This window comes from Colossoma macropomum, unplaced genomic scaffold (genome assembly GCF_904425465.1).
Source record: "Colossoma macropomum unplaced genomic scaffold, Colossoma_macropomum, whole genome shotgun sequence".
NCBI lineage: Eukaryota > Metazoa > Chordata > Actinopteri > Characiformes > Serrasalmidae > Colossoma > Colossoma macropomum.
The window spans coordinates 30212817-30284905 of NW_023494786.1; the positions used below are offsets into that span (position 1 = coordinate 30212817).

Consider the following 72089-nt stretch of genomic DNA (forward strand, 5'->3'; position numbering starts at 1 on the left):
ATTCGTTCCTGTAGCATGAGCTGCTTTTTATAACAGCACAGCAATGCATCTGACTTTGGCATATGGACCGCAGAACATATTTTTGGCCAGGCACTAGTGACCTGGGCCCAGTTTCCAAAAAAAAACATCTAAGTATAAAGATCACCTTAAATGGTGGAAAGACTGTTAAATTTAATGCTCTTTCTACCATTTAAATATGATCTTTGTGCAACGATGCTTTTGGGACTCTCAGCTCAGACTGGTTAATTTGAGACTGACAAACAATTCAATCCTGCACAGATCAAATAAGGTTTATTTTTATTGTATTGATTGTGGTTGATGTATGTTAAGCATTTTTATTTTAATATTAGGGATGGATTGATACTGATGCTGGTACCTAAAAAATGCACGAATAATAACATCCGATACGAGCTTGTACTGTGTAACGTAAGCCTTGTGCATTGCACTATTGGATAAATGACTAAAGCAGGCAGTGATCCAGGGGCTGCTCACACAGAAAAGTGTTTTCTGACACCATGGCTGTCGGACACAAAGTCGTTGGTCACTTTAAACATGCGTTGGCACATTCTCGCAAGGCGTACGCTGTGCAATATTCGCAAGTTTTAAGCAAATTCAATCACAGCCACTTCCTCAATACAGGTGGACATACATAGGCCAGCAAAATGGAGGCAAAACAGTCGACATTTGCTCCTAAAGTCTGTCTATGGCACGGATAGGACTGAGCGTTTTTCGTAGAGTGTCAGTACATAAATCATAGGCTTTGTCTGTACACATGAAGAATGAAGTGAAGAATGTTCAGACTGTTAAACACCACTGTGCGTAATTAGGTGCACTTTAGCCATTAGAAGGTGAAACCAACCGAACAAAAGAAAAAGATACTAATGTCCCAAAACCCCAAACTCTGGTTTGCACTTTAGAAAGCAAACTCGGTGTTAAAACAGCCTTAGACTAATACTGAACCATTGGTTGCATGTAAATGTAGTTAGTGCTTGAGCAGTTTTTTGGATCTGATCATTTTTGACAGTTGGTTTTTGATAGTTTTTATTGTGTAATTATGTCAATGAAGTAAAAATGCTTTTACGTCAGGATGCTCTTAGGCTCTTCTACCCAACTTTTCCTAGAATAAAGAATGATAAACATCTTTGTCTCAATACGAAAGCAATTTCTTTCTTTCTCTTCCTTTCTCTCCAAGATACAGGTACTGTCTAGATGTGGGCTGCTGATTGTCTGGCACCTCTTTTAGTCCACTGGAAACCATATCTACACATGAAAGACATAAACACATACTGACATAGTCTGGTCTGTGCAAAATCAGAGCATGTATAATCTGTTCTTGGTTCTTTAATCAATCTCCAGCCACAATTAAACATGTCAGCCCTGCCCAAGCTGCTGTCTGAAGCAATGACACTAAAATCGATCTCAACTTCAGCTTCGTACCCTCTGTCCTATCAGCTAGCTCCACAATTTCTGCAGCAATCTCCACCACACTTCAGATAATGTTATTATGGACAAGCGTTCTGCAGTAATTTTTGGCAATGATACTGTATCCCTAACAATCATAGCATTTCATTTAAGAGGATCAATCAGAAGAGCATTTCTTGATACATCGCAAGCACCTTTTAAAGCATCAAACAGGACAACAAACCACAATAAACGGTGATAAAATAATCTACGCTCTTAAAAAAGATGGTTCTTTAAGAGTTCTTTAGTAAAGAAAATGGTTCTATTTAGAGCCATGAACACTCAAAGAACCCATTGCATGATTAAAGGGTTCTTTGCATCATGAAAGGGCTCTTCAGAATGTGCTGTAGATGGTTCTCTATAGAACGTTTTTGAAAAAGGTTCTATATAGCATCCAAAAGGGTTCTTCTATTGTTATGATGTCAAGCTTGTGACAATAGAAGAACTGTTTTGGGTGCGTTACAGAACCCTCTAAAGCACATTCTCCATCAATCATGATGCAAGGAACCCTTAATCATGCAAAGGGTTCTTTGAGTGTTCATAGTTCTATATAGAACCATTTTCTTTACTAAAGAACCCCTGAAGAACCATCTTTTCAAGAGCGTATGTATCGTTCACACAATGGTTCAGTTTGTAGACAATAACAGTAATTAATTCATGGACCAATCAGAAAAAAACAAAAACAGACTTTCTTTTACTGATGAAATCAAAGTTTTCCATTCCGCCTTAAATGTTAGGTGCAAGAATGTAACTGCTGCACCATTTAAGGTGGAACAGGAAATTCAAATACAAAGCCAATTTCAACCTCATTCATTACTGTAACAAATGGCCAATAAATCATACACAGTCTAATGATTTAAAAATTCAGTTGGAGAGCAAAATTGCACTACGCTGTTGCTTTGCAACATTAGTTCCTGATCCTGCATATTTATAGGACACAGATGCAAACTGTGATCTTCTGATTATTATAAAAATAGGAATATGCACTACATTTGGTAAAAAGAACAACACAAGGGAAACGGTGTCTACACTAAGGTGCAGGACTTCAGAACAGGGCAAAGCAAAACAAGCCAATTCTTGGAAAAAAAAAATCCATCAAATTCATTTTGCACTGAAAGTCATTTGTCACCAAGGAGAGCAGCAACGTTTTCCACAGGACTGGGGACTCTCTTGCTTCTTCACTGTCATGTGACCTCGGCGTAGGTGATGGGACTCTGAAAACCACAAGATAAACAAAACATGAAGACCCGTCCTTCTGCTACTGTCCATTTGTTTGGAAGACTGAACATCAACTTTCTAGCCCATCGACCTCGTCCTCACTTGATGGTGCCAGACGTTTTCAGACAACAAGTGAACATCATTTCCATTGATAAGGATTATAATCCAGCATCGTTAATTATTTTAATCTGATACAGATTTATTTTTTTGATCCAAAATAAAATACACTATATGGACAAAAGTATTGGGACACCTACACATTACACCGACAGGAGCTTTTATGAATCCCATTCTAAACCCATAGGCATCAATATGGAGTTGGTCCCCCCTTTGCAGCTATAACAGCTTCCACTCTTCTGGGAAGCTTTCTACAAGATTTTGGAGAGTGTCTGTGGGAATTTTTGCCCATTTTTGTCCAGAAGAACATTTGTGATCAGACAATGATGTTGGACGAGAGGGTCTGGCTCACAATCTCCATTCTAGTTCATCCCAAAGGTGTTTGATGGGGTTGCGGTCAGGGTTCTGTGAGGGCCAGTCAAGTTCTTTCACACCAAACTCACCCAGTCAGGCCTTTATGGAGCTGCTTTGTGCACTGGGGCTCAGTCATGCTGGAACAGAAAAGGTTCTTCCCCAAACTGTTCCCACAAAGTTGGAAGCATAGAATTGTCCAAAATGTCTTGTGACGCTGAAGTATTAAGATTTCCCTTCACTGGAACTGAGGGTCCTAGGCCAACCCCTGAAGACCAACCCCATAGCATCATCCCTCCTCCACCAAACTTTACAACTGGTGTGACTGAAACACATGAACTCAATAATTAGGAGGGGGATCCCAATATTGTTTTGATTAAGGCAACCTTAGCTAACTAGGCAAACTTAGCAACTGTTTTGTAGCTAATGCTAAATCTTTAGCCACCATCTGTACAGGGATGTATTATCTGGTTTGGTTTCAATAATTTGTTTTTATTTAAAAGCTCAATTGAGTATCCACATTATTTCTACACTCCAATGCGCTTTGAAGTCAATAATCTTAATTACTGGAATGCTTCTTTGCTTTTATGCCGATGTTTGAAATTGATCTGACAAGAAACCTGGACCTGCAGAGGAGAAATATCTTAGGGGATTCTATTTATGGCTGATGCAAAGTACTTATGCCAATAATGTCATTGCATTTTAACTTTAATTTAATTTTGTTCACGCTCTCAAGTACAGGCATAAAAACACAAAGCGATGCTATGTAAAAATGTAAAAATCTGTTAATTCACTTAAGTTTTTTTATTAAACCAGTGAATTCTGATGTCAGTTCTAGTTAAAATAAAGACATTTTAAACTCTTTAAAGTTTAAACACTTTAAACATTTCTTTAAACATTTTAAAGTCTTTCTGCAAAGTTTTGAATTTGAAATGTGTCTTTTATTACAAGAGTGTTAGCCTGTTAGCTTGTTAGCTTTCTGCTAACTTGATCAGCCTACTCCAATGAGAGCAGACTACATCCAATTACAGAGAATATAAAGTGTGAATCAATTAAAGAGAGTCTATTACACTCTCATAAAAAAAGGTAGTAAACTGTCACTGGGGCAGTACTCCTCTTGTCACTGGCGTGGGACTTTCAAGGGTACATCTCAGTACCTTTAGTCAGGGAACATAACTGAACCATAATCCATTGAAGTTATATTTTCTGAGTTGTACTGACTCCACACACCCCGTCTCGTCTCCAGGCTTTTATTTTACTGTTCTGTTTTAAATCATTTGGTTATGAAAAGATACAAATCTGTACTTTTCACCTGGAAAAACCTATTTAAGATACACAATCAGACCTTAAAACCACTGTTGTACCTTTGAGGGAACATTTACATTGTTTGTACCTTGATGAAGAAAAATGTATCTGCACAGAACCTTTATTTCTAACAGTGTAGCAGCAACCAGTGATGCTTAACTGGCAATTCTTTATATGGCTAGATTATATGTGCATGGATTTCAACAATAACAGCTAGGCTTTATCAAGCTGTGATTATGAAGTACTGCACTTTCCTGAGAGGTTTAAGATCATAATAATCCGATTCTTGCCGTAGTTTCAGTTTCACTCTGCTGTGGTTTCAGCTGCAAACTGCACAGTAATGCTTCAGAGACATTTAACAGGACATAATAACTTAACAAGTAAGCATATTTTCTGTGACTTAGTGAAAACAGTAATGACCACTTCCATTCCCCAACCAGATATTTCGGCCATAATCTCACAATACAGCAGTCATGTTAAAAAAAAGGTGGAGAAGCCCGTCACTATTGATTATATGAGTAATGTAGCAATCATTTTGACAATTACCCTGCTAGAAAAAACAGCACAGACCAGCATGCCTGGTCACCAGCAAAGCCAGTATATGTTGTGCTTTGGATGCTGGTATGTTGGTCAACTAGCATGACTATGCTCAGTGATCAGCTAAGCCAGCATCAGACCAGCATTGACCAGCATAAACCAGCATAGACCAGCTTAGACCAGCATGAACTTGGTCTGCACTGTAAAAAATGGCTCGTCAGATCGACCTAAAAAAATATGTCATGTGATAACAAGTAAATTAACTAGTTTTATTCAACCTAAATATATACTTTAAATGAGCGCTTCTTTCAATCAAAGTAGATTTCTGAGTTGAATCAAACTAGTTCAATTGCTTGTTACCACATGAAGTATTTTTTAGGTAGATCTGCCGAGCGATTTTTTACAGTGCGTGTTGTTTTTTCAGCAGGGTAACTGACTAATGTTCAGGCGTTTATCATTTTTTAATTGCTTTATTTAAGGCCAAACAAAAAAAATAGATTTGACTAGAAAACAGACTTGAAACATTTAAAGCTTGTAACAGATTTCCAGATGTATATTCTTCACTTTGTAAATTGATGAATATTATTGGAGAAGCCTGTTAGCCGTCTGTCAAGCTGTATAGCATAGACCCTAGTCAAACTTTTTATTTTAACTACAGTTTGGAACATCAGCCATTTAGTTTCACTTTGAAAACATTCAATTCGTAACTACAACTATAAATGCATTAGTGAGTTCTTGCTGGTGTGGGTTTCCTCCCTTTCAGTGACTGTCACAAATGCGACTTGATTACTAATAACTCCCTCATGTGGAGGATGTTCAGACTGCTAAGCTGGGCTATAGAGTTACCTGCAGGTATCCTGTTTATCTTCAATAAGCCATTCATGGAGAATGTAAAACTATCTCTTTTTGAACATGCTACTGATTTATTAAGTAACTGAGTATTTAATGAAAATGGATACATTAGTTTTTACCATATTCCACGAACATGACAACCATGCCCGTGCATGCCATGCATGTACATTTGGACCACTGATCTAGGTTGATGTACAGTCTGTAACTGTTCTTCTCAGACTTTGAGAATCACTTTAACCATTTTCAAGATTAACGATGTAGCCTTGAAACAACCACAGACAGAGTGGGTGCTAGCCATGCATCGCAGACGCATACAGTATGTCTTCAACAGTCTGATAATCTTGATGAACTACCTGCTGCAGGCCTGTGGCCTGCCCTCATATGAATCTGGGGAAGTCACATTGAGCTATTTATCATATGTAGAGGACAGAAGAGCCATTGCTCCTCTAGGGCGCAGGTCAGAGGTTATGGACACTGCTATCTAAATTACAAATACACAGTCTGCCTGAGCCTGGGCTGCTGAATATTGCATGGCCTAAAAAACATTGTTGAACACTGATCAAGATGCTACTATGGATTTATTTGCCTCTCATTAAAAACAGTGCTGTCACAATATTATAGTCCACTGGTAAATGTCCTGCTGCTTGACCTTTAACTTGAATGATTCGCATACTCAAAATACAGGAAATAATAGTATTTTTTTAATGAAACAAATGAGTTGCCTATAGTGCACATTGTCAGCATTTAAATCAGTATACGAGGCTAAAGGCTGCCGGCAACTGAACAACCTAACCATGTAACGATGATGACTAATAAGCATAATTACACATAATTTGCATTTTTAGGTCAAACTGAATGTAACACATTCTGTGTTATGCAGTTTTGGCTTTATATTCGGGCTTGTGCACAGGTTTCATACAGAACATGCAGGCAGAATCTGTCCAGATTATGTCTGTAATTGGTGCAAAAAGCCCAGTCCATTGTGCCCTCAGTGTCTTACAGATTTTTGGCTGGTTAAAGACTTTTCTCTCCCCTTATGTAATAAGAAAATACACACCTAAACATGCAGTTTTTGAGCCGTGTGCATGGAAAAATCAGCTGCACTTCTCTCCCTTATGCATATGCATTGCACAGAAAATAAGTGGAGCTATGGTAAATGCAATATGTTGCTCAGCTACTAAAATTTGAGCAACTATGGTGGACAGGTTTGCCTGTAATTTTCCCTAATCAGACGTAAATTAGTGTTAGTGTCTCAAATGCAGTTACTGGGAGTTTTCTTCAACAACAGCAGCAAACACAGCAGCTAGTCAAAAGAACAGGCCTCAAAGATGTGCTGAAGAAATATTTACCAACATTATCTCAGCTCTCTGGACAGATGTACACATATGAAAAAATGCAGTGCAAATGATGCCGTGATGCATATGCAAATTTCCCAAATTCTATTTTGTTTTAACTGGAGTAACGTAACACCCCATAGAATGTTATGGTGGAAAAGAGCTTCGTTTATTAGCACTGCTATCTCTTCATCACTAAACTTTCATTTTCTGTTTTGTCTTCACGGCTCTGGCAAACGTTATCCTTTGTGGTGTTCTGCAGGGTTCTGTATTAGGCCCACCTTTATTTCCATGTGCATGCTATTCGGTACACAGTTATATATCTGTTGAGCCAGATTATACTAGTGCTTTAAATAAACCAAGAACTGAAATTCTCATTACTGGTAAAAAGTGAAGAATACAACAGTTTTAAGTGCTCTGAGCAATCTGGCTCCAAAAAGTAGAAGTTAGAAATTTTGGAGTGGAAATTTTATAGCCTGACTAGTTAAAAAATAAAAGCTGAAAACGCATTTATTTAGTTTAGCATTTTATTAGCATTTTATTATTATATATATTTATCATCCTGAGTATTTTGTTTCTTTATGAATTATTCATTTATTCATTTTTTATTTAATGCTCTCTTTCTTTCTCTATTTCTTTTATCTTTTATTTTTATTTAACAAATGTTTATTTTAATTTCATTTTATCATGTGCTGTTCACTGTTTACATGTACACCATCAGTTCTCCGTACAGCTTCATTTAATTATACTGTGAAGCACTTTGAGCATTTTTATTGCATTTTTATATATGAAAGCTGCTATGTAAATAAAGATGATGATGATGATGATGATTCTTCTTATTATTATTATTATCATTATTATTATTATTATTATTATTATTATTACATAACATTATGTAATAGATCATAGATAACCAATGGGTGTACCCGTTGGTCTAATATGTAATAGTAATGATGAGATCAGTCCAATATAATGGATCAGTTTCTTGGACATATAGTAAGACTAGTCTTGGACCACTTCATTTTGAATGAAAATGTAGTCCAGGACTAGGGTTAATACCTGTCCAGGAAACTGACCCTAAACGTTTTAAACATATTCAGCTCTTGACTTTGACTTACCTTATATTTTATTATTGTATTATATTATATATTTATCTGGATGGAATACATCAGGTCAGATTTGTATAATGGCTTGAATGATGAAAGATAGTAGAAATATATTTGTAGAAATGTAGTAACGGAGAGATGCAGGTAAGATTCTTTCTTTCCATGCTACATTATAGTAATAATGACCTGAAACATCTTATCCAGTGAAAGACAGAAATGAACTCTGACACAGACACGCACGAGCCAAAGCACATGTTAGATTTACATTTTTATGCTAATTTCTATGTTTTTGCCCATGGAGCTGTGGAATTCGTGCCACATAGCAGACAAACACAATCCTTCCACAGGCAGAGAGCACAGAGGGTGCACAAAATGACCCCAGATGGCTGAAGCAAGCTTTCAAGTTTGGTTCTGAAATGATGTCTAATGCTTCCTGATTTCTGAGCACTCTATGCATTTCTAGCATCAATAACAGGGCTGTAATGCTCACTAATTGTTATCACATTTGCCTTGAAGGCTGCCTTCTGCGTCCTGAGCGTTCTGACCAATCACAGATGTCCTTTGGGTGTTTGCATGCATCACGGCAACCGATATAAACAATTTTGGTCAAAAACAAGGCCGGCTGATTTTGAAACACATAACATTAAGGGTTTGCTGATGTGTTTTAACATATTGGAAGGTATACTGAAATTGTAAAATGTAGTAACGATGGACTACATACAAATAGTTCTATACTGTAGAAATACTCTTGGTAAATATTACTTGAGTAAAAGTGCAAAAGTATTCTATGTAGATTTCTACTTGAATAAAAGTGCAAAAGCACTTGCGCATGTACTTAAGTATCAAAGTAAAAGTACTTTAAGTTGTGGTAGACAAAACAAGTTCGATCAAGGAGACTTGTGTGGCTGCAGAAATGAAAACCAAGTTTGCTGTTAGCTTCTGAAGTCACACAGGTTTCCTAAATAGCACCTGTTCATCATATACAAGAATATAACACAATATCAATAATATCTCACTGTACCTTTACTTTTTAAGTACATTCACAAGCAAATACTTCTTTTTTTTAGTATTTGGTAAAAATGTACTATGAATGATATGTCTATAAGAACCTATTAACACATTCATAATACATTATATTGCATACATAAGGCATCATGAACATGGCTGTAAATAAGAATTGTTAACATAATGCATAATACAAGTGGTGCTCATAACAAAATATAAGAGCTTGTAAGCTGCATTTGTCCACTCTAAGTAAAGTGAAGCGCACTGTACTGAAGCCTCTTCTGGTATTATGAGTGAGGCTTCAAGTTGAAGTATTTACTGAAGGATTTACTGAAACACTAAAACATACAAAGTAAAGCACATTACAGGCTTCAAATGTCAGAGTTTAAACTAGATATCCATCAGTGTTTTACCCAATGTGGGGAAGTAAATGTACACCACCGTTAGCTTGGCACTAACTTAACACTGCATATCCAATAGAATGCTAGCAGAAATCAGCATTACTGTAGTGTAGTGATACAGAGTGAAGGGTTCTAGCGCCTGACGTTAGAACCAGTGAGGGAGCAAATCACAATGACAGCACTCTACTCTCTCACCTCTCCCTCTCCAGGCCTTCTTCACACTCAGTGTGATGTCAGAGGGGGTTCAGGAGAGGGGTCTGATGGGTACTTGGTTTGCTGTGTTGTAATGTAACATTTAAAGTGAGAGCGCTTGTTAAGAAAAGCGCACTGGACAGCCTGTTTGGAGCATCTGGATATTCGGGACTTCCCCGAAGATGCAGCCCTAACAGCACCAGTGGTGAGAAATAAAATATTAGAAATAAATTTGTGTATTTGTCTTTACAATCTCCAAGCTGGGACTGACTTCTTTGGCACTGATGTTATTAACACTACTGATAATGCATTATGTTAACAATTCATAACGTGTAATAAACTTGGTTATAAAGTGTAAGTCAGTGTAATTCATTTTTATATTTATAACCATGTTTGAAATGCCTTATGAATGCATGAATGTGTTTACAGATGCTTAAAAATGTGACAAATATTGCAGAACTGCTTTAAATTAGCCACGTTCAGGACTTTCAAGCATGAACTGCAAGCAAGGCGCTTTCACATCAGGTTCAACTGCATCCAAATCACCGCTTGTTTCGTTGTCGTTCGACAGTTTCCTGAAACACACGCAGAGCAGTTCGTATGTCATTCAGGAGGTCGAATCTGCATTCATTTCTATTCAGCTTTGATGAATAAGGGGCAGCGTTACTTTGTCCCCTATAATCATTCAGCCCTATTCAGTACTTTTTAAACAAACACGTACTGTGTTCAAAAAGTCCTGGGCAGTTTCACATTTCATTAAAATCACCTCCATGTGCCGCGGTTGATGCATAACGAACGCTAAATCGATACCCACTATAAAAGCCAGGTCTTTAGCACTGTCAAAAAAATCACTCTCGCTCGTCTACCTGATCGGACAGCTAATTACCCTGCCAGCTTAGCTGCTTGTCCCACTTCTGCAGAGCCCTGAGAGAGCAGCATGGAGCTCTGACTGCATTTCTCCATCAAAAATAACACCGATTCGGAGGCATCCCGGGATATGAAAGGGGCCCGGAGGGTAAAGCCAGCTTTACTTGAAGGCTGGAGGCGGAATACCTGTGAGGATATGTATTTCTCCATGGTGTGCTCCATCCTGGGCTGGCCGAGCATGGGAGCGCTGGAAACGTTTTCCTCCGGTGGAATCTCACCCAGCAGCGGCTTCCCTTTGAAGTTCTTCACCACGCAGACCACCTTAGAGAACAGCCCACGCAATCATGACAGAGAAAGAGAAGGAAAGAGACAGGGCTGTTACGATTACTCAAATAAACTCATATTAAAATTTTTTATTCAATTTATCTTGAATAGGAAATGATTAGATGCAAATTTTACAATGATAATGCAAATTTTACAGTACAAAACAGAGCCTGATAGACATCAATAGGGCTCTGCTTGGTTTGTTATTGCCCAGGTAAAGGGGACGTCCACCCATTTTTCAAAAGAATCTGCATAATTTTATGGTTAAGATGTGAAGAAAGTCAGAGTGGTTTGGTGTGAAATGCTCTGTTCTAGAGAAACAAAATTGCTCACAGTGGTGGTGATAGGAGCCAGATGTCCACTGGACGTCCACCTCTAAAAGCTCCCTCACAGAAAGCTATTACATGTAATAGTTTTGAATCCACCGCCTGATGTCTGAGACACTGTTTTAATACCACAACTATAAAAAAATCCATTTTTTATAGTTCATTTCACACCAAACCACTCTGAATGGCTTTGTTTACATCTCAACCACTGAATTATGCACAAGTGTTGAAAAATCAGTGTAATTCCCCTTAAAGTAGATTTTTATTGTTTTGCCTTTTTGATAACTCTTCAAAATAATCAATACATTACTGGATTACTAATGTAATCAATAGTGACTGCTCCAGAAAGAGAAAAAGAGTGAGTGTAAAAGCGCTTTTAGACCTCCAGAAAGAGCCGGGGGCAGTTTTTCAGCGAGAGAAAGCCCCGGCTCCTCTCGGCGAAGGCCGTGAATGATGGTTTATGTAACTTGTAGCTGGGCAGGGTACCTCGCATGACTAGCTGCCCTAAATGAATCTCTGTGTGCTCTCTCAGAGGGGAAGTATGCAAGTCTGTCCCAGAGCGCAATCATCCATTATCAAGGCAAAACGAGCATTTTCAATGAGACAGGGACAATATGGGCAATGTTAGAGCGGAGCGCAACAAAGAGCAGGGGATGATTTTAAATGGAGGACATCTCAGGGCACCAAGCCCTGCAGTCAACTGTTGAATTAAAAAAAGATGCAGCAATTCATCCTCTACAATGCACGCTTTGAAATCTGCAGCCGGTTTTGTTTGTGCTCAGTGTTCTTAGCGATTCTGGGCTGTAAGATGTTAAACAAAAAGGGTAGAACTTACTGATGAGTAGACGCCCTTCACTGTAGTTAAATCACTGAAATGCACGGCCTTGTGTGGCTTATTGACCTTATAATATGGCAGCAAAATAGAATATGATAAAACTCCAGTGTTCAATAAATTATTGAATTTATCATTATTAATAAACCCAGTGGACGGTTCTTCCTCCATGCAGTGTAGCTCATTAACAGTGGGCTATGGCTGCCAAGCAATATAGATGTTACTCCTATGTTTTAACTTGATTTCAACCAATTTTTCAACGTTTCTGCATAATTAAATGGTTAAGATGTAAACAAAGCCATTCAGAGTGGTTTGATGAGTAAATTCTCCCTCCTTTCTAGAGAAAATGACCAGCTTACAATTTTGGCGATAGGAACCTGGGGTCAAAAATATGCTCATAAATGACCGCTGAACCCAAATGGGTCTTCTAAGTTTTATATGTAATGTCGATTATGGGAAAATAGCGGTATGTTTAAAAAAAAGTGTTTTCTTTTTGTATCTATATTATCTTATACACCTGTGTACACCTCTCCAACATAAATGTCACAAACATCAAGCAGTGTATTCAAAGCCATTTAATGTAATAACTTTCTGTGAGGGAGCTTTTAGAGGTGGACGTCTGGTTCCTATCACCACCACTGTGGACACCGTCTGTAGAACAGAGTATTTCACACCAAACCACTCTGAATGAACTTTGTGTACATCTTAACCATTAAATTATGCAGAAATTGGTCATACGAGTGTATACGAGTGAGTATTTTACAATGGCTTCAAAGGCGGTTCAGCCAATCAGGTTTTAGAACCAGAACTCTTTATGAACTTTGTTTTATAAACACACTCACATTCGATGCACACATATTTGTAAGCAGACATCCTGATCTCCTCCCACTACTAAATCCTCCTCCAAGTTGATGCCATATGACATTAGGATGCTGTAATGTTTGATTTTACCACACACTGTCCACTCCCACCTCCCCCCTCCCCTTCGTCTCCAGCTGGAGAAATAGGTCAGTGTATATCACAGCCTCATGAGCCGGCCCCAAGAGGGAACACGCACATTCCACACAACCCCATCCACAACGCTGCTTTCCCCCAGCACGAACCAACTGAACGACAGACCCCACACTGTACACACTTTAAAGTCTGACCTTTTGTTGTCTCAGCATCGCGCTGCTTCAACACTCACTGAACATTTAGCCAAGAGGAGAGAAAGGCCGAAGCTGGAGCTGTGTGGCTTCGCCCCATCTGAATTTCTCAAGATACATCTGTACATAGGTGATAACTGAACTTTAAATATCAGCATTTTATTTTTACATTGCCATTTATATTTTGTAATTAATATTTTTTTATTTGTTTATTTATTTATAACCCGATTTTTCCCCTAATTCAGTAATGCCCAGTTCAACCTGCTAGCTAGGTCTCACCCTATCACACAATGCTACCAAGCAGGCAGGGTAAATGCTATCACATGCTTCCTGAAGACATGGGAAGCTCCAGCACATCTTTCAAATGGCCCTTAATGCAATGTCACTGGACAGCTCAACATGCTTGCAGGAGAATGCTAACTGCTAATTCTGCTACATCACCTAAAAAATAACCTGCCTTGGCTAGCCCAATGCTGAGTGATGGGGAAAGAGGGAGGACCATCCTACCCACCCAGAAAGAGAGGACAATTATGCTGTTTTGGACTCCAAGGTACAAATGGCTATGGCATCGCTGGGCTTTAAACTTGCGATATCTTGACGAAAGTGGGTTTCCCTTAACATACGTTTTTTTTAAAAAAATGCAATATTGGTGAGCCTTATTTGAAAAGGGATAGGCTACACCCTCTCTCTGCGAGTAGCCAATCAGAATAAGCCTTTTTAGAGCATGTACTTTGAACAGTTAACGAAAAAAGCCCTGAAAAACAGCCCAGCTCATTATCCCTCCTCCACCAAACTTTACTCTTGGCACTATGCATTCTGGTAGCGTTCTCCTGGCATCTGCTAAACCCAGATTCATTCATTAGATTGCCAGATAGCAAAACATGATTCATCACTCCAGAGAACATGTTTCGACTGCTCCAGTCCACTGGCAGTGTGCTTGACACCACTCCAGCCGACAACTGGCCTTGCACATAGTGATCTTAGGCTTGTGTGCAGCTGCTCGGCCATGAAAACCCATTTAATGAAGCTCTCAGCTCATAGTTCTTGTGCTGATGCTGCAGAGGTAGTTTTGAACTCTGTAGTGAGTGATGCATAAGAGAATAGGTGATTTAGAAATGCATCATCACTCTGTGGCCCTGCTCTGTTGAGTTTGTGTGGTCTACTGCTTCGTGGCTCAAAATGATGGCACTTACAGTTGGCTGGGGTAGATCTAGCAGGGCACAAACTGACTCGTGGCAAAGGTGACCTGCAATGACAGTGCCACATTTAAAGTCAGTGAGCTCTTCAGTACGACCCATTCTCCTGCCAATGTTTGTCTATGGAGATTGCATGACTATGTGCTTGATTTTATACACCTGTTAGCAATGGGTGTGGCTGAAACTCCTGAATAATTAGAAGGGGTGTCCACATATTTCGCTAAAACAATTTCTATAACACTCAGCTCTGGCATATTTTATTTAGAACACATTGATAATAAATTGCAATATTTTCCACTTTCATTTTCTTATCTTCCAACAGGCTGTGGGAAGAGGTGCGGACAGCTCCTACATACAGCTGTCCCACTCCCCACTTCTGCTTTTCTGCTGTTTTCTGCTATGTTTGAGTGCTTCATTATGTTTCCGCTTTGTGTCTTATAGATGAGGAGCCCTATGGCCATGCACGTGCCATGCAGGCCACATGGGTCTGACCAGGCACAGATGTGTCTGTTCCAGCCAGGCATAGCAGCAACACCTGAGAACAAAGAGTCAGCTCGCTGATAAATGATTTATGTACTGGAGAATTTAAAGGAAAACTCCACTGTTGTTCAGCCTGAGCTACATCTGTCACATCTGTGGTGTACAGTACAAATTTAATGCACGTTCCGTTGAAATATACACAATGCAAACCACGGGCAGTTGTTGAATTCTATAGTAAACAACTATGTACTATAAAACATGCACAGCCTTGTGTGGCTTATTGACTTCATTATATGGCAGCAAAGTAGAATATGATAAAAAAAAACCTCCAGTGTTCAATTAATTATTGAATTTATCATTATTAATAAACCCAGTGGACAGTTTCTCCTCCACTCAGTGTAGCTCATTAACAGTGGGTTATGGCTGCCAAGCAATATAAATGTTATTCCTATGTTCTAACTTGGCACATTAAAGGGGATTTCAACCACATTTTAAAAGTTTCTGCATAATTAAATGGTTAAGATGTAAACAAAGCCATTCAGAGTGGTTTGATTGGAAATTCTCCTTCCGTTCTAGAGAAAATGACCAGCTTACAATTTTGGTAATCGGAACCAGGGGTCAAAAATATACTCATAAGTGACCAATGAATCCAAATGAGTCTTCTAAGTTTTATATGTAATGTCGATTATGGGAAAATAGCAGTATCTTTAAAAAAAAAGTGTTTTCTTTTTGTATCTATATTATCTTATACACCTGTGTACACCTGTAATGTAGTAACTTTCTGTGAGGGAGCTTTTAGAGGTGGACGTCTGGTTCCTATCACCACCACTCTGGACACCGTCTGTAGAACAGAGTATTTCACACCAAACCACTCTGAATGAACTTTGTGTACATCTTAATCATTAAATTATGCAGAAATTGGTCATATGAGTGTATGTTTTTTAAAAAAAGTGTTTTCTTTTTGTACCTATATTATCAGTTATGATAAACAATTATGTACTGTAAAACATGTAGGTAATGTTTAGCAGAATATTCTCATATTTTTTTTAGAAATTGTAAATTAAGCTACAAATCCGTAAAATCTGTTCCTGGGATGCGACTAGTTTTCCAGAGTGAGAAATGTGTGATACAGGTTGAAGATTCGGTGCTAAAATGCACAATATACTGGCTAAAAGAAACAACTAAATATAGTTAAAACACAGATTGGGACACTAATAAGTTAGGTTTATAAGCAATATTAAGCCACTTTGTGGCTCAGAAGTAACAATTCTGCATACACTTTCCCCCTATGCACATACATTTGGTAAGCATTTTTAACAGTTTCAGTTAACCAATCTAAAAAGTGGGGGTGCTGTGGTCCCCTCAGTCCCCTACAGTCCTGTGTCCTGTGCGCCAGTGTTAGAAAGTTGGATTCAAGTTCTTAAGAACAGATTTGGTAATTCTTTCTTAATTCTATCACACTCCAACACCTGCTGTTATTTTATGCCCAGAATTTAGCAGCTGTCCAATGGCATCTATTATAAGTCATAAAAGACATTATAATACTGATGTGGCAGATGGAGATGAGGCTGGATATTCCTTTAAGGCCACTTCATCACTCTGTCAGAGCATCAGTGATGATCTGAGGCTTCTCTAATACTGTATCACAGACTGCTGATGGCTTGAAATGAGAGTTCATTGACATTTAGCTAATTTCCAAGGTTAAGCAGGTCAGTTAATGCTAGCCTTACTAATTGTAAACATCTGTAAGATGCCATAACATTCATCTGCTGTCTTCCTTTAGCTGCAGTGTTAACTTAGCTGCTGCGTTCCCAATCCTGAACCACATTCACTAAGTTTAGAGGTATTACAAATACACAGTCTGCCCAGTCACTCCGGAGTGGCTGCGCGGTAGGAACACAGTGTCCTATGAAAATAGAGGTGTTTATTATGGCTGGGATTGAATCTCAGGTGTGCTGTGTTCCATCTGTGAAATCTATCAAACCCTCAGGGAACAAGAGAGGCCTTGTTCTTTTTGGAGAGGCATTTTATGGCACACTGGAATTTTATTTCATTTCATTCACAAAATAATGTACTGCAATGCAGTAGCTACTGTGTCTTTTAAAAGAGAGCTCAAATCTTTCATTGTCCCACCAAAATTTTAATCAGGTCATCTTGTAAAGCACGTTGAGGTTCACTGCAATGAAAAGAGCCCTTGTTGGTGTTGTTTTGCCAGGGAGGTATTTCACAAAGCAGGATTTCCCAGTTAGCCAGATAAGCCCAAAGATGAGGACTGTCCAATAAGAATGTCCCTAAACTCTTTTAGTATTGGACAGCCTGAAACTTTGGGCTTAAGTTATCTGGCTATATTGAGAAATACTCCCCCAGATGTGTATACTACAAAGTGGTGGTAATGCAATATGACGATATGACAATACGTTGTTGCTACATGTAATTTTTAATGTGTTTTAAGTATATCTTGGGTGTGGTTAGTGCTTTTAGAGCACTGAACGCTTGAATCATGAAAAAGCCTATACTATAAGTCTATAAACAACATAAACTATTGTATAATAATTGCACAAACTGCATCTTAACAAATGGCTCATTGGATGTCAGACCATTATGAAAACATCTTGTATTATTCATTCATTTATTCATCTATTTACATCTAATAACCCTCCTGTTATTTCTTTAAATAGTTTAATTCTTGCACATGTTAAATGAAATCTAATCATAATCCTCATAGCTTTAATAGTCTTAAATATTGTTTTCTTTCGTGCATTTTGACCATAGAAAGACATCAGAAAAACAAAATATAAGGCTGTCAAAGTTAATGCGTTAATAACTTTTTAAAGTGACATGTGACTAACATCACGAATTTTATTAACACTGCATTTCCTTAGTTTCACTCTTCAACTCAGCTGTAGTAGTGCAGGCTGAAGCCCTCAGCTGTAGCCCTCTCAGTCAAAAACTGCTTTTTAAATAGCTGTTAAATTGATACTTTCAGCACCTTCAGCAGACTAAGCTGGAAAGTCCTCGTGGGAGAACTATGGATGAATCAATGAGCAGCAAACTAACAAAAGCAACAGCAAAGTGGAGCTTCAGTTTCCCTCAAGAGCCTCCACTGAAACAAAAATCTATGTGCTGTATGAATGAGAGAGAGAGGCTACAAGAGTTGAACTAGTGATTGTATATGTGATATATGTGATATTTACACTCATTGTATATATAGATATAGACATTCATTGTTTGGAACATTCAGACACTTTTACTGTAACTTGACGTTGGGGAGATCATGTGATTTTCATGTTTAGGTTGATGTGAACTCATTCACATGATGAAAATGATGTTATTGAATTACTAAAAGTAATACATACTTCTGACAGTGGTTGTTTTGCCCAATCACAAAGCTGTAACGAACTGTGCTGTTTTTAAAATGAAATGATAAATCCTTCTTTAGACAAATTTAAGCAAATAAGACATAAATGATTCATTGTGACTATTTTAATCATTTTACAGTTCTAACCATGTTGCATAATATGTTTTCTACTATAATGCTACATTTTTGCCATATTGCCTTCCTTCAGTATGAGCAAAAAAAGTCTTATTCATATTCATCACAACACAAACAAAGTGATGCAATGATAACAACCATCAGCCTTAAGTTCAGTGCTTACCATAAAGACTGCGATGGCTCCCCCGATGATGAAGCCGGCGATGACATCAGACCAGTGGTTTCGGTACTCCACCACGCGGTTAATCCCCGTTAGGAAGGCCAGACACATGAGCCCGAGGGACAGCACAGGCTTGGCCAGCCGCGTGCCTTTGGCCTTCACCGTGCATGTGATGTACATCTGCGGAAACACATGAGCAGTCACAATCAGTCCTCATTTTCAGCACTGTGGACTCTAGTTTTACAGCCTGCCTGTTCTCTGCTGTTCTGTAAAACCATGTTTATATTTGAGAATTTGGAAAGCGGACCCCCTGCAGACGGATCCTCAGATCCACTAAAGATCCACCTGAACACTGCGACTCCTCACTGCTGTTTACACACCTCACTAATGTAAAAGTAAAAGTGGAAGCATGATATTATACAGGATTCTTAGTTATCCAAAGTGCTTTTTCCACAATTTTCCACTTTTTCCAAATGTAGTTGATAAGCCAAAACGTGTATGGTTTTGAAATTTTACGAACTGTGAGGCTAATGCTGCTAACAAGCAATAGAAGTTAATAGTCACCCAAATCTTTTCTGTAAATACATCCCCAGAATTTCTCTCAACCGGCTCAAAACACATCCAGGTCTTCACAAACGTCACACAGTCTGGTTGATGTGGTTTAGAGCACAGTATGGCTACCTGTGAACTATAAAAATGAACAAAACTGCAGCTGAATGATGCAGGCAGCCACTTTAGGAACCAACAGTCGTTCTTCTGTTGAATCCTTTCAAAGGCACCTTTATTTTAGAGACTGCTTTTAAAAGTTCATATTCATAAATATTTTCTATATTTAATGATTGTGTTTTGTATTTATTGCTAGGGGCCACAGACACATTTTATATCTTAAAAACCCCCAGCAGACCTGTTTCAGACTGTGTGGTATTTGAAGGGAAGCAGTTAAAGTCATTCTGTGCGTCCTCTCTGTTCCTCCTGCTGCTCCAGCCAAGCCTCCGGGGGAAGAAGGAGAGAGGGAGGGAAGAGACAGAGAGAGGGAGAGAGAGAGAGAAGGGCAGCAGTGCAGAAGCTGCCTTCCATCTCTCAGACTGAGGGCGACTAATAAAGCAGATACACTCACATGCACACAGTGTCAGGATGTGGGGTCAAACATATGCGCTATATGTATTATATATAAGTACCTATGTGTAATAGTATTACATCCCGCATAAATTTATGAATTATATATATGCAAGTGTCTGCATGTAATAATAACATATCCCATATGTATTATATTTAATGATATACCATATATATATATATATATGTGTGTGTGTGTGTGTGTGTGTGTGTGTGTGTGTGTGTGTGTGTATAAATTGCATATTTGGTATATATTTTACATATATGTATACATGTGTGTGTATGTGTGTGTAAATAACATATTTGGCATATCAGCCGTCTACAAGCAACTTATTGGTTTTCTATCCTTAAAATTTCAGTCAGGATTTTGGCCTAATTGTACTTAAACCGCTCTAATTAAAGTTATTAATGACATTCATTTAAATTCAGACTCTGGAAAAATATCTGTTCTACCGCTGCTCGATCTCAGCGCTGCCTTGGATACCATTGACCATAAAACTCCCATAGACAGGCTTAAGAAATGAGTTGGACTCTCAGGAACTGTCCTAAAATGGTTCAGTTCATACCTGCAAGGAAGGAACTACTTTGTCGAAGCAGAAAATAATGTTTCTGAGAGAGTGCCAGCGACCTGTGGTGTCCTCCAGGGCTCGATTCTTGGGCCACTTTTATTTAATTTATACATTCTTCCTCTTGGCCAAGTCCAACAAGGCTATGGGATATCTTACCACAGCTGTGCAGATGATTCTCTACTTGGCCCTCTCCTCAAAGAACTGTGCTCCCCTTGACTCACTTTGAGTGCCTTGAGCACATCACTAACTTTCTGCAGTTGAATAATAAGATAAAACAGAGATTATTTTATTTGGGAAAAGCAACATGAGGCACAGACCAGCTGCCTATCTGGATTCAAGAGTCCTAAAAACTCTAGAACTAGCACATAACCTTGGTGTACTAATGGATGCTGATCATAGTTTTAGCAGTCAAGTTAAAGCAGTTACTAAATCAGCATTTTATCACCTTAAGAACATCAATAAGATCAGAGACGTTCTGACTAAAGCAGACCTGGAGAAACTCATCCACGCCTTTATTTCTACAGGATTGATCACTGTAATGGTCTCCTAACTGGACTCCCAAAAAAGGCAATCAAACAGCTTCAGACGATTCAAAATGTGGCTGCCAGAGTCTCACTAGGAGTAAAAGAAGGGTTCACATCACCCCCATTCTTAAATCCTTACAGTGGCTACTCGTAAGTTACAGAATAGACTTTAAGATACTACTACTGCTCTATAAATGGCTTAATGGTACAGTAGCAGGATATTTATCTGATGTTCTGCAGAGATATGAGCCGAGCAGAACTCTCAGATCATTAGGAACTGGTCAGTTGGTCCTGCCGAAGGTGAAGACTAAACATGGAGAAGCAGCGTTTGGCTACTATGCTGCTCTTAAATGGACCCAGTTGACAGAGAGCATTAGAAGAGCCCCGACACTGGACACTTTAAATCCAGGCTCAAAACGTTCCAATTTGAGCAGCTTTCAGCTCAGTTTAAACACTGTTAGCTCTACTGCACTTCACTCCTGTAACTTAATATTTAATTTGAATTTTATTTTAATGTTCATTTCTTCTCATTTAAATCTATTTCTTGTCATCATTGCTTATCATCACGCTATATAGAACCATTTTCAGAAAGGTTCTATATAGAACCATCTATAGCACATTCTCCATCAACCTGAAGAGGGTTCTTTGCATTGTGAAAGGGTTCTTCAGATTGATGGAGAATGTGCTGTAGATGGTTCTACATAGAGTCTTTCTGAAAATGGTTCTATATAGCACCAAAAAGCGTTCTTCTATTGTTACGGCGTAAAGCTTGTAACAATAGAAGAATCCTTTTAGGTGCTAGATAGGACCCTCTATAGCACATTCATGCACATTTTCCATCAATCTGAAGAACAATTTCACCATGAAAAGAACCCTTTAATCATGCAAAAGTGTTCATGACTCTATAGAGAACTTACTAAAGAACCCTTGGAGAACCATCCTTTTTTAAGAGTGTAGTCCAGTTTTTATCTGGTTGTCCTACAAAATCAGGACATTTTTGTCCTGAAAATCTACACACACACACACACACACACACACACACACACACACAGAAAGCCTGGAGCAGTAGCAGATACACACTGAACCATACTCACTGCCCCCTCCCTCCATCAGGCCTCCATGTGCAGCATCTTCTCCTGACTGCATCCATCCTTAACATCCCATCAGAGACAGCAGAAAGCAGTAATTAAGCAAAGCAAACAGGCCTTAAGGCTCAGTCACTCCATCGATCCTCCAAACCCTCACTCATTTCTGTATCACTCGGCACGACAGCGCACAGTAATTCTGTCCATCATCCAGATTATTAAAGTGATTACTGTCACTGGGGGCATCAATTTAATCTCTTACAAGTCCAATTTGGGATTTTCCTGCATTTTGTCCATACACACACACAATCCCCTCCAAAAGGCCCCCTGGGTGTTTGTGTTAAAGTCAGCCTCCTCTGAATTCATGTCGTCTTTGATTCGATATTTGCAGAAAATATTACTTATTTGACGAGCATCATCAATGCTGCAATGTCAATTTACACAACAGATAGTTCCAACCACACAATCTGATTGGTGGGAAACGTTCTAGTCGTCCTGTTTTCCACAATGACTGTGTCATTCAGCTGAACACCAGCCAACGATTCACACTGCAGTTAACTGCCACTACGTTTCTACTTTGACATATAGAAACAACAAATATTTACATGAGATAAATTGTATAACATGAAAAAGTGACCTGTAGCCTGTTTGGTCAGATTCTAAAGAAGAGTGTCACCACAGAACTGCCTTAAATTCTGAGCCTGGCACTGACCCCTAAACAAGCTTGTCAGTCAACAGCTATGATCATTAACCCCTTAGGAAGCCAGTTTTATTACACACTTCTACAATAGAAAATACAGCTCAACCAGTTTGCACTGAAGTCCCTGTAGTTACTGAATAATAACCCTTAGTATGTAATAAGCCTGGGATTTTAAGGGTTAAACAAACTGGAATTAGCCAGAAACCAATAGAATAGAGTTCAGAAGTAGAATTCAGAACCATTGACCAATTGTGCTTTCACACAGAATAATCTGACCTCTGCAATTAACCCATCCATGCAGACCAGCGCACACACACTAACACACACACACTAACACACCACCACCATGTCAGTGTTACTGCAGTGCTGAGAATGATCCACCACCCAAATAGTACCTGCTCTGTGAGGGTCCATGGGAGTCCTGACCACAGAAGAACAGGGTAAAAGGGGGCTAACAAAGTATCAGAGAAACAGATGGACTACAGTCTGTAACTGTAGAACTACAAAGTGCACCTATATAGTAAGTGGAGCTGATAAAATGGACAATGAGCGTAGAAACAAGGAGGTGGTCATAATGTTATGTCTGATCGGTGTAGGTGTATATCCTAATACTGAAAAATGAATAAATGTTTTGACTGGAAATGAAATAAATGAAGGACAGTCTCTGACTTTTGTGTATAACTGTACAAACACTATGTGTCCGAAAGTACGTAGACAACTGCTCGTGCAGAGTTTCTAGGGAGTTTAAGCTCCTTTGCTGCAGTAACAGCCTGTACTCTACTGGGAAGGCTCCATCTCTCCAGAGCCCAGTGCTGGGGGGCTTTATACCCCTCTAACCCACGCTTGACATTGAGCAGCATTTTAACCTTTGGCTCCTGGGTCAGTGCTCCAGAGCATGCCGTTCTATTGGCAGTTTTTAATGTAGATTATACAAAAAACTTGAATAAGAGCCAATATATCTTACATTATCCATTTAATCAAAGGAAAACCATTGTCTCTGCTTTTACACACGTCTTCTTCTACACTTCTAATGTCCTTGGATAAGGCATACGGAAGCAGCTTTCACAGTAAGATAGAAAATCTAATGATTCCTTAATGGCCTCTCCACTCTTCTTAAATTTGTAGTTTGCAAGAAAGTGCAAAGTTGCAGACCTCAGGTGAACGGATGGAGAATGAAAATCAATTTTCAAAGTGTCACAGGATAAGACTAGACCGGCTTCTGTTAAGTCACAGACTGTGAGAGGAGACGGAGTAAGACCTTTTTACGATCCTGCTTTAGGGAGATTATAATTTTTGAAAGCACGGCAGCGGATTCCAGCGAGTGGCCCCTGGCCTGCGTCAATAGTGTGGACTGGATACAGACTTCTGCTAACAATTGAAGTCTTACTCGGGCAGAAGCAGTGATGGGCAGCAGGAGGATGAATAAATGGCCTGTGAGCTTTATCATTTCAGTTACTGCATCCTCAGTGCTGTGTGGCTGCTTTCATCAAAGCTAATGTGGTTCAATCTTAAGCTTAAACTGTAGAAGTCTGGATTTACTGCAGTGCTTCTTTTTCTTTTTCCTTTTCTTTTCCAAACACAATTAATTCAGTGCCCACCGCTTAACACACAGACTCTGTTCAAACAGCTTCATAGACGGTTACAGTGAGAGGCTATTTCTCATTTTCATGACGCCTTCACCTCGTCCATCCTTTTCCTTGTTTCTTTCCTCTATTTTTTTTTCCATTCTTCCTTCTTGCTTCTTCACCTTTTCTCTTTTCTTTCTTTGTTTTTCTTTCTTTTCCTTCTTCCATCTTTTCATTCACCTTTTCACTTTTTCTTCTTTGTTAGTTTCTTCTGCTCTTCTCTTCATTCTGTTTTTTGTCTTCTTTTTTGCTTTTATTTTCTTTCTTTCTGTCACGCATCCACCGAGCTCTAGGGTGGATTCAGACTCAATCTCCCAGAATCCTCTGGGAGATCACCTGACTCCTCACGTGACTCCGCGCTCCTATCAGCACTCTAGATCTCCCGAATACTGATGTGAAGCACCTGTGTTATTTGTCATATGACATACTTAGTTTAGTATTTAAGCCCAGGCTTTAGCTCAGAATAGTTGCGAGGTATTGTATCCACTTTTGCGATCTACTGAGCGTTCATTTCTTGGAATTTATCTTGTGTATGATCTTTGTTTTCTCGACTTTGCCGTTTTGCTCTGCCCTTCGGATTTGTTTGCCTTATTTCGGATTACTGTTTTTGACCCATTGCCTGTATCTTCGACCACGCTGTTGCCTGTCCCCTTCTTGAACTGGATGCATTGTCAGATGTACGTTTGTGTGTATTTTCTATGCCTTTTGGATTCGACCCCTGCCTGTTTTGTGACGACGACTTTGAACTGTGATTCTCTCAGCAAAGCCCCTTCTGTATTTTACATCTGCGAGCGTCTGAATCTGTTTGGCACGTTACACTTTCTTTCTTTTTCTTTCTTCCTTTTTCTAACTTATTTTTCTTTCTTCCATTCTTTCATCTTGTTTCATCATTTTTCTTTTTCGTTTTCCTTCCTTCTTTCTTTCTTTCTTTCTTTCTTTCTTTCTTTCTAACTTTTTCTAACATCTTTTTCTTTCTTCTTTTTCTTTCTTCCATTCTTTCATCTTGTTTCTTCATCTTTCTTTCTTTCTTTCTTTCTTTCTTTCTTTCTTTCTTTCTTTCTTTCTTTTTTCTCTTTCTTCTGTTTTTTTCTCTCTTCCTTTTTTCTTCCATCCTATTTCCTTTCTTTTTCTTCCCTCCTTCCTTCCTTTCTTTCATTCTTTCTTTCTAACTTTTTCTAACATCTTTTTCTTTCTTCCATCCTTTCATCTTGTTTCTTCGTTTTTCTTTCTTTATTTCTTTCTTTTTTTCTTTCTTTCTTTTTCTTTCTTCTGTTCTTTCTCTCTTCCTTTTTTCTTCCATCCTATTTCCTTTCTTTTTCTTCCCTCCTTCCTTCCTTCCTTCTTCTTTTTTCCTTTCTTCTTTCCTTTTTAGTTTACGTAAACTGTACTGTACACACAGCAATATTAAAACACCTCTTCTTCTGCTTACAAACATAAACATAGTATAGACTCAAAGTTTATACAGAGTTATTGTGTTTACTTCAATGAGCTATGAAACATAATCGATGGGGAATTTCAGCAATTTTTCGAAATATCTGCAAAATTAATTACTTGAGATGTAAACAGAGTCATTCGGAGTGGTTTGGTGTGAAACACTCTGTTCTAGAGACACTTATAGAGTCAGAACTGTTCACAGTGATGGTGATAGGAACCAGACGTCCACCTCTAAAAGCTCCCTCACAGAAAGTTACTACATAGTTATGCTGCCTGATGAGATGTTGTTTTATGATAGTTTTGAGATCAAGGTTTGGCCTAAATTATATCTAGTATCAATAAATCCAGAGACGAGAAGTACATGCAGGGTGTTGTAAGGCAAAAAAGTCCCCAAAGAAAACATCTTTTTCAGATTTACCACAATTTTGTCTACATCAATATTACAGATATAAAGAAGAAGACAAAGTAATCTTCTCTACGATGAGCTATTTCACATCAAATCTGTGAACCTGTTGAACTGTGGAAACATCAGCATTTTGAACAGAGTTAAAGGGACAATGTGGAAAAGAGTGAGTGCTAAAAAGTGAGTGAAATTCAGCTCACATTGAGCCCCTCATGAACACAGACACTCTGCCTTCAGAAAAATGACTGAACTCAAAAAATATTCTGCAAAGCCTTTTAATGCTGTGTGCTCCTGACCTGAATGAATAACGCAGAGCATTTTCACCTGTTTTAAATATCTCAGAAGGCTGTTCTGAGTGTTTTCACACTTTCTTAAACATGAATGTCTTTGTTCAAAAACAAGCTCGCTCCTTTTTTTGCAGTCAGGCCTTTTCAGCTTCACAAACATATGGATTAGACGAGCAATCTTGCCAAAGTGCATCAATCCAACATTCGGAATATCGCATCGCACTGCTTTTGCGCCAGCACTGGATCAATCTGAAATGATTAGCATCAAGCAAATAAGGTTTTAACGCTCAGAAAACATGTTTAGAGAGCTAAATATATACTTCTCAGTGAAACTCCACACCAAGTTATGCTGGGCAGAAACACTCAGCTTTACATCTGACCGACTTGTATAAACATCCTCATCCAACAAAGTATGGAAATGTGCAGGGGGTGTCCAAAATAATGGAAACACTAAATGAAATATGCACACTCACTGGCCTTTTTATTAGAAACACCTACTACAGGTGCACTCTGTAGGTTTATAATTACATTATCTGTTGCTGCACTGTTTTTCAGTCCCCCTCTCTAGTCTACTCCAGTCTAGTCCACCATAAGACCATTACTGACTAGATATTGTTTGGGTGGTGGGTCATTCTCAGCACAGCAGTGAGGTTGAGAGTGGACCACTATTCAAAAAAATCCAGTCAAGAGCAGCTCTGTGGTCAGAAACTGACCATTTATGACAAGCTAGAGGATGACTAACACAAACTGTGCATCAATAGATGGGACACACTCTCTGAGGATCCTTCACACTCAAAACTCAGGATGTTACTGGGAAGCACACGTAGCCTTTGACCGGAATTTACTGGGATGCATTCCCAATGCATTCCCATACATTCCCAATTCCAAACAAGTTAGGAGGGTATATGAAAGGTCAATAAAAACTAAAGCAGTGATTTGGAAACTCTGACCTGTATTAAATTGAAAATGGTACAAAAACAATATTTGATGTTTTGTCTTATAAACTTCAATGTTTTTTGTAAATATACGCTCATTCTAAATATGATGCCTGTAACACATTCCAAAAAAGTTGAGACGGGAGCATGTTTAGCACTGTGTTACATCATCTTTTCTTTTAAAAGCACTTAATAATCTTTTGGGGGCTGAAGACACAAACTGATCCAATTTTGAAAGCAGAATTATTTGCAGTTCTTCAGTTATACACATCTTCAGCTGTGCTACCAACCGTAGAGTGCCTTGGTTGCCATATTTTGGGCTTAAGACACTAATGTGAAACATTTCTGTATGGCAGGAAGACTCTCTGATTACAAAGCCATGCTGTTGTCATGAGCAGAATGTAGCTTGGCAGTGTCATACTGGCATAAGCACGGACTTCCCTGAAAAAGAAAAAGCAGCATGTCTAAAAAGCAACATCTGTTGCTCCAAAATGTGTTCAGTGTTAATAGTGCTTTCAAGGATGTGCATGTTACCCACTAATACCCCCAATACCATTACAGACACTGGATTTTGAACTTTATGCTGGTAACAATCTGGATGGTGATATTCTTTTTTGGCCCAGTCCATTGTGTTCCATAAACAACCTGAAAAGTTGACCCGTCAGACCACAGTACACGTTTCCACTGAGCAGCAGTCCATTTCAGATGAGCTCGAGCTCAGAGAAGTCGGCGGCGTTTCTGGACGTTGTTGACTTATGACTTTCACTGTGCATAGACCAGTCTTAACTTGCATTGTAGTCGCAAAGTATTCTTGAGCCCATATGATAGTATCAATCACAGAAGCATGCCAGCTTTAATGCAATGCTGTCTCAGGAATCGAACGTCATGTGCATGTGGTTGTGATTTGACCTTTTCCTTTACACAAAAATATTTAGCTAGATTCACTGAGTTTTTTGTATGATGATGTGCACTGTAGGGGTTGAAATACCAAAAATCCCTGTAATCCCTGGCTGTGATACAGTTGGACTACATGCTGATGCATTTTGGGCAAAGTGGCGCTGTCGCCTCACAGCAAGAAGGGCCTGGGTTTGATTCCCGGCCGGGCAACCAGGGTCTCTTCTGTGTGGAGTTTGCATGTTCTCCTCTCCCCCTCGGTGTGAATGTGCAAGAACATTTCTTCTCACAGTCCAGACATGCGGTCAGGCCAATTGGACATGCTGTATTCAAAACTATAGCTTTTCCTCAAATTTAAAGAATAATAAATTATCTCTTCTTCTACTTATAAAGTTTTAAATCTGCACTTTCAGTAGAATTTCTCTGCCTGTTTCAACCCTTTTATATCACAGTTGAAATCTGTGACTTCTAAGGGTTAAACCAAAGACACATAGCCCTGCAGAATAATCTCGTTAGCAAAACATAATTAGAGAATTAGAGATACAAGACACGCTTTTAAAACCGGGTACAGCTGAGTCAAGTGGGAGTTAAGAGCTCCGTCTCAGACGTTCTTTCAATACGGCACTGTTCTCTAATTAAGAAGTGCTTCTGTTTACTCAGCGATTGGAGGAAAAGTTAATTAAGGCACAAGACTGTGTCTCTAAAAGTTTTTTGATTGCTTTGTAACGACAGTCTGGAGAAAATATCTGGAGCGGCACAATAAACACCCGAAACACACTATCCTTTTAAAACCAGTGGAACATGGAGTTCAGCACAGACCCAGACAGCATGCAGATGTGAGCTTCTGGCAAAGATGTGGCACTGACGGCCCACTGTCAGCACTGGCAAACTGCACGTGAGCCAAAAGTGGCCCACATTAAAAATGCTTATTTGGCCCACATATCTCAAAACAGATCCAGTACTTCAGTACAAGAAACAGTACTACATGTTCTGGATTAAAGTGAACTGAGGTTAACAGAACAATAAAGCTTATTATATAATGTTTCATTCATTTACATACTCAAACTATATTACTTTAAGTTAAAACTAATTTTATATGCCATATTAAACATTTTTGGACATAAAAACATTACATCCAAAGATAAACAAGTATCTTTCAAATGGTACAAGATTTTATTCCAAGCAATTTTGAAGCATTTCTATTGGTCCTATAAACTGGACCTTGAGAAATGTACTGTAGTTGTTGTTTCTGCACTAATTTGTTAGACAATAAAGAAGAATCCAGCAAAAAATAGCCATGTTATGATGCAAAATTCTAACCAAACAACCATCCAGTCCCCTTAAATTTCTTTTAACTCCTTTAAAGTCTGGCTCTATTGTTCTGTTATTAATCATAAAGAGGAATTGATAAAGCAATAAGCCACAAAAAGCCATGTGTTACAGAGATTTTATGATGGGTAAGGGGTTTATTGCTCCACTATTAGGCACGACTTGATGGTGGACAACACAAAAATCTAATAAAATACACAAGTGTTCAATAAATAATTTCAATTGTTTCTAGGATAAACAATTATTCTGCCAAGAAAATTGTGTAGTCCCTTTGTAGTGTGTTATTACTGCCAGGAAAATGTGGACTGTTGAAGGAGAACAATAACATTCAGTCATCCAGCATTATATATTACAGTCATTTCATCAAATATTTACTTTGTCATATAATAATTAATATATCATAATATAGCACTGTTTAATGCAAAATCTAGTATCTTGCTAACGAAATTATCATCATGATGACAATGCCAATTTCCATTAGCGCCTCTATGTGATTTCCAACATTATTTAGCATCAAGTTAACAGTGCTGTACAGCCCTTTTCCCCACATTGGGGCTGAATCTCAAATGGCTCCCAGTTCCCTACATAGTGCACTACGTAGGAATTTAAATACTGGCTCCTGCACCAAAACAGTGCATAATATATCAGTCAAGCATGTGTGCACAATTCCATACTGGACAAACATTGCACTAGAATTTCATAGAATTTCATCACTTACATTGCGCAATATATATAGGAAGGAGGGAGCTGGTTGAGATTCAGTCTGGATTTAGTGCTACACAAGGCAGATCTAACTAAAAGGCAGACATTTGAAGTGTGGAATGCTTTTTGGATTTGCGGCTTTACAGTGAATTGTACAGTAAGTAGTTTAATTCGAAGACTGTGATATGAATGGAGGAGTTGTTTAGCCTGTTTGCTATCATTTAGCCTGTTAGCATGCTAATCAGCCTGTATCTAGTTAAGACAAGAAGTTTTTATCTCCTCAGTTTGATGGGCCCAGAGTTTTATTACACACTTCTATAACCTAAGAATAGCTCAGCAAGATTACACTGAAGTCCCTATAGTTACTGTATAATAAGCCTTAGTATGTAATAAGACTGGGATTTTAAGGGGTTTCACAGAAACTAGTTCTTACTTCATCACTACACTCGGTGGTCCATGCGAGCATCATCACAGTAAAAAGTGACAGAATTACCGAAATTTACAGAGTCAGAATTGTTCACAGTGGTGGTGATAGGAACCAGAATTCTGAAGAGTTTAATGCCTCTGAATAAAAGCTACATCACAGAAACTAATGAAGAGGTTACAAATATGCTGCCTAATGTCTGAGACATTAACGTATGATAGAAAAGGCTTCAGCCTAAAACTTATTTTTTTAAATCCATTCATGGCAGAGATGTATATGCGGAGTGTTATAATGCAAATTAGTACTCAAAGAAAATGTATTACCCACTATTTTACAGTCATCAACAGTACATATTATCACTGTCCAAAGAAAAACAAGAAGTATCTCCAAAAATAGTAACACGAGATGGGAAAAATGTTCTTTACTTTTAATGAAAGTCAATGTGAAGATATTTTATTCCAAGTAATTTTAGAGCATTTCTATTGGTTCATTCATCATGAAATTTTCACACAATGTAAAGGACAGGCAACATGTTCAAATGATGCAGAAAACTAAAAATTGACAGAAATGGAGAGACATGTTTTTCTTTAGACAGCGACAATATGCACGTTTCTCTACAATAAACTTTTTCCACATCAGACCACTCTGAATGACTGTTCACCTCTAAACTATTTAATTACGCAGCAATTTTGATCCATTCCCTTTTAAGAGAGAAGAGCTGAAGAGACTATATTAAAAAGGGTGAGTGCTTAAAACAGACTTAAATTCAACTCACATTAAATCCCTCCTGAACACAGATCCCCTGCCTTCAGAAACATGATTGAACTCCTAAAATATTCTGCAAAGCTTTTTAATACTGAGTGCTCCTGACCTGAATTAATGAAAACAGAACATTTTTTCACGGTCAAATATGCAAAGGCAAAATCTCATAAGCATGAACGCCTTCCAGCGACTACTGTAAGTTATTTAGTAATCACTATGGAAGTACTCTGCAAGTTATGTAATTGTCAGAGGGAAGAATGGAAATCTGGACCCACTGACACCAACTTTAAATTTCTGAGTTTAAAGTTTATAAGATAATTTTTTCTGTTTACTGGAAACTTTATAACATTTTACTGGATGCTCAATTAAAGCTGCACCATGTAAGATTTTCTTTGTTAAAACCAAAAAAAGCATAACTGAGTAAGGAGAGGCTAAAATATGGTATGCATGCACTGCTGCGATTTGCCTTTTTAAAACCAGCAAACAATCATTTAAAAGTCAGAGGCGTCGGGTCGAGTTTTTTGGTCCATGTCATATGTCTTTATTTATTAATGTCACACGAATAGGCTCAAAAAGAAGGACCGGCGCAATGTTTAGGTCTCAAATGCAAACTCAACATTATACCGATAAAGATATAATGACAATAACTGTACTTTTTTACTTATAACCGTACTTTTTTACTTTTTTTTGTTTTTAGTGTATTTATACTTATTTAATGTATTAAATATGTTCTTATACTTTGTATAATTTTTTTCCAAGACTATATTAGTGAATGGAGGAACAGCAAAGTAAGAATTTCATTGTACGGTGTAACTGCCTGTTTCTGCTGTGCATATGACAATAAAACTCTTGAATCTTGAATCTTGAATCAATAGTAGATAATTCACCCTCAGAAGACACGCCCTTCACCAAGTTTTGACTGAGTTCTCTTTGAATTCTCTTTAAATCATCAGATTCATCCCCTTGGGGAAGTGGTCTGAAGCTCAACCCATGTTACACAATGTTCTATTGCATGTTGCGTGCAATTACATATTTCCACCAGAGAGGTCTCCAAATCCCCAAAACTTGCACAGTGTATCTTTAAAGCAGTTATGATTTAGCTTATCAAGTAATTAGGAAAGCCTTCATGAACTGAATTCAGAGCGTTAGATGAGGGTAAACGCTAATCTCCGCAGCACTTTGACCCGGAAGGTCCCCAGTTTGACACGCCTGAGAGTGCTAAGAGTGCAGAACATTGTGAATATGGAACACCATCCTAGAACATTGTGAATGGACTAAGAACTGTCCAGATGAGTGTGAATGGGCAGAACATTGTAAAGCAGTGTGAATATGGAAGAACATTCTTGAACACTGTGAATGGGAAGAACACTAGAACACTGTGACTGGGAAGAAAACTTTCTAGAACAGTATGGATGAGGAAGGACGTTCTAGAACCATGTGAATGAGGAACAGATTTACATCTGATTTAGCTTATCAGCTAATTAACAAGGCATTCGTGAACTGAATCCAGAGCGTTAGATGAGGGTAAACGCTAATCTCTTTAGCACTTTGGCCTGGAAGGTCCCCAGTTTGACATGCCTGATCTAAAGCATGAGTGAATCAGCCCTACACTCCTCTGAGCTGAAAGAAGAGAGAATTTACTCACAGCGACGTAAAGGGCAGCGTAGACACTGAGGGCGGCTTCTTTGGAAGGGAAGGATTTGCGGGCGCGCAGGATGTCGTCACCGTTCCCTGTGCATGCTTCCTGCTGGCTGATGAAGCGAACCCCGTGCTGGCATCCCAGAGCCGTGTAGTTGGGCTTACAGACGGTCAGGAAGTAAGGCGACAGATTCCCCGTCACCACCTGACCCGCATTCACAAAGATGTCAGTGGCAAAGAGGCCAAACGCATACACACCTGCCAACACAGAGAGAAGAAGAGATTAGTGAGGAGTCACAGCTAATTTAAATATAATAACAAACTATGCTATGAATAGTTATGTACTGTAAAAAATCATCTATCTATCCATCTGTCTAATCATCTACTGTGAAAAGAGGAGAACTTTCTAGAACAGTATAAATGGGGAGAACATTCTAGATTAATGTGAACATGGAAGAACATGAAAGAACATTCTACACTCTTAAAGATGGTTCTCCAAGGGTTCTTTAGTAAAGAAATAGTTCTATATAGAACCATGAACACTCATATAATCCTTTACATGATTTAAGGGTTTTTTTGCATCATGAAAGCATTCTTCAGATTGACAGAGAATGTCCTGTGGATGGTTCTATATAGAACCTTTTTGAAAAGGGTTCTATATAGCACCAAAAAAGGTTACACTATTGTTAGAAGCCAAACATTGTGAATACGGAACAACTTTCTTGTAAGGGTCCAGCCTGCGCCGCCGGCTGCCAGCAGAGGGCGACGGCGGCAAGGTGCCATAACTTCCGGGAACTCCAATTCCCAGAAGCCCTCGGGCTGATTAAGCCCAACCCGGCACACCTGCGGACTCCTCTATTTAAGGCTGTGGCAAACAGCAGCCCTTTGTCACACCTTTGTATAGGGGTGACCGGTACGGTACTTAGCCCAGGTGGGTATTTAAACAAAAAGAAAAGGAAAGGAAAAAGAGAAGAAAAGAGGGCTGGAAGAAACAAAGAGACTAATTGCCCCCAAATTATTTAAAAGCCCAAAAAAGGCTTGAGCTACAAACGGCTCCAAGCAATAGAAAAGGTGTTTGCTCCACCATGAGCTAATAAGTGAGACATAAAGTCTACCTTCCCTTCATTCTTACGCTGGAAGTGTATTTTGTTTTCTCATTATCTTTTATTTCACGTTTCTAGTTCAGCCTTTGTTTGAGTTGCTTTCAGTGTTTCTTTTGTTTGCCGTTTTCCCGTCTTTTCATTTCCCCTTCCTTGAGGTGTTTTACCCGTTGTCACCTGTGCTTCCCAGCGGCACAGCGGTAACTCCACGGACCACCAGTCAGTACACTGGCGATTCGAGCCTGGCTCTGGGTCACCGCAACGTGCCAAACACGCACTCCATTGTCCCAATAAAGTTATTTAACACTCTTTCTCACTGGTTTTCATTTCTGCCCTTGGGTCCGCCTCCTCGCCCTCCCGTAACATTTCTAGAACACTTTGAAGAGACTGAGAACTTTCTAGAAAAAAAAATGTGAATATCTGGTTGCCAGGTTGAGGTCAATGAACAAACGAGTACAAGACGAACATTAAACAAACATTAAACTTGCTGTAAGTTGATCGGCTAATGTTTGTTTGCAATGTTTCCATTGTTTATGAATTACAAACCAATTCGTGAACTTTCTTATAACTTTGTCAGTATTAGTTAGATGCGTGGCTGACTGTGTAGCTAAGCCTGCTATCCCAAAAACAAAAGCTCACTTCTCCACATGGACTGCAGAATATGAATGCATCCTTACTGGTAGCTATGATAAATTAGTTAAGATTAGCTAAACTTAGCTGAAGCTCAGTGCTTACCTGTCTAGGAGAAAATGAGCAAACTCAACATCCATCCTCTGGACTCTAAGCGCCCCCATCTTCCCCATCTTATTTACTCATGTGTTACTATGTCTCTGGTAATGGAGCTTTTTAGAAGAATGCTGAGGCTTTTTAGGTCGGGATCCAGTTTGTTTGCCTTCTTCCACGGCTGCAGTGCGCTCTGTTTGCCTGCCAATTTGTTTCATATCTGGCAAACCAGGGTGTCAAAATGGTACTGGGAAATGGGCAGTGGGCAGGATCACAGGCCAAAACACAAACAGACTTACTGCTTAGGAACAGAAATTTTAAAGGAGAACATAATGGCTGTAGCACTGTTGTTGAAGCAGCCAGTATTTCAACCTAGCATGTTTCTTTCATCTCTAAAGACATATCATGGTCATTTTATGATTTAGTGCAGTAAATACATTAAATATGTACCTTTTAAACTTATAGGTTAATTTAGATCGTGTCACTAGTGAGCTTAACTGTTTCACAGCAGCCATAAAATACAATTTCTGCCTGATTTGGAGGCCCCTCCCAATTTTTGTCTTTAACAACTTGAAACATATTTTGTATGATTTACAAAACTGGAAACGAACTAGATTTTCATCTTCATAGGTGAGCAAGCAAGTCAACATTTATAAAAGTGTTTTTATTATTTTTCAATTCTCTTTGCTGCTGTGCCAGCTGTACACTGTCCTTTAAAATGAAGAAAGCTGCAGTTGCCCATTTTGTGGAGTGGTGCAGAATGAGTGTTAACTAATTATTAAGAAATATCAGGGGTCTGCAAAAAGAGGCAAGAGCACATCACTGTATTACAGTGAATGTGTTTGTGTAACAGTCGTGCACTGGGTACCAAAAATTGAGGCAATTAAACAAAAATGTCAAAAAATCAATGTCATTTTACTCACCACTCACTGCTTTGAACATAATATACTATGTAAGTGCGTACGGCACTGTACTGAACCACAACTGTATTTAAAATAACCTGGTATTAAAGGGGAATGCCATCAATTTTCCATCATTTAATGGTTTAGATGTAAACAAAATCATTCAATGTGGTTTGGTGTGAAATACGCCTTTCTTGAGAAACTTAGAATCAAAATTGTTCTCCATTGTAGTGCTAGGAACCAGACGTCGTTATGTCTACGCTACAAATACCACCATTTTATCTGCCATCCAAAACGTCCAGTGAACTGTGTCTTAAGTTTTTATATGTCACGCTGATAATGGTAAAATACTGATCAATTCAAAAAAATACGTTTTCTTTGGGCACTATTTTTTCCTTACAATGCCCTGCATGTACCCCTCCACCCTGAACGCGTTTTGGAGAAGGGTCCGACTGCAGAGCCACAGATTTACACACCCGCAATTTCACTCCAGCAGAAACTGGACATACATTAGTCGTCATTAGCCACCGTACGCATATCACTGTTAGCCGTTAGCTTACAGACTATCTAAGTTGGCCACGCAGTAAAATAACTATCCGCCTCGCTATCCTACCTCTTAAACTGGCAAGTGGAGTAGCAAGTAGTTTGTTGTTGACCCCAGCGGTCTTCATTCGCCCTGGGTTGTTCTGCGTCGGCGCCGGTGGGTCTTCTTCAAACCACTGCAACTCATTTGTGTGCTCTGGTTCAAACTGATATGGATCTACATTGTTTTGGAAACAGACCTCTTCAAAGTCCTCTGCATTCTCTGCCATCTTGTAGGTAAGAAAATAAACTGTAAACAAAAGCTGCTGCTGGCCTTAGCTGTGTTGAACGGCTGTAGCTACAGGCTAGTAACAACAAAAGCATGTTAGCTCACGCGCATTGATCTCAGTTGAGGATGTGGTTTTGAGAGGGAACACAGAATTAATCCTGGAGTAATAGTTTATACTAAAAATACATTTTAGGCCAAAACTCTAATAAAACTATCATAAAACAGGTATCAAGCAATGCATTCATAACTATTTTGTGTAATAACTTAATAGGATGTAGCTTTTAGAGCCATTAAACATGTCGGACGTCTGGTTCCTAGTACTACAATGGTGAACAGTTCTGACTCTAAATTTATCTAGAAGGGCGCATTTCACACCGAATCACTCAATGATTTTGTTCATCTCATCTAAACTATTGAATAATTAGTGGAGTGGAGTTCCCCTTTAAGAACATCTACTGGGCTTCAATTTAAGGCCTAAGCAAGTTCCTTTTTAAGTTCTGTAGTTAAATGTTTTCCTGCTATTATGTTTTATTTATTAGCCTTTTTGGCTTTTAGTAAAAGACCTTGAGTTTTTGTTTGATGCAGGAAATCCTCAGTTGGGAACAGCCCATTCTAATTTACCTAACTCTGTATATTTAACTCAACAGGACAGGTTTTTTATTCTATGCCTGTGAGCATTCTGAGCTGAACACAAAGAGAAGAAGTGCTAAAAAATGAAAACAAAATTCTCCAGGCTCCCAGCTACATCGTCTCTCAAACATCATAAAATCCCACACCTTGCAATGCGCTTCTGTTCAGACGAGGCCGCAGTACATCATCTCTCAGTATTGCAGTGTGAACTGTGGGGCTTTGCAATAAGACTGCAATGCCAGGGTAAGAGTGTTAGGCTTTGTCGCAATGGATCTCTGTGTTCTCTGAGCTTGGGTGTAGGGTTCAGTGGAGCATTAGACTAGATTAGACTGAGCATTACCAGGAGACAGTACTAACATTGCTCTCCTGCCTCCTCTAATGTTTATACATTCATTCTGCTCTGAAGGAGTCCATTTTTAGCCAGGAATGTAATGTGGTGTAACACAGAACCTCTGAAATGTTCCCCGCAGCGAAAAGCCAGCCACTAACACACACTATCATCTTTAAAACCACAACCAAAAATGCAATTTGTCACAAAACAGACAGAGATAATAAGATCAGAATAAGCAGCAGAATAACCAGGATCTCACTGTGTAGTCTTTTCCGCAGGGTGATCATTCTGACATGATTTGTAAATGCCTTAATAATTCTTGCCACTGAGTATAATTAACAGAAGAATGTTTTCCAAAAGCGTTGGCCTCCGAATGGAATCGCAGGAGCTTTTCATGCTTGAGACCCCCCGCGGCAACTGAGCGTCGTACCCCATGTCTTATTATCCTCCGCTTCACTGTGCGCAGAAGCAGAAGGAAATAATAAATAAATAACTAAGAAGACGGCCTCATGACACACGCTTAAGGGCCTTCGACCTCCCTCGGATGAGGACTGGCATGTTGAGTTTGCCTGAGAGTGGAGTTCAATGTGAAGAAAGGCTCTCTTTCCTTTACTGATGGAATTCTTGCCAGTAATATGTCCATCATGATAGAGAGTGAGTGTTAGAGCTTTAACTGGGTCTGGAATTGTGGTCCTGATTTTTGGTTACAAAACTATATATAAACTCAACTTCAGCCCAATAAAATTAAGTGGAAACCTGCCTGTGGCCTAAGAAAGTTCTGTCTGGACCAACTGTAACCTAATAAAATTCTGCCTGAACGCAGTAAGCTATAATAATTCTGTCTGAAACGACTGCAGCCCGACAAAATTCTGTCTGAACCGACTGCAGCCCGACAAAATTCTGTCTGAACCGACTGTAGCCCGACAAAATTCTGTCTGATACGACTGTAGCCCGACAAAATTCTGTCTGAAACGACTGTAGCCCGACAAAGTTCTGTCTGAAACGACTGTAGCCCGACAAAATTCTGTCTGAACCGACTGTAGCCTGACAAAATTCTGTCTGAACCCGACTGCAGCCCGACAATATTCTGTCTGAACTCAACAGTAGCTGACAATATTCTGTCTGAACCTGACCATAGGCCGAATTTTGCCTGAAACCAACTGTGGCCTGACAAAAAAAAATGTCTGGACCCATCCATGACCCAACAACAATGTTAAATTCTGTCCAGACTGCAAACAGACAATATTCTGTCTGAACTTGACTGTAACCAAACACAGTTCTGACTGAACCTGACTGTAGGCCGAATTTTGTCTGAACCCGACTGTAGCCTGAGAAATTTCTGTCTTATCCAGACTATCAACAAAATTCTCTCTGAACCTGACTGTCGCTGACAAAAATCTGTGTGAACCGACTGTATATTTTACAATATTTTGTCTGAACCCGACTCTAACCCAACAAAAATGTGTAAATTCTGCCCAGACTGCAAAAAACCTGTGCATTGACTGTAGCCTGATCAAATTTTGTATGAACCGACTGCGGTCTGACAAAATTCTGCCTGAACCCGACTGTAGCCTGACAACCTGACTGTAACCTGATAACTTTTTGTCTGAATCTGATTGAAGCCAACAAAATTCTGCTTGAACTTGACTGTAGCTCAAAAAACATTGTCTGAATCTGCCTGTAACCTGACAAAATTATTTTTAAATTCTGCCCCAACTGCAAACTGACAAAACTGTGTCTAAACTCAACTGTAGTTGGAACTCAAACTTCACCAATTTTAGTCTGAATAAAATGCCACATTTCTAATGGTACTGCCAGGTACATCCACCATCAGACCACTGATAAACAAAATAAAAGAATTAATCACTGGCCATGCAAAATTTAATTTAATTAATTTTTTAACATCTGTATCCCAAATGCTTTAATTAAAAAATAAAATAAAAATTACATCATGCATTGTTTTCATGCTGGCTTCATGGACCTCAGTGGATCTCACTCCCAATAACATGATAGATAAAGTAGGGAGGAAAAACTATAGCAGGGTTAAAATCTGTAAAAGGTAGCAGACCATGAGAAACCTGAAAATGTGACCTGAAAACCTGAAAAAAAAACAACCCAGGACATATTTGGGAAATTTCCCCGGACCCCCAAAAAACCCAAAATGAATATTTGGGTCCCTTCAGGTTTCACGCTGTAATTGGTTTGTATGCATGTGTGTGTGTGTGTGGAGACGTACCAAGGAAGCGAAAGGTCCTCCGCACCAGAGGGTTAAGGTAACAGCAGTCTCCCATCACTATGATCTTCTCTCTGTTATCCAGATCCTCCGAGATGTACTGCAGCAGGAACAGCACTGACTCTGTGGCTGTAATCTACAGGCAGAAAGAGCAAAAGAGGAAAACTTCAGCCTCTGATAACACTGTCCAAACATCTCTAGACCCGTCATGACCACTCCAGTCAAAACCGATAAAAAAACAAATAAAATACAACTTCTTGATAAATCTGTAATCATTAGTCGGCAAATTTCTTTTATAGTAAGAGAGTCTGATAGACACACATACACTGCAAAAAATGACATCTTAGTGAGTATAAACATCTTAAATGTTGTCAGTATATCTACTATTTCTCATTATGAGACTGTCATAAGAATTCTAAACTTTTTTTTAAGCAGTTTTTCTTATGAAAGTGTCATTTCATTTGCAGATCATGGTACTTGTTTTAAACATACATATACATACATCATCTAAACCGCTTATCCTTCTGGGTCGCGGTGGGGTGCTGGAGCCTATCCCAGCTGTCATTGGGGGTAAGGCAGGATACACCCTGAACAGGTCGCCAGTCCATCGCAGGGCAGGCAGACAGACATATACATTCACACCTAGGGGCAATTCAGCATGTCCAATCAGCCTGACTGCACGCTTTTGGACTGTGGGAGGAAACCGGAGTACCCGGAGGAAACCCACACAGACACGGGGAGAACATGCAAACTCCACACAGAAACGACCCTGGTCACCCAGCTGGGAATCAAACCCAGGCCATTCTTGCTGTGAGGCGACAGCACTACCCACTGCGCCACCGTGCCGCCCCTTGTTTTAAACATTATTTCTTGAAATTATTTTCATTATTTCTCAAAACAAGTAAACTAATCTGCCAGTGGAAATGTACAAAAACAGGTGGAATAATCTTGGAAATGTACAGAAACAGGTAGAATAATCTTATTCTTACAACAGTCTAACAATGAGAAATATTGGATTTATTGCCTACTATAAGATGTCACTTGTTAAGATATTATTTTTTGCAGTGTATTTTTTTGGCCTTTCAAAAAAAGTGATTATTCAATTAATTGTAAAAATAATCAGCAGATTATATAATCAACAATGGCAGCCCTGTGCAGGTTATGCTAGTTCTTTCTCTCTCTTTCGACCCCTTTGTACCTATTCCTACTTCTGTATGAAAGAAAATGAGAACATTTGAAACATTTGCATGTGGAACACTGGCCGAATGGGAGCGAGCTTAAAAAAGGACACAATAGAAATGATTAGGGGTCTGATTTCAAGCAGTCACAGTGCTGAATCCCGTAAGGGGTCTTAGCCTTGCTCTCCTAATTCAGAGTGGCTAACGGGGCTTTGACAGCTTGTGCTGTATAATGAGGCTGGGGCCACTTGTGAGAAGCCATCAATTAGGACCAGGCTTGAAAGGATGGAGTGCTAAGTACCAAGCATTGTATCACAGCCAACTAAACAATGTGTCCCTTATAGGAGTTCCTAAACCCATGAATTCAAGCAATTATCTTGGTCCAAAGTCACTATATAGTATAAATCAAGCACCTGAGTGAATTCTGTTCAAAATAACTAGATTCATTCATTCATACTGGCGAACAGAACAGAGGACGTACTCGTGCTGCGATGGTGTGAAAAAGCCATGTGAGCTCATGCGTTAAATGTAACATCACAATGCACTCCTCACTTCCACGGCTCTGACGCGTCAGCATTCACACCGCCGAGAGGAAAACGCTGCAGACGCTCTCTTTAACCTCACTTTTAGCCAACGTTTTGCAGCAAAACTTTCTGCTCTCAGCTCAGCTGTTAGCTCTTTTGTCTTCCATTTTTAGCCACTTAGGAAATCAGGCTTAAAGCTGCACGTTTGGTACAAAAAAGAGCTACACAAATTTCTCCTTACTTCAAATGTGAATGTTTGCTTCTTTAGTCTGGGACTAGAGCTACAAGACCAATGTAGATGAAAAGAAATTGAAGTTTATACTCCACTAATTAACATCGTGCAGACTGCATGCAAGCAAAAACTTCTTAGATGTAGCCAACAAATCTAATATTTCTCATTATGAGACTGTTATTATAATTAACATAATTTATTGTAAGATTATTCCACCTGTTTCGGTACATTTTTACTTGTTTTAAGTGATTTTATCTAGTGAAAGTGTTTAATTCCATTGGCGGATTAGTTTACTTGTTTTGAGAAATAATGAAGATAATTTTGCTTGTTTTAAGAACTAAAGTTTAAAACAAGTAACAGGATCTGCCAATGAAATAAGACAGTCATAAGATAAAACTGCTTAAAACAAGTAAAAATGTCTAGAAATAAGTTAAATAATCTTGCAATATTCTTATGACAGTCTCATAATGAGGAACAGTAGATATATTGACTAGATTTAAGATGTTTACACTCACTAAGATATCATTTTTTGCAGTATGCAAACCACATGAACTGGTTTTGACAAAACACAGACAAAATTAAGGCTTCACACAGCAAAAAATGAGATTTTAGCGAGTGTAAACATTTTTAATGTAGTCAATATATCTAGTTTCTCATTATGAGACTGCTGTAAGAATATTGTGAGATTATTTAACTTAGTTCTAGAAATATTTACTTGATTTTAAGCAGTTTATCTTATAAAAAATTGCATTGGCAGATCATGTTACTTGTTTTAAGCATTAAATCTTGAAATGAGTACAATTATCTTTATTATTTCTCTAAACAAGTAAACTAATCTGCCAATGGAATAAGACACTTTCACCAGATAAAATCACTTAAAACAAGTAAAAATGTACAGAAACAGGTGGAATAACAGTCTTATAATGAGAAATATTAGATTTATTGACAATATTTAAGATGTTTACACTCGCTAAGATAATTTTTTGCAGTGCAGGATGGCTGCTACTACCATTTTATTTTATTTTTTATTTTTTGCTATTAAAAATATTTTTGTCCAAGTTTATAGACGGCAGTGTGTTAGAGTGTCAGAAACCACATGAGCAAGTCAGTTAGAGATTACTGAACAACCCCACACAGTTTGAGGTGTGTGATGATTTAGGCAGTTTGCAATATATTAATTGATAGAATTAGCTAATTATTAGCTACATTAGCCTAGCAGCCCCAGCAAAATCAAAGAAGCAAATCATGAGCACCAAACGTGACATAGCTGATCAACTATTAGCACAGACCAGCATACATTCCATGTTGGTCTATGCTGGTCTAGCACTGATCAATGCTGGTTCACCTGGTCACGCTTTATAATCACCAGCATATCAGCACCCAAAACACAACATATCACTGTTGTCGCCAGAAAACTTCGTATCTCCATTGTTGACGTTTTTTCAGTTGTTGACATAATTTGAAAATACCTGTTGCCGTTTACTTTGTATGTAAATTTCATGATGATTGGACCAAAAGAAATGACCCAAAATGACTTGGGGGAAAAAGTCTGGTTCCATAGACTCACATTAAAAGTAAAGTATGTTACCATTTTGGAGATACAAGGTTTTGTTCCGACAACAGCGATATGCTGGTTTTGCTGGTGGCCAGCTATGCTGCTCTATGCAGGTTTTTTCTGGGAGAACACAGTGTTTCCCCTACCATAAAACAGTCTGGATTGCCCACTGTGGGTTTTATAGGCCTGTGCCCAGGGGTCTGAGCCACTATGAGAAAATCTACCAGTGGTTCGACTAGTGGTTCTTTACTAGCTGCACAAAAAAAATGAAATAATTTGTCATTATGTTAAGCCTGAACATAATCCTGATGCTCTTCACGTCTTTCCTAAATGCCCACTCCATTTTCTACTTTAATCGCTGCTTAGCATCTGTTCCACCATCCGTCATTACCTCAGGCAAGCTTCCAGTTTGCTTACACAGTAAGCCAGCATTCCTTTGAATGTACTTTGAATTTGAAGCTCCAGATTTTCAAAAGAAGGGGGATCTGTAGAAGCAAGAGGCAGAATAGAGGATGTCTATTTCCAAAGTCAAGTATAAAAATGTCTGTCTGAGTTAAAGTAAAAACTTTCATTACCCTTCTCGGTACTGATCTGCAAAGAGCCATCAGAGGTAAGACATAAATGAAAAGCGCTGTTGTAGTACACTTTGGCTGATACTTCACGGTTTGGGTTTTTAAGTCTTCTGTTTCCTTCCATCTTTGTTATGCATATCTCTGCTACCCAATTTTAATTGACGTCATCTATTTTGGAATAAGAAGAGTGGACGCATACTATGTATTGTGTCTGTAATCGTGCTATTGTTTTGTCCCCATTGGAAAAAACATAAGGACTTATAGCGGTGATGTGGCCAACACCACAGTTAGTATTCTGCCATCGTGGAACTGCTTAGCCCTCCTGCAACCTGCTGTGATATCATACAAAATTTCAATGAGCACCCAAAAAGGTAGGCAGGCAGGAGCCCACCTAACATTTGCACCCAGGGGCTGATAACTTGATCATCCAGGCCTGTTTGCACACATCTAGCATTTCTCAAGCCTTAGTATAATCAAGCACAGATCTCTTTGGGCTTGACAGTCTAAATAGCATTTAGTGTTAAACTATTACTATAAATCATACATTTCCATAGAAATATATACAAATTAATGTCGGTCAAGTATGAACAACCAGTCGAATTCCTCTGATACTGAATGTGTGCTGAACAGCCAATATTGCTGCTGTATCGGCCAACGGGCCTGTCACTACACCCCTGAATCATCATGGTGATCTCCATGGACAATCCACACCACATCCACACCTCAAATAGACTCACTCTGATCTTACTGTAACTTCAATTCAGCAAATCTATTCTTGCACATATAGATTAATATCTTGTACATCTTCTGTCCATATCTTGTATAATCTGGCATATATATTAATATTCTATCTCCTATGTATTCTCTCATTTATGTACCTCAGACTCACTAATTGCATATATGGAAAGGTGTACAACTGTAAATATCATAGCTTTTATTTCATAACATTACTGTACACAAACTGTACACTGGCAGAATTTTTTTTAACAAACTATTTTTTGATTTATAGAATGAGGAGAAATTCTCATTTCCTCTCATTTTCAGTGCATTCCAATTCACGTAAATATGATGCATAGACCATTTTGTGTGTCCTTTAATGTACTTATTGTGAAACTGAAGTGTGGATAATAAAATACAATAAAATCATGCAAAATTTCTGTGCAGCCCAACATCTAAAGGAGAGCGATGCGTGAGCAGGCCCTGTCCCTGTGTCCTGTGTGAACACGCAGGAGCATTACTCACTGTTCACTAATAATAACACTCATGCCATCCTGCCCCATAAATGTCAAACACTGTAAGGCTCACAAAGGAGCCCTATCGCCATCGCCGGCACGCTAGCATTTTCCAAACATATTTTCAACCTTACTTTTCATAGCCATTTTTAACACAAGTAATGTGAGAGACAGCACAGCAGGCATGCTGTGCATTTGCTGGGGTCCATTGTCTTAAAGGGGAAATTTAAAAAAAAAATCTTAATAATGCAATTACTGAGATCAAACAACATCATTCTGTGTGGTTTCATGTGAAATGCTGATAGGAAAGAGTCATCTGAAGAGATTAATGCCTCTAAAAGCTCCCTCAGAATATTATTACACGAGGTGGTTATGAATACGCTGCCTGATGCCTGAAGCGTTTCACAATTGTTGTTGTTTAATGTGGTATATAAACATTGTTAAAGTTTCAAAACATATTGTTTACCGTAGAGTCCATATAGTCTGTAAATGGAAGCTGAAAGAAAACCTTTTTGGATTCATTGCTCTAGTGATGTCACAAAATAGTTTAGCTCCACCTGTTTACACTGAAGTTTTAAGGAGTTTCATCCCAGACTGATTTTTAAATGAGGCACAATACAAAACACAACTGAGGTCATTTACTAGAGATGCACCGATATCACTTTTCCCCTTCTGTTATGGATACCTGATCCTTTAGTGTCGGCCGATACCGAGTACCGATACTGATACTAAGTCTCTATAACCTAACTCACCTATAAATCCTGATATTTATACAAATACATTTTAAAAATGTTTTTATTTTGGTAAAATCTGTGTTCTGCATCACAAATAAAACACACTCAGCTTGGCTAGATGGCATTTACTTTTTGGAATACATTTACTAGATGCTTAAGAAAAAATATTTTTGTATATTTACTGTATGTATTGTGTATTCACTATTATATAATTAGTAGCAAGAACCATGTTTAACAACTTTAAATATCTTTTTTGGGCAATCAGGTTAAAAACAGAACTGAACAGTAAACAGATGAACCTGTGGTGTTTACACATCAGCACACAGCAGCTTCTCTGGCTCAAAAATTGAGCTGAATGTTGTTTCACATCCAGATTTCTCAAGCCATTAGTCTCATATGTGCATCTTGTTCACTCGTGCTGCATCTCTGAGCGTCAGCTCAGTAAATATCACCGTCGTTCATGTTGATTAGTGATTTTCAGTGTTTTTTTTTGGCTTGGTTGAAGCAACAGGCCGAAAGACCCTGCTGCTGAGTGATACGGCTGACCGTCAGAAGTGCACCACAGGCAAGGCTAGTGGACATACAGGCACAGTTAGCAGACTGCTATGCTAAGGGCTAAATCAAGGCTAAAGGCTCATTATGCAGAGAGTCTGGCGGTTCCTTCTGCTCTCTCAGTAACATTAACTCAGACTGTAAGTGACCAAACAGTAACAGATGAGTGATTTACTGAAAGATGCAGCTCAGCAGTTCAGGTAAGCATATTAGTAAGCACATTGTTAGCATATTCTTAATGCCAAAATCTGCCAATACAGATTCTGCCATGAGCATTTTAACTGGTGCTTGTCATCCCACACTGCCAATATGTTGTTGTTGTTGTTGTTTGTTGTTGTTGTTGTGTTGTTGTTGTTGTTGTTGTGTCTACTGGCTCGCATGCATGTATCAGAAATTGCTTCATGGTGTAAGTCATAGGTATCAGTAACCCCATCACCAATACTCGGTATCTGTGCCACACTATCATTTACATATCTAGTCTTAAAGGCACAGTAACAAAAACAGCCTGTTCAATACTAGGACATAAAGAGAGGTTGAAAAATGGTCATGTAATAAATAACTATGACCAATTTAGCACACAAAACCTCAAAAACCTCAAAAGAAAAGGGCTTCAAAGGAAAAATAAAACACAAGAAAATGTAGGATACAAGACCTTTAAATGATAAATGCCAAAGCACACTCACAACCAACAGAAAGCCTGTGGACAACTGTGTCCTTATAAGGATGAACACTACTCTTTATTTAGGACTCGCTCAATCAGTACAGAACTCTGTGCATAATTTATATGGACAGTGGTGCCAAACTCAGTCCAGAATCAATGCAGAACCTCGTGCATCATTCACACGGCCTCCAGTTTCTGGTTTGTGATATTGAAAGGTGATCTGCAGACAGTGATGTGCGGTCAGAACCTGTACAGACGTCACTAATATAAAAGAACCCTCTGGATTCGCTGGGGGGAGGTCCGTTCATGTCAAACTAACAGTGGCCCTGTGTTGTGGAAAAAGGTCAGTCTGCGTGAGCAAAAGGACAAATCCATCTACACCTCAGCGGCAGACCTATTTAAACTCTCAATGTAGTGTGTCAAAGGTAGCATGGGAAAAAAAATATTGTTGTGACAGACGTACAGTTAGCGTGGACTCAGAACAGTAAAAAAATTATCCATAAAACATTCAATAAACATGATCATTAAAATCGGTTGTATTACTGAAAAAAAACAAGTCAGTTGGAGATGTTTTAGTGGGCATTTACAACATACTCATGTAGTCATAGCTTGTATTCAGTGGGATCTTATGGGTCTCTGTGTGAAACACATTAATTGGCTCCCCAATCAAAATTTAACTTCAGTCAATTAAAAATTCAAAGTAACTTGAATAGTAACTTGCTATTTTATAGCTCAGCCAAGCTGCTGTTTCTCTGTAGGCTGGTATGGTTGATGTACAGTACTGTGCCAAAGTCAGATTCCACCCTTTATTTATTTAACTTCCAGTTCAAGCAGCTCTTATCTATAAGAGTCTATGCAGATGCCTTAACAACTAAATATTGAATCAACATTTTCAGTGTTGACTGTTTCCACTCTTTGCCTTTATTACAGCTTCTATTCTATTCTGTTAAGTAGACTCACTTTGAGTTTTTCATAGAAATCTGCAGGCATATTTTTCCACACCTCCAAAGTTCAGTCTTAGAAGTTGGCTACATTTTTTGCTTCTCATACTCCAAGTAATCCCAAACACTTTCTGTGATGCTGATGGTGGCCAGGCTTTCTAATACCACTCAATAATAACAGTACTGTTTATTTTTTGCAACTTTTTGAAATGAGAGTCTGATACACTATATGAACAAAAACATTGGGACACCTACACATTACATCTACTGGAGTTTTTATGATGTCCTATTCTAAGTCCATAGGCATTAATAGGGAGTTGGTCCCCCTTTGCAGCTATAACAGCTTCCACTCTACTGGGAAGCTTTCTACAAGATGTTGGAGAGTAAGGGTGTGTGAAAAAATCGATTCTTAGATGCATCGCAATGCTGACGTGAACGATTCTGAATCGATTCACAAATGTCAAAAATCGATTTTCTAAATATTTAATTTATAACGCAATGTTGACAGAATGCAAAAGGCGGAACTTGGAAGTGGGTAAGTGCAGCGCCCGGACAGTCTGTGACGGTACACAACAAAAACACTGCTGGATGAGTGAGAAATCTGACCGGCTCCCTCTGAGTCACAACCCAAGTGTTAAGAAGAGACAATTTGTCCTTTCAACAAAAATCAAACATTTAATGTCCAGTATGTGCTTGTATAGGCTAAACAATATAAACAAGAGCGCAGATTTACTTTGCTCTGCTTTAAACTTTAGCTATAGCTGCTTTCCTCCCATCTCCGCCAGAAAACTTTTCTTAAAACTAGAGCAGTGTCTTGTAAAATGTCTCTCAACATTCGGCTGTCTTACGAGGCTGAAGTCGCTTCTTATTCTCCAGCTTCTTGTTCGAATTTACCCGTTCCACCTTAAATTCTGACTGAGGCGCCGAATGTAAATGCGGCACCATTTAAGGTGGAACGACAAAAAAAATTATTAATAAAAGATATTGGAAGTAAATTCATTATGGATCATTACAAATACTTTGCTTTAAAACTACCAAGTCCTCACACAGTGGGAACATAGAAATGATGTATAGAAAAAAAAAAGATGCATCGATAATCGTTTTATAATCGCATCGCAGCCTCTGAATCGCAATTGAATCGAATCGTGAGGTGCCTAGAAATTCCCACCCCTCTTGGAGAGTGTCTGTGGGAATTTTTGCCCATTCATCCAGAAGAGCATTTGTGGGATCAGACACTGATGTTGGACGAGAGGGTCTGGCTCACAATCTCCATTCTAGTTCATCCCAAAGGTATTGGATGGGGTTGATGTCAGGGTTCTGTGAGGGCCAGTCAAGTTCTTCCACACCAAACTCACCCAGTCAGGCCTTTATGGACCTGCTTTGTGCACTGGGGCTCAGTCATGCTGGAACAGAAAAGGCTGTTCCCCAAACTGTTCCCACAAAGTTGGAATCATACAATTGTCCGAAATGTCTTGGTTTCCTGAAGCATTAAGATTTCCCTTCACTGGAACGGAGGAAGGGTTCTAGACCAACCCCTGAAAAACAACCCCATATCATCATCCCTCCTCAACCAAACACAATGCAGTCAGGCAGGTAATGTTCTCCTGGCTTTCGCCAAACCCAGACTCGTCCGTCAGACTCTTGTGGCAGAGATGCCATCCTATGACAGAGCCACATTTAAAGCCATCGAGCTCATCAGTACAACCCATTCTACTGGCACTGTTTGTCTATCAAGACTGCAAGCTATGTGCTTAATTTTATCCACTTATGCTTTACGTATTAAGTGGATTTACATACCTCATATCTCTTTTGCACAGTACTGTATGTAATTCATATCGTCACTATTGATGAGTTATAGGTGTAAAGCTGTGTAAGCAGTGATATAAGGGGTCAGTAATAAGTAGGGGCTTCAGTGTGATTGTCCTATCTGGCCTGTGCTTACATCTTTATTGGTATTCAAAGTGTTTTGGCCATAACAAACCATCAAACACGATGTCCCAAACTGCTTGTCCAAGACCACTACAAACAGCTCCAGTAAGTGACGTAAGAGCTTATTCAACAACGTCCTGAAAGCCTGACGCATTCGGAAAGTTGCCAGTTGTGCAACATGTCAGCCTCATCACTCCTCATTGGAACCTTAAGGCCACAGCAAACTCATTCAAAGTCATCGGCCTCTGTGTAGCCGCTGGGACACGGGCGTCCTCATCCTGATGCAGAGACCCGGTCAGTCAACACAGAGGGATTAACACCGTATCAGTCAAGCAGTTTAAACACCTGAGACGGCTGCTGATAGCTGACCTTTACTGTCCACCAGAGCGTGGACTAAAATATCGAAGATTCTCTCTGCGCACGGCTCTACGGGGAAAACACTCAACAAATGGCCAGTGAGTCTAATCTCTGGAGAGTTCACTTATATGGCCTTCACATCAGGGTGGTTTTCAGAACAGCTGAGTAAATTACTCGAGGTTTCTGCACATGGTGGTGCGCCTTTATTGATTCTGCAAGTCGGCAGCGTCTTGCTTATTTTTACTGATCGTAATTCTGTCTTAAGTGATGTAAGGATGAGCTCCACATGTGTCCAGGCTGCAGCTTTCATTTAATGTCTGCTTTCAGTTGGTCCTGAAAATTGGAAAGGTGTTTGAGAGAAATTCCACCAATTTTTAAACTTTCTCCATAATTAATTGGTTAAGATGTAAACAGAGTCATTCAGAGTGGTTTGGTCTGAAATGCTCTGTTCTAGAGAAACTTACTGAGTCAGAATTGTTCACAGTGGTGATAGGAACCAAACGTCCACCTCTAAAAGCTCCTTCACAGAAAGCCATTACATAAAATGGTTTCTCTGAGTTTTTCTTTAATGTGTTCTTGAGAAAGGTCCTAAGAAAAAGTCTACACCAGACTACTGCACACGTTATGAAAGCAATTTAAAAAAAATAGATTCACTTTGTATAAAATGAACCTGATTATTAAATTCAAAAATAATGTGTGCAGGGGTCCTTTTGGGCTTTGTTGCCTTGAGGCAACATTGTGCGACAATGGAAAGAAATGATATAGAGCTGTGTTCCCTGAAGTGGTGAGACCTGGCTTGTGACTGGCCAAATCCATTCCACTATCACATGTTCAAAGTCCAAGTCAACGTGAAGTTTGTCATTCAGACTGTACAACAAGGAGTGCACAGCTGAACGAGATTGCGTTTCTCAAGCTCGGATGTACAAAAATAACATGAATATAACATAAAGGAAAAAGCACACAGACATACTAGACGGCATAGACAGACATAAAATATACAAAAAATAATATAAAAAATGTATATTTAAAAAATATTGCACATTGCACAGAAAAATATTGCACATTGTTCTGAGTGATGGTATTATTGCACAGTGTGACAAAATGTAAACTTGACACTGGTAAATAGTGATATTGAATAGTAATAGTGAAATAATGAATAGTGGTGAAGTGATGAGAACATGGAAATGTTGCTTCTAGGCAACAAACATATTTCTGCAAAGTTTTCAGAACAAAATTCTGAGTGTTAAAAAAGAGGTTTAAAAGTGCCCACTAAAAGAGAGTATGACCAAATACATGCTTTTTATTGACTTACTCAAACTCAAACCTTTTATTGTTAACCCTGTCACTGTCTTTAAATATGTATAATGGTATTGTCAAGTGAGGAAAATGGGTTTGTTGCCCTGAGGCAACATCTTGCAACAGAAGGGTTAAACCGCAGAATTTTGGTTTACAACATATAAAAAAACTTTAATTCAAATCTTATTTTTTCCAGATACATCACTATATTACCTTCATCAACATTACATATCTTCACTGTCCGCAGAAAAACAGGTATCTCCAAAGTAGCAACTTTACAGGAGAAGACAAAAGTTCTTAAATTTAACATACGTTAATGCAAAGATGTTTTATTCCAAAAGTTTTTTGGTGAATTTCTCTCTCATTCATCATGAACTTTTCACACAAAGGGTGAAAAGCTCAGCTGTTGTGCTCAAATGATATAGAAATATAAAATTAACAAAAATGGAGATGGCTGTTTTTCTTTAGACAGCGACGTTATGAAACCACGGTAGGTTCACTGGTGGTTTTAGATAGTAAATAAAGGAAATGTAAAAAATGTCTGTGTTGCTAAGTTTCTCCATAATGCACAATTTCACTTCAAACCACTCTGAATGCCTTTGTTCAGTGAATAAGTGAATTTTGCAGAAATTTTGAAAACTCTGTGGAATTCCCCTTTTAACCCTTACCAGCTTACAGTTACTGAAGCTTCACACTGTTGAACTTCCCCCAGAAAGCAGTTCTCTGCATAAAGTAAAGTCTTCTCAGTGCTCAGGAACTGAATGAGCTCTTGCTGGATTCAGTTCAGAAACGGAAGACCTCCCAGAGGAATCACACTCGAAGACGCAGCTTAGCAGTCTAGGCACAAACCCCACATTGTTCTTGTCCCATATCACTCACACTGTCTAATATGAGTGTAAAGTTAATGTATGGATGATGCTTAATCCATATGAAGATGGTGATTCAACTACATTGACTATTAGAATCATTTATTAGAGTCAATTATGATAATATTCCAGGGCAACATGGCAAAAATTATGATTTTGAAGACAGTTACTTGATATACGCATCATGATAGTGCCACATTTTGAAGATACATTGATTTTTATTCAACCTCGCACTCACTCTGCACTAAATCCAGTGAAACAGGCCTATTTATGAAACATACAGTTGATCTGTGTTAAGTACTGACAGAATGTATGTTATGATGTAGTGTGATCTGTTTCATCATGATGATAATAAGCATTGTTAAACTGCCCCACCATATAATATTCAATAAGTAGAACGTGTTAAACATGATTCTCCGCTACTTTCTAGAGCTGAAAGATTCATCATTATAGAACACAGTATCAACAACGTTGTCTTAGGTTTTAAATGACAAAATTTAACCTAATAACACAGAGCTTGTGAACTGTCTGTAGATGAGATGGACCAATCAGAAGCAACGAAACACTCATGTTCTGCATATGACATCACAACTAGATCTGGACGATATGTATCATCATGATGATTACATTTGTATGTCACAGTACGTTTTTCTGAGCATATCGTGGATATCGCCAGTACTTAAAACACATTCCAACTAAATTTTTGATTGAAAAGAGAGCAGTATTAGTCCTGTTTGATTGGATTTTGTGTAGCACAGAGTGTGAAATGATAAATACAAGTAATTGGATTCAGAGTTTTGTGACAGTATTTTTAAACATAGCACTGTTTTTTTCTGTTTTAAATTATCGGATGTCAGAAAAAATAAATATCATAACATATATATATATTGTGGAAATATATTGTGAAAAGCTTCCTGAAGTATTGTAATATTACACTTTGCCATATCACCCACCTCTAATCACAACCATCACAACTGGTGCACTCAGCGATCAAGCTTGTCAGAAAAAAAGTGGATATTCTATGCTTTTTGGCCTGAAAATTAATTTATAGAAAAAACTTGCATTTAAATCATAATTGTAGGTTTGGTCAGGAAAAATCGCAATTAGATATTTTCCCCAAATCGTTCAGCCCCCTTACTTTCATACAGAAAATTCCCTAAAAATCTTGGTGTATTGTTTAATTGTCCACATTCCTGTATTGTGTACGTCTCCTCCAGTCACTTTTGTGTATTCAGTGTATTTTTAAAATTAATTCTGATTTGGACCAGAATAATCATATCAAATCTTGATTAAACTTTAAGTTTCAACTCCAGTGCAGTGAAATAGAGAAGCATTATCCGTGCTATGCTAATAACAGCAGAACGAATTTGCATTTTGATCTGTAACAATCAATTTGATCCTGTAACAAATATGCCTTTTCAATGGAATAAAAAACTGCCCTTGTGTGTAAGTCATAGCTTATTTTAACAAAAGTTTTTTATGAAGAAATATCGGACCAGAATCGCCAACACTTAAGTGTTCAACATCGGTACCGGTTTTGGTATCAGAAATGGAAAAATGGTAACATTTCATCCCGATACTGTGCTGTTTGAATGTGTATCAAATATCCAAAGATTTAGCACTAAACTCTGTGTCTGAGTCACACACTGTGCTGAGTAGCCAGCCTCTGCCTCAAATCGGTAAAGATGTATTACCATCCTGCCTTCTTCTTTCATTTCCAGCTAACACACTGGGCCACACTCCTGCCCCACTCATTTTTCCCATTCAGTACAGCTTTTAAAGTGCACAGCTAACTTCACAGAGTAAAAGTGTGTATTATTAGTTCAAACTAGTGTTATATTACAGTTTAAATTTTTAAACTCAGAGCTCAGTGTTAGAGGCGTGAAAGCACCTCACTCTTGTAAAAAGTTGGTTAAACTTCCAGGAGTCATTTATGGCGGCTGCTGAGGCAGAGCTTCCCAGTATCCATTACCATTTTATTGGTTTCTGTTAAATAGCTTCTGTTTTGTCAAATAGAAAATGTTTTCTTGCATTTAAATACATGTTTTGCCATCCCAACTATGACGGAGCTGCATTTCCACCAATCTTTATACATTTCTGCATAATTCAGTGGTTGAGATGTAAACAAAGTCATTCAGAGTGGCTTAGAGTGAAATGACTCATTGTAGAGACTCAGATTTCTTTACAGTGGTGGTGATAGGAACCAGGGGTCACCATGACTACAACACAAATATAGACATTTTATTTACCATCCAAAACCTCCAGAGAATGACACGAACTACACGAGTCTTCTGAGTGATTATATGTAATGATGTCGATGCCCTTCAACGCCCTGCATGCACCTCTTCTTCATGAACGGAATTTAAAAAATATGTTTAGGACAAAACCTTCACAGAGCTACCATAAAACAATGTCTCAGACATCAGTCGGCATATTTATAACTATTTCATGTAGTAACTTTGTGATGGAGCTTTAGAGGTGGACGTCTGGTTCCGATAACCGTCACTGTGAACAATTCTGTGAACGTTTCTCTAGAACAGAGCATTTCACACCAAACCACTCTGAATGGGCTTTGTTCACCAACCGTTCTTAAACCCACTTATGTAGTTTTCACGAAGATTCTGACTTTCGCCAGTGTTTTCTTATCTGGGATTTGTTCTGAGGTAAGAACAGAATCTACATACACTCGGAGCACAAAAGTGAGGACGTTCTTTGGTTTAAGAACATGTCATGAATCTGACAGAATTTTTCTTATGAAGAAGGAAAATATTGGAGAATGAGGCCCAATGATTTTATTAATTAAATTATGCAAAAATTCTGAAAAAAATCTGTGGCATTCCATTTTAAGCAAACAAACAAGTCCAGAGCAGTGATAAATTAACATTGTGTCAAGCTTGTAACAATAGAAGAACCCTTTTTGGTGCTATACAGAACCATTTTCAATAAGGTTCTATATAGAACCATATGCAACACATTCTCCATCAACCTAAAGAACCATTTCACCATGCAAACAACAATTAAGCATGAAATGGTTCTATACAAAAGTCTTGGTTCTAAATAGAACCAATCCTTTTACTAAAGAACCCTTGAAGGACTACCTTTCCTAAGAGTGTAGGACAATTCATAGTGTGACAACTTAACTCCTCAAGTAATGGACATGCATTCAAATTTAACCGTCCTCAAGCTAGAGCTGGGCGATATGGCCAAAAACGTTATCACGATAAACAAAATTCATATCGTTCGATATCGATACATATCGCGATAAATGTCAAATCATGATTTCTTTCACGTTTGAAGGCTGATTTTGCTCCTGGGTGGTTAACTGTGGTTTTAAACTATCACTTATGGTCCGATCCTGACAAACACTCGGCAAACAGTGGAACATTTCACTAATCTGTCATGGGACAGTGGGAGAAAGTTTCTGAGCTGTTTATCAGCTGGAAAAGCACAGCTGCAATTTTTGTAATAGTCATGATTTAAGAAAGAAAATAGATTATTTTAGCTGTCTGGTGTCGAGCGCTCGGCTACCCCGCTACAAATGCTAAACAAGTGGCCAACAACAGAGCTAAACTCTTTAGTTTCTCAACGTCAGCTCGGTTCGGGAGTTCACTGCGGTCACTCCTACCACATCCATGTCAGAGCAGATCACAGTATTCAGACACCAGCTAGACGACTGGGTTTCTCTATGCTATCGTAGTAGTTTAAGGGGTGAACCGCAGTGTATCTGACGCTCGCTGTGTAAAAGCATTATCTGCAGTGTGAATCTCTCACACCAGTCACAGAGTCCTCCTTTTAGGCACGTTTAAACTGAAAGCGGTGATTTTGTGTCTTGTTTGATCTACAGTATCATCAATTCACTGTGTTGTGCCGGAGCGCTGCTTCAAGTTAGCCAGCAGCTAAAAACAGCTAGCCTGGAAAGACAGCGCTCTCCCGCTCTCCAACGCCTCACAGCTTCCTCAGTTTACTTTCGAACATGAACCCACTTCTTTCTTTCACTTTTGTTGCTCAAGAATGCACTAATACTAAAATATGACGGTTTGGCGCTGTAACACGGCGCTGCAGACGTGATTTAACACCGCTGAAGTTGTTAGGATGCACGGAAAGAGGTGAGTTCGCTGTAGGACAGTACAGTTACACCACTGACCTCGTCACTCACACTCGGTCACAGGAGAACAGATCACCGGTCGCTCCACTCAAACAGGGACTGTATAACTCCGCGTTTCAGCCGTTGCTAAAGTATATTTGGCGACCCTTTTTTTACTCGTGGCCCCCTCCCTCTCTAATCAAGTCGAAAAATTCGGAAGTGCGCCCTCTCCTGGCGACAGCAGAGTAGTGTCGCTTTCCTTGCAGTAGAAAACGCCACCAGGGCTTTCGCTAAAACGTGGAAGTGTGAGAGTGGTGTATCGAACCTGTCTTATCGCTCTATCGAGGAAAAGTTATATCGCGATACTTATCGTTATCGTTTTATCGCCCAGCCCTACCTCAAGTAGAAGTGTTGTGGCAGCAAAGAAAGCAGAAGTAAAATTTGCTAAGCGGAAACAATTTCAGCTAAAAAGTTTCAGGTCCAAAACTCCTCAGTTACTGAGTTCTCTACACAACTACAAAGGAACGTCTTCTTCCTCTTTTGGGCTCCTTTTGGTCTAACACAGTGGTCTCCAACTCTGGTCCTGGAGATCTGCCTTCCGGCAGAGCTTAGATCCAACCACAATCTGCCACACCTGCTCCAGCTAACTTCCTCAGACATCTCTGATTGGCTGGATCAGATGTATTAGTGTTGGGTAAGTGGAGGGGCAGCATGTTAAAGGGAAACTCCAGCGATCAAAACCTCTGCACAGTTAAATGGTTAAGATGTAAACAGAGTCATTCAGAGTGGTTCGGTGTGAAACGCTCTGTTCTAGAGAAACTTACAGAGTCAGAATTGTTCACAGTGGTGGTGATAGGAACCAGACGTCTGAAAGGTTTAAGGTCTCTAAAAGCTACATCACAGAAAGTAAGTAGTTTTGAGATTCATTTTGGTCTAAAATGTATTGTAATCAATTTATTCTAATCTGTTCATGCTGGAGGGATTCATTAAGGGTGCCGTAGGGCAAAATCGTCCATGGAGAAAACTAGATTCCCAGATTTACCACTATTTTACCATCATCAACATTACATATAAAAACCCCAGAAGACTTGTGAACATTGATGGTTTTGGATAGTAAAAAAGATGTCTATATTTGTGTTGTAGACATGGTGACCATTAAGTCTTGGTGACCATGGAGTCATTAAGTTTCTTTACAAATGAACCATTTCACATCAAACCACTCTGATTGACTCTGTTTACATTTCAACCACTGAATTATGCAGACATTTAGAGAAATTGGTGGAGTTCTCCTTTAAATGCAGGCTGTTATTAAACTCTGCAGGAAGGCAGCTTCCCAGGTCCAGGGCTGGAGGCCACTGGTCTAAAATAAAATGCTACATTTCCAAATTGAGATGGGTGACCAGTCACAAAGAGCTGAACTTAAAGGGGAATTCTGAATAATTTAGTCCTTGAGATTTGAAAGTCATTCAGAGTGGTTCGGTGCGAAACTTACAGACTCAGATTTCTTTACAGTGGTGCTGATAGGAACCAGGCGTCACAATGTCTACAACACAGATATAGACATTTTATTTACTATCCAAAACCACCAGTGAACCTACACGAGTCTTCTGAGTGTTTATATGGAATGTTGATAATGGTAAAACAATCATAAAGCTGAAAAAATTCAGTTTTCTTTGGGGACTCTGTTGCCTTCCAGCACCCTGCATGTATCCCTCAACCAGGAATGAATTCCAATCAATGGATTTCAATGCATTTTAAGCCAAAACTTTTCATAAAATAATGTCTCAGACATCAGGCAGCATATATCTAACCATTTTATGTGATCACTTTCCATGAGGGAGCCTTTAGAAGTGGACGTCTGGTTCCTGTCACCACCACTGTGAACAATTCTGAAATACTTAATTATGCAGAAGTTTTGGGAAAAGCATTGGAGTTCCCCTTTAAACCCCAAAGACAGGAGCAGGAGCTAAATATTAATGAGTAAAATAATACTTCCTTCGCAGATTTCATTACAGCAGAGGTCAGAGTGTTTCTGAGAAGTGCACATCCACCAAAACTGCGTTTAAGTGCAGATAAGTGAGTAAAGGGGACTCCTCTCTTCCCACATCTGGTCAGTAATGTAATCTACTGAGCTTAGAGTGAACGAGCTCCTCACTCACCAGCAGCGAGGGCACACCGGCCACCACAGTGTAGAGCAGGACAGGGGGCACGGCGCTCGCCTCCTCGGGCCCCAGGTACGGCTTCGTGTACGCGTTGTCGTAGCAGAAGAAGCCCTGAACGTGGACGTTGAAAGTGTCCGTGTACTCGAAGTAGTACGCCAGCATGACGGTGCCTGCCATGATCACCAGCTGGAAGTAAAGCATGGTCGTGGGCTGGAGGTCAGCAGGAGCCTCGCGCGGTCACATCCACAGAGATCCACGGGAGATCCGGTCTGATCCAGAGTGATCCAGAACCGGCGAAAGGACACGGTGCGAAAGGAGCGCTGGGGAGAGCGCCGGACACAACATCCGCGTGCGAGCTGCACGCGTGAGTGAGTGGATGGAGCGAGCGAGCGAGCGCGCGCGCACTGGGCTGGGAGCACTTCTCGTGATGGTGGGCGTGTCTTCCGCCCCTCTTAACGTGTTTTATTGCAATTTGTTCAATTTCAACATTATCAAACGTTGCTGCCGTAACGTATATATATATGAGAGAGAGAGAGAGAGAGAGAGAGAGAGAGAGGGGGGAGAGAAAGAGGGAAAGAGAATGAAAGAGAGAGAGAATGACAGAGAGAGAGGGGGGAAGAATGAAAGATAGAAGGAGAGAGAGCGAGAGAGAATGAGAAAGAGAGAGTGAGATAGACAGAATGAGAGAGAGAATAAGAGAGGGAGAGAATGAAAGAGAGAAAGAGAGAGAGGGAAGGAGAGAGAATAAGAAAGAAAGAAAGAAAGAAAGAAAGAAAGAAAGAATAAGACAGAGAATGAGAGAAAAAAGAGGGAGATAGAATGAAAGAGAAGCAGAGAGTGAAAGAGAGAACGAAAAAGAGAGAGGGAGAATATAAGAGAGGGAGAAGGAGAATGTGAGAGAGAGAGAGAGAAGGAAAGAATGAGAGAGAGGAGAGAAAGAGAGAAAAAGGGAAAGAATGAGAGAGAGAATGATAGAGATATAAAGAGAGAATATAAGAGAGGGAGAGGGAGAATGAGAGAGAGAGAGAGAGAGAGAGAGCGCCTATATAACCACAGAACAATATCAGCATGAGAGAAAAAGCAAAGGAAAAAGACCAAACAGGAAGAGAAGACGGGAAAGAGGCCATATTTAACTGCAAATATGAAATGTAGTAGTAAGTCATTAATGTTGACCCGCTTTGTTATCGGTCTTTTCGCTCTTGTTTAAACTGTGGCGCAGAGCTGATCAGTGCAGCACGCTGAGAGTCCAGTTCAGTTAAAAGCTCTCAGTGAGCTGAAAGAGTTTCAGGGTCTGTTCTGCGATTCGCTTTAAAGAAAGGCTTTATTTGATTAATGTACAGATTTCGCGGGCATCTTTCTCACAAAGCGCGGGAGTCGAATCACGTGTATGTTTTAAAGTAGATTCAAAAGTTTTCAAATTGCGCACGCGCTGGTGTTTGAAATAACGGTTTTAACGGTCGGTCCCGACGGTCCAACAAAAAGTCCAGCGGCTTCTTATTCAACTTTTCCGTTCCACCTTAAACAGGAATAAATCTTTTTACTTTTTTTGTGTTTCTGTATTGAGTTGAGACGTAAACAGTGGTTTGGTGTGAAATGCTTCACTGTAGAGAAACTTACAGACTGATTTCTTTACAGTGGTGCTGATGGGAACCAGGGGTCACCACGTCTACAACACAAACACAGACATTTTATTTACTGTCCAGAACCACCAGTGAACCTACACGAGTCTTCAGTTTTTAATGTATAATGTTGATAGTGATACAATAGTGAAAATTCTGCAAAAATACGTTTTTGGGGGGACTATTTTGCCTCACATCCCTCCGCCATGGACGTGTTTTTAAAACTACTTTTTAGCCCACAAGCTTCTTGTAAAACAGACATCAGGCAGTGTCTTCACTTCTGTGAGGGAGCTTTTAGAGGTCGACGTCTGGTTCCTATCACCACCACTGTGAACAATTCTGACTAGGTAAGTTTCTCTTGAACAGAGCGTTTCACACCAAACCGCTCTGAATGACTTTGTTTACATCTCAACCACTTAACTGTGCGGAAATTTTGAAAAATTGGAGGAGTTCCCCTTTAAATGCTGCGCGCTGGCGCGGTTCCAGTCAGTCCTTCTTGACTCCAGTGTTTGAAGGAGTCACTGGAGCTTCAGGGTGATGAAGAAAATCCGCCGTGCTGATACAGAGCTGCACGCGCGGAGTCCAGTTTGCTGGAGACATGAGGATTTAAGGGCTTAACCATGTTTTCCACGTGGAGATTTAATTGCGGGTGTATGTTAGCGCGCCCTCGTGTGGTCAACAGAGAAAACACAGTGAGTTTATTTACACAGCAGCAAACTCGTGATATTGTAAACTGAACTCATTTTAAAAACCTTCTCATCAAAGTGACACACTAAACAGATTCATTTTACAACTGATGACTCACGTTTGTAGACAAAGCAGCTAATATGAGGAGATAACTCCAGGACTGCATCATCACCACTTACACACACACAGAGACATGATCAATAAAGAAAGTCAGGACTCGGTTTGTTTATGTTCATAAACGGCTGTTTGCTCATAGATCACAAAACTGCTTGAACAAAATCAGAACAGATCTCATGACCATGTTAATCTTCTGTAAATAAGAAAGAGAGAGAGAGAGAGAGAGAGAGAGAGAGAAAATGAGAGAGAGAGAATGAAAGACAGAATGAGAGAGAGAGAGAGAGAATGAGAGAGAGAGAAAAAGAGAGTGAATGAGAGAGTGATTGAGAGAGAGAGAGAGAGAATGAGAGACAGAATGAGAGAGAGAGAGAGAGAGAATGAGAGACAGAATGAGAGAGAAAGAGAATGAGAGAGAAAAAGAGAGGGAATGAGAGAGTGATTGAGAGAGAGAGAATGAGAATGAAAGAGTGAATGAGAGAGAGAGAATGAAAGAGTGATTGAGAGAGAGAATAAGACAGAATGAGAAAGAAAGAATAAGAGAGAGAGAATGAGAGAGTGAATGACAGAGAGAGAGAATGAGAATGAAAGAGTGAATGAGAGAGAGAGAATGAAAGAGTGATTGAGAGAGAGAATAAGACAGAATGAGAAAGAAAGAATAAGAGAGAGTGAATGACAGAGAGAGAGAATGAGAATGAAAGAGTGAATGAGAAAGAGAATGACAGAGAGAAAGAGTGAATGACAGAGAGAGAGAATGAGATTGAATGACAGAGAGAGAGTGAGAGAGAGAGAGAGAGAGAGAGAGAGAGAATGAGAGTGAGAATGAAAGAGTGAATGACAGAGAGAGAGAATGAGATTGAATGACAGAGAGAGAGAGAGAGAGAGAGAGAGTGAGAGAGAGAGAGAGAGAGAGAGAGAGAGAATGAGAGTGAGAATGAAAGAGTGAATGACAGAGAGAGAGAATGAGATTGAATGACAGAGAGAGAGAGAGAGAGAGAGAGAATGATCCTACATAACTACAGAAAAATATCAGCAATCATAAATCTCTCTGTCAGTCAGTCAGTCAGTCAGTCAGTGTGTATCCAGGGTATTAAGTGTCTAATGAGCCACAGGAGTTTGAGCCCCACTGCACTGACTAAAGTCATGGTCAGCACCACGGACAGCTACTGCCATGAACCCACAATGACAGATTCTCTCCCTCCAACTATCTATCTATCTATCTATCATCTATCCATCCATCCATTCATCCATGCTTAGACATGACACCAAAATACACCCATGAACCTGAGCTGCATGAGTTTCAACACTGCTGTACTGACTGAAGCCCTTTTTAGCACCATGGACAGCTACTGCAATTAGCCCCATTGTAGAGTGAACATTATCTGTCTGTCTGACATGTTCAACATGTGTCGGGTGGCTAGGCATAACACCAAACGCTCCCTCTGCTGCACTGACTGAAGTCTTTTCAGCACCATGGACAGCTACAGCATCAGCTGACTGCACATTCTCTACAGACACTCTAATTCTACCATCTGATCAAACTGTGTTTGGTTCTGAACGTGTTATCGTCATGCTGAAGTGACATACACATCAGTTAGTTGTTACTAGTTAAGACACAACTTAGGATAGTTTGAAACTAACTAGTGTAACTCAGGACTTAGTAAAGACTTTATGCCTGAAATTAGAGATAAACTTACGCAAAACCAGTGCAACCCAGTCCTGGTCACTCCCCCATTTGTACAGCCCATGTATGGAAACTATGCTGCAGAACAGTCCTGAATTCATGATGGACTGTAGATGGTGAAAACCCTACATTCCTAGTGTTTATGCATTAAGAAGTGTTGTTCTCAAACTGTTAGACTATTCGCTCACACAGTTTTTACAAAGTAGTGACTGAGGCTTTTGTGAAAGCTCCTTTTATACTCAGTCATTAGAGCATCATCTGTTACCTGTTCACCTGTTCACCTGTGAAAAGTTCCAAAACAAGTGTTTTTGATCATTCCACAATCTTCCCAGCCCCTGTCCTTACATTTTTTGGAATGGGTTGCAAGCATCAAATTTGGATTTATCGTATATTTACAAAAAACAATACAGTTGTTAAGGTACAATATTACGTATCTCTTCTTTGTGCTAATAAATCCCTGTAAAAGAGAGTTTACAAACCACAGCTTTCTGTTTTCATTTGCATTTTACATATTGTCCCAACTTTTTTGGAATTGGGTTTGTAGTACATACAGCATCTATCAGAACGGCCTATAGCGTTCCTCACAGGTAGAAGTAAAAGGATTATCATTTGAAAGTGCAAATTCTTTTAAAAATGACTGGTGGTGTTGTACACAGGACTGAATACATGTAAGCAGTTACTACCCACCTCAGATTATGAACCGGCTCTTCATGAGTGGGATCAGCTCATTTTAAAACAGGGGAATGAGCTAAAGTGTGCAGTGATGTAGTGATTCAGGACCACAGTGTGACACCAATGCTTACTTCACTGGCTTGTACTCTGCCCTCTAGTGCAACTCTAATGTAACTACAAAAACATCCAACAAGGCTATATAAGGGTATAGCAGCTGAGATTCAATTTGGCCTGGACTGGACAAGTTTCTGGATGTAGGCGACATCAATGTTCAGCCACTCTCACATGTATTGCTCAGTTCGGCCAGATTTCATGGATGCCTTTCCTGGCGTCTCGTTGTTTCAGGGTAGTCCCATCGATTTTTAAGAGGATTGAAATCTGCGGATTTTGTGGGCCAGTCCAGATGTGTGAATTCTCCTGAATGTTCATCATGCCCATCAATCACCTCAACCAAAGGACTCATTTCCGCATAATTAAAACATCCCAGAATATCACAGAGCTCCTCCAGCTTGAACCACACCTTGCACGCAGTCCTCAGTGAAGGCTTCCTGAGCTCTACGATAAACACGACACGCAGCATCACTCATATACAGGCAGAAACAAGATTCATCTGACCAGATAACATGTTTCCAGTCATGAACAGTCCAGTGTTTGTGTCTCTTCGTCCACTCTAACCAGACAACTTTGTGAGCAGAAGTAAGCAAAGGCCTCTTGTGTATCACTCTGCTCCATATGTTCATGGTATGCAGTTCCCTGAGGAGTGTTCTCTCAGAAATTGGTTGTGAAGAACCTGCATTGACTTCTAGAAGCGATTCTTGCCTGGAAGCAAAATGATTTTTATTCACAAGCCATGAAACACACCACTGTTCCCTGTCTGTCAGTTTCGTCTTTCGGCCGCAATTCTGAGGAGAATTTAATGTAGTGTGATTTTTGCCACTGCTGGTCGACCCGTATGACCGAACGCTTCAATACACCTGCAAATTTAGGTTCTTCCTTCACACTGTGGCCTTTGGCACACCCACATGCAATCACTCCTTTTGGCCAATCATTAACATCTGCTTTATGACCCATTTTCCATACATCAAACGAGACATTTACTGCACTGTACCACCTTTTCTCAATCTATGAATCCCGTCACAGACCTCGCAGGTATTTACAGCCTGATCATCCTTGTGCAGGACCATCTGCAGGAGCCTGAAGTTACTACCACACCACGGTGTGACTGTTTTTGTCTGGGGAGCTTATTAAATTTTTGGTGTGTAAGCATGGTATTCTGTCAGTGCTACACTGTACAAAAAACTGTTGTTTTGACTTTAAAAAATTGGTGTTCAGGCTGCCTTGAAATTTTGAGTTAATTGAACTGTGAATAGTAAGTTAACAAAGTAGAATCTGATTTTATACTCTATCAACTCATTACATGAAGTTTAAATAACTCAAAATTTGAAAGCAGCACAGACACTAACTTTGTAAAAAAGTTATTTTAACTTTTTAAATGTAGAGACCGGGATTAGTTTTGGGATTTTACATTCTTATGAACACTGCTCCACTGAGAGGGGGCGCTGCTCTCAGATCAGCACTCTTATCTAGGCTTGAAAAATACTTGAGTGTTTATACTTTGTTACTACTTAAGTATCATTTTGGAAGATTTGTATTCGATTGTTATTGAAATTGAATACTTGTATCTTCCCTCAACTATATTTCCAAGAGACTCTTTACATTTTCATTTAGATCTTCAAAGTACTCAGTACAATTTCAAAAGCCTCAAGATTTTTCTTTTTGTCTCATGCCAATTAGTTCACATCCTCCACATCACATTTTATTATTTTTAAACACACTTAAAATTTCATGTCAGTATAAAATGATACGTCCTACAAATATGTTAATTTATGAGACTACCAGAAGCATCGATTAGCTGCTGCATCACACATCAACAAACAAAGCCAATGAAACTTTTCATTTATCTGTAAACCTCTTACCTTTTATATACTTTACAAACAGACCATGTTTAAATGCAGATACTGTGTAGATACATGTTATAGGTGCAGTAGCGAATGGTCACTATTTTCTTTTAAGAGCACTGCAGATGACATGGATTTGAGAGGCAGTCACGGGTCGTGGGCTGATTAAACTCTAAGTGACAGTGCTGTAGACTGCTGTGAAAGGAATCTGGCATGAAAACTCAGCCACTGTCTGAGAGGAAATCCCCGCACTAAAGCTTTTGTCATGCTGTCTAAATTAAACTGAGAAAGCCCCTAAAGTAAAAGAACATTTGTATAAACAAAGACAGACAGCGAGTCTGGAGAAACTGTGAAAGAGGCACATTAGGATTGTGGTTTTCATAAAGATCTGAAAAAATCTTAAATTGCTTCCATATCTCACTCTGAAAATAGCGGCACATATAAAACAACAATTTGACACAATCCAATTCATATATGAATGTGTATTGATATCATATCCATTGGCTTAGATAAAGGATCTATCCCTCAACAACTCTGCCTATCTATCTATCTATCTATCTATCTATCTATCTATCTATCCATCCATCCATCCATCCATCCATCCATCCATCCATCCATTCATCCATCTGTATGTCTCTCTGCCTGCCTGCCTGTCTGTCTGCCTATCTATCTATCTATCTATCTATCTATCTATCTATCTATCTATCTGTCTGTCCGTCTGTCCATCTATCTATCTATCTATCTATCTATCTATCTATCTATCTATCCATCCATCCATCCATCCATCCATCCATCTGTATGTCTCTCTGCCTGCCTGCCTGTCTTTCTGTCTGTCTATCTAACTGTCTGTCTGTCTGCCTGCCTGGCTATCTATCTGCCTGTTTATCTGTCTGTCTGCTTATCTATCTATCTATCTATCTATCTATCTATCTATCTATCTATCTATCTATCTATCTGTCCGTCTGTCCATCCGTCCATACGCCTGCCCGCCCACCTGTCTGTCTGTCTGTCTGCCTGCCTATCTATCTGTCTGTCTGCCTGTTTGTCTGTCTATCTATCTATCTATCTATCTATCTGTCTATCTATCTATCTATCTATCCATCTGTATGTCTCTCTGTCTGTCTATCTAACTGTCTGTCTGTCTGTCTGCCTGCCTGCCTGGCTATCTATCTGCCTGTTTATCTGTCTGTCTGCTTATCTATCTATCTATCTATCTATCTATCTATCTATCTGTCCGTCTGTCCATCCGTCCATACGCCCACCTGCCTGCCTGCCTGCCTGCCTATCTATCTGTCTGTCTACTTGTCTGTCTGTCCTTCTATCTGTCTATCTATCTATCTATCTATCTATCTATATCTGTAGCTCAGTCTTGTCTTATCTCTGTTTTTCTCTGTTCACTGTCGTGAGTTTAATTCTGTAATAGTAATGAAGCTCCACAAGATGGCAACATTTGCTTGAAGTGATTTTAATAGTTTTCCCTGTGAAGATGGGGACCATTGAGATTCATGAATTCATTCAGTGTAGCAGTGTCTACCAACATTACCCCAAACTATCCATTACATGTCCTTGTGTTGGACAGGCTGGATACCACTATCACTGCAGCTCCTACATTTACTCTCGGCCATTTAGCAGACGCTCGTATCCAGGGTGACAACACAAACGGTGCAAACAGTGGAAGCCAAAGCAACACAACGAATCTAGAGATACTTTCAGAATGTATGAGAGCTGCACTACAGCCTGCTTCAGTTGAATAAACAAATACAAATACGCTGCAGTGCTCAGAACTGTCCACTATCCAAATATCTGGACAAACAGTCGTCCTGTGGTCAGAAACTGACTGATAATGAATGGGGTAAAAGGGGGGCTGATCAATTCTGCAGCAACAGATGGGCTGCAGTCTATAATAAGGCCCAGATTAAGATCCTCTGATGCCCCTGCACATTAGAGCTATGGTGCCCCATCCTTAGGAACATAAAGCTCTTATAATAACTCACACCCAATTCCAACTGACCTCATCACTAAAGCAGTATGAGGCCAAAATATACAAGAATTGCACCATTCAGTATTCACACCCTGTCTGTTCTGGAAAACAGAGCTCCCTAGTTCATTTTTGATTGTTTTCGTTTGAGAAAAAGACATTTGTCCTTCATAATTAGTCACAAGCAGTGAAGGAAAAATAGCAGTGCCACAAAATAAAGCTAAAGCTGCAAGAGGCCGTGCATTACAGTGATTTTATCACAGGTAAGGGTGTCTTATTGCTTTTATAAACTGCAGACTGCAGAAAATATGATAAAGCACACTTTTTTTAAAATAAATCATGTTATTTTTCATAATAATCAAAATGAACTATTATTCCACAAAGAAATGTAGTTCTTGTAATGTTGTTTTTTAAGCAATCATGGACTGCTGAAAGAGGCCAAATTGCCCATCATCATATACTGCTGTCATTTCATGAACTTTTCAACATTTTCTCATATAATAATGAACATATAATAATAAAGCAGCGTTTAATGCTGTCAAATTACCACCATGACGAAAATGCTAATGTCTTCATGCTGGGGCTGAATCTCAAACGGCTCCCTGCTCCCTGCATAGTGCACTATGTAGGAATTAAAATATTGGCTCCTGCACCAAAACAGTGCATAACATATCTAACAAATAGTCATTTGGGATTCAGCCATGATTTGGGATTCAGTGCACAATTCAGTGCTGAAAAAACCATGAATGATTTGAGTGTAGAAGCCAGAATTATAGAAGTGAACTAGTGCTCTATATAAGAAGGGAAAGAGAAAGAAATGGTACCATCTGAGATTCAGCCTGGATTTATAGAGCAACCTGTGAACATGTTAAGTATTTTGCAATAGCAGATTTCAGGACCAGAACTACCTGTTTCAGAAAAAAAGGTTTGTCAGCAAACCTTGAAATAGTTGTATTGGAGATCAGCACTCGAAGCTCCTCAGCTAAGGTCTTACAAAATAAATGCAGATCTCACTTGCAAAGATCAGTAACATCACAATAAACATCAAATAAGATGCCAAAGTGATTATTTTTCTTTGTGTTTTATGCACATTGACATCACTGCCGATGAAACATAGGGCATAAATAACGACTGTGCTGATTGGATGTTTATGGCTGGATTATTAGACAGACTGAGTTTGGCCTGTGAACAGTTTTGAAACAAACTGAACATAAATATACATGAAGTGTGGTGCCCTTAGTCGCTGAGTGCCCCTGGGCAGTCCCCCAGGCCACCTATATGGTAGATCCAGGCATGGATATAACTGGACATCTATATAAATAATTCTACAGCACATTCTGAAAACACATTCTGGGCTTTTACAGGGATTCAAATCCTTTTGCTTTGAGTGCCCTAAACCTTAATTATGATTAAACTAATGATTGAGCATTCAAAGTTCTCACTGCCAAAACAATCACAGCAGTACTGAAACTTTACCTTTATCTTTCAGTAATGATCGTTTCGGTCGTGACAATTTTAGCTCGTTTTGAGCAGAACTCAGAAATGCAAGCCAGTACATGACCAGCAAACACAGCTTTGAACGGTTGTACACACATAAAATCATCAGATTTCTCATTAAAACACAACATGACTGAATGATTTGCAGAAAATATGTTTCGGTGGTGACAATTCTTAATGATTCACACTGATTTTCAGACTTTGGGACACATTTACTTAAAAACAATGGGATCTAACTGCTTATCATGTGGCCATGAGGGACAGGGATGCAGCCTCACTTCCTGCCCTAAAATGCAGGGGCGTGGGTTAAATAAGGCTCCGCCTATTGACTAATACTCTTTGTGTTTCGGTAGTGACATGAAAATGTGGAACAGATTTTTTTTTTTATTAAGTTCTGTTTAATTTAGAAATTAAACTCATTACAAATCTAAGTCTTTCAACTTCACTTCAAAAGAAATCAAAAAGATCCTTTTAAAAACAATGATGAAAAAAAAGCCAAAAATGTAAATATTATTTTCACAACTGTATATTTAGGGGATAGGATTTGGGACAGACACCTCCTAACTGAACGCAGCCTATAAATGATGATTTTCCATAAATTTAGCTTATTACTACATCTATTAAAGTATTGGCTTTAAATAGATCATAACATAATCTGGGTAAATATCTAAGGTCTGGATTCTGAATTGTTTTTAAATAGCTTTTTACTGTGGGACTGCAGTTTGAATGAATTCGGTAAAGTGGTCCATATAGTGGAGCCATAAATTGTAGGTAGAGCTCATACATTTGCCCATGAATGTAAATCATAGCTTATAGCTGTGCTAAAGAAGGGTACAGTAAGTGTACTGCAAGACACAAAAATCAGATTCCACTTGGAACCACAATTCATGAAGTGTGAAATGCACTCCTGATCTTTAGTCAGTAATGAGTAATTAGAGGCAGCCACTGATTTAAACACAACTGACTTCTCTGTGCTCAGTTACAGAGCAGCTCTCGTTGAGACGATGTGCTGAACATTACAATGTCTTCAACTGTATTAAAGCATTATTATCATTATTAAACTGTATTCCTTCAGTTGGTAAAAAAAATCATTAAGACGTAAAGTCATTCAGAGCGGTTTGGTCTGAAACGCTCTGTTCTAGAGAAACGTACTGAGTCAGAACTGTTCACAGTGGTGGTGATAGGAACCAGACGTCCACCTCTAAAAGCTCCCTCACAGAACGTTATTACAGACAGCCTGATCCCCTGTCTGTTTTATGGTAGATCTGAGACAATGATTTGGAATGAAAAACCTGTTTTAAAATCCATTCATGGCGGAGGGATACATGCAGACTGTTGTGTGACAAAGTAGTCCCTGAGGAAAGCTTTCAGATTTATCACTATTTTACCATCATCATATTACATATAAAACTCTGAAAGCACATGTAGGTTCACTGGTGGTTTTGGATAGTAAATAAAATGGCTATATTTGTGCTGTAGACATTGAGTGTGTTTACATGCACTTAGTAATCTGATAACTGCAGAAAATCAGATTTTGTCAATAATCCAATCAACACGTTTATATGCATGTGAGTAATCAGATAATGGGGAACTCCAGGTCTACGAGTCAGTTAGTACTGACTCATGTAGATCAGATTTCTGCTTTGCAACCAGCCAATAAACTCACAGAAGAAGACGTGACGTAAACATAATATAAACATAACTCGAACTTCATACCGCAGCTTTTCTTTTTAAACATCGCACCACTTTACCTAAAATATGAACATACATCAACTAGAAGATGAAGAATTTTGAAATCGTTTATTTTGTCAGGCATCTAGCTGGTTTGAGCGTCGCTCCAAAAGCGTTTTGCCACCATCTCATAGCTATGCTGCTCGCTTATTTCCAGCACAGCGGCCTGTTCCACGCATGCGCAGACTGAGAAATCCGAAAGAAATCAGAGTCAGAGTTTACATACACTGATAAATCTGATCACTGGGCTAAAATCCAGCTTTCTTTATTGGATTTCTTAATCAGATTTCTAGATCAGAGTATGCTGTTTACACGACCATTTGAATAACCAGATAACTGCGGAAATCCGATTATGATCGGATTATCGAGTGCGTGTAAACGCACTTATTGTGACCCCTGGTTCCTATCCCCACCACTGTAAAGAAATCTGAGTCTGTAAGTTTCTCTACAATCAACCATTTCACTCCAAACCACTCTGAATGACTTTGTTTACATCTTAACCACTAAACTGTGCAGCAATTTTGAAAAAGTGGTGGACTTCTCCTTTCAAGAGGTACAATGTGCGTGCGGTGAGAGAGAACGGTAGATGGCTTATGTTACTTTGTACCATGAGATGTTTTACAGTCTTTATTGTGCAGCACCCCACATCATTTCGGACCCCCAAGGAGATGAAGGCACGCACACACGCACGCGCACACACGCATAATCACTGAAAACACACAAGAGCGCAGAAAACAGTCACACTCGCGCGTGCGCCTGCACATATTAGTGTAGTGCACATTCAAAAATAACACGGGCGCGCGCGCACGCACACTCAAACACAGACAACACACACGGGCGCGCACGCACGCACGCGCGAAAATGGGTTTTTAGCACACCTCCGATGACGTCACTCCGTCACGTTACCAATTCCTTTTTCCTTTTTTTTTTTTCTTTTTTTTCACCCTTTTTTTCTTTCCCTCGCGCCCCGAGCCTCCAAACACAACCGCCTCCATCCCTCCTTCCATCAGCTGTGCGGAAATATCGCGATGGTTCCTGCTGCTCTAGAGCCTCTCAGCGTGTGGAGGATGCAGCTGCAGCCGCTGCTGCCTGCTTTGGTGCTGCAGTCTCCGCGCGCGCGCGCTCGTGTGTGTGTTCATGAGTGTGTATGAGAGAGTGTGTCCGGGCTGCTTCCACACGCACTGCTCTTCTCCTTCCCTTCTGGACCCTGAGGATGGGGAAGGAAGCGCCGGCTTAGAAGAGCTCCAGTTCATTTCTGTTGGAGGGACCCTTCGGGGGGGGCTTCAGTTTATTTCACCCCCTCTCCGTTCAGAAGCACCTGGGGAGGCACCCCGAGCGTTCGGCATGGCTGCGAAAGAGAGGCTCAAGAGCAAGATGAGCAAAGACAGCGTCACCCTGCTGCCCTGCTTCTATTT

At 39.4% G+C, this 72089-nt stretch overlaps 2 protein-coding genes across 2 annotated transcripts in view; one reads left to right on the forward strand and one right to left on the reverse strand.

The window, feature by feature from the left end:
- Positions 1–2645: 2645 nt before the first annotated feature.
- plppr5a (phospholipid phosphatase related 5a) lies at positions 2646–58935 on the reverse strand. The gene is made up of 6 exons (XM_036556235.1): positions 58732–58935; positions 39863–39995; positions 33137–33387; positions 18706–18882; positions 10933–11067; positions 2646–2675 (listed from the first exon to the last, which is right to left on the reverse strand). The coding sequence occupies exons 1-6, from the start codon at positions 58933–58935 to the stop codon at positions 2646–2648; spliced, it is 930 nt and encodes a 309-aa protein (XP_036412128.1).
- A 12679-nt stretch (positions 58936–71614) lies between these two features.
- Positions 71615–72089, forward strand: part of plppr4a (phospholipid phosphatase related 4a) — a 47662-nt gene continuing 47187 nt past the window's right edge. Inside the window, 1 exon segment of the mRNA XM_036556245.1 lies at positions 71615–72089. This exon segment is cut by the window's right edge and continues 7 nt beyond it. Coding sequence (XP_036412138.1) covers positions 71812–72089 — 278 coding nt within the window. The 5' untranslated portion in view covers positions 71615–71811.

Bases quoted from the DNA above. Each gene is read 5' to 3' on its own strand.
- plppr5a (XM_036556235.1), bottom strand. From the start codon at position 58,935: ATGCTTTACTTCCAGCTGGTGATCATGGCAGGCACCGTCATGCTGGCG. The intron at 33,388-39,862 runs GTACGTCTCCAC...CTGTGTTGGCAG, and splicing joins GAGGACCTTTCGCTTCCTTG to GTGTGTATGCGTTTGGCCTC. The intron at 11,068-18,705 runs GTAAGCACTGAA...CTGTTCTCTAAG, and splicing joins GAGCCATCGCAGTCTTTATG to GTGGTCTGCGTGGTGAAGAA.